Raw genomic sequence first — 72,089 nt, 5'->3', positions numbered from 1 at the left:
AATGCACATATAGGTTTAAAACATGTATTAAATCAGATAACTAGGCCAATTATTAATAGTTGAGCAACCGTGCTAAAACCACGAAACTCGGGAGTACCTCAAACCTTTTCTCGGGTTAACAAAATTTTTTACCCGGTCTTTTGTGTTCGCAGACCATAAATAAGAGTCAATTTTTCTCGATTTGGGATTCTAAAATAAATCGGTGACTTGGGACACCATAAATTATTCCAAGTGGCGACTCTGAATAAATAAATAATCCCAATTCGAATAATGTCACTTAAATTGGAAAAACTCCCTATCCCCTATCCCCTCGGAAAAAAAGAGGTGTGACAGCAGGTATGCCAGGTTTACCGCGGTTAGAGTGGAGAGGTACCTTAGAGTATACTCCCACTAGAGTTATTTCATTTCTTAAAGCTCAACGAATGGTTGAGAAGGGGTGTGACGCGTATTTAGCTTATGTGAGAGAAGTCAGTATTGATACCCCTACAGTGGAGTCAGTTCCAGTAATGAGGGACTTTCCAGATATGTTTCTAGCTGATCTTCCGGGCATGCCGCTCGACAGAGATATTGATTTTGGCATTGATTTGTTGCCGAGCACTCAGCCCATCTCTATTCCTCCATATCGTATGGCTCCTCCTGAATTGAAGGAGTTGAAAGAGCAGTTACAAGAATTTCTTGATAAAGGCTTCATTCGGCCCAGTATGTCACCTTGGGGTGCCCATGTCTTATTTGTGAAGAAGAAGGATGGTTCTATGCGGATGTGTATTGATTACCGCCAGTTGAACAAAGTCACAGTGAAGAACATGTATCCATTGCCTCATATTGATGACTTGTATGATCAGTTACAATGTGCCAGAGTGTTTTCCAAGATTGACTTACGTTCAGGTTATCATCAGTTGAAGATTCGGGAGCTGGATATCCCGAAGACTGCTTTCAGGACCAGATATGGTCACTATGAGTTTGTTGTGATGTCTTTTGGGCTGACCAATGCCCCCAACAACTTTTAAACACTTCATGCACAGTGTGTTCCGGCCCTATCTTGACTAATTCATTATTGTATTTATTGACGACATTCTGGTATACTCCCGGAGTCGGGAGGATCATGAGCAACACCTGAGGACTGCACTTCAGACCTTGAGAAAAAAGAAGTTATATGCAAAATTTTCAAAGTGTGAGTTTTGGCTAGACTCAATGGCATTCTTAGGTCATATATTATCGAGTGAGGGGATCCAGGTGGATCCGAAGAAGATTGAAGCAGTGCAGAGTTGGCCCAGACTGTCCTCAGCTACAGAAATCTAAAGTTTCCTTGGTTTGGAGGGGTATTACTGTCGCTTTGTAGAGGGATTCTCATCTATTGCAGAACCTATGACCATGCTGACCCAGAAGGGTGCTCCGTTCAGGTAGACAGAGGAATGTGAGGAGAGCTTTCAGAAGCTCAAGACAACTTTGACTATAGCCCCAGTATTGGTATTACCTATAGGTTCGGGGTCTTATACTGTATATTGTGATGCATCGCGTATTGGTCTCGACGCAGTGTTGATGTAGGATGGTAGGGTGATTGTCTGCGCATCCAGACAGTTGAAGGTGCACGAAAAGAACTAGATTGTCCACGACCTTGAGTTAGCAGCTATTGTTCATGCCTAGAAGATATGGTGGCATTATGTATACGGTGTTCCTAGTGAGATTTACACCAATCATCGGAGTTTGCAGCATCTGTTTAAACAAAAAGATCTTAACTTATGTCAGCAGAGGTGGTTGGAGCTACTTAGGGATTATGATATCACTATTTTATACCACCCTAGGAAGGCCAATGTGGTGGCCGATGCTTTGAGTTGCCGGGCAGAGAGTTTGGGGAGTTTAGTATATCTACCAGTAGCAGAGTGGCCATTAGCGTTGGATGTTCAGGCCTTAGCCAGTTAGTTTGTGAGATTGGATATTTCTGAAACGAATCGAGTATTGGCTTGTGTGGTCTCTCGGTCCTCTCTTTATGATCGTATCAGGGAGCGTCAGTATGATGACCCCCATTTGCTTGTCCTTAAGGACACAGTCCAGCACAGTGATGCTAAGGAGGTTACTATTAGAGATGATGGTGCATTGAGGATGCAGGGCAAGCTATGTATACCCAATGTAGATGGTCTGCATGAGTTGATTCTTCAGGAGGCTCACAGTTCGCGGTACTCTATTCATCTGGGTGCCGCAAAGACGTATCAGGACTTGAAACAGAATTACTAGTGGAGGAGAATAAATAAGAACATAGTAGAGTATGTGTCTCGATGTCTGAATTGCCAGCAGGTAAAATATGAGCATCAACGACCAGGTGGATTGCTTCAGAGGTTAGAAATTCCAGAGTGGAAATGGGAGCGGATCACAATGGATTTCGTGGTTGGACTCCCACGGACTCAGCGGAGGTTTGATGCAGTTTGGGTGATTGTGGATAGGGTGACCAAGTCGGCACATTTTATTCCTATGATGACTACCTATTCTTCCGAGCAACTAGCTCGAATCTTCATCTGTAAGATCGTCAGGCTTCATGGCGTACCGGTATCTATTATCTCTGACCGGGGTACGCAGTTTACATCATGGTTCTGGATAGCTGTACAACATGAGTTGGGTACTCAGGTTGAGTTGAGCACAACATTTAACCCTCGGACGGAAGGGCAGTCCGAGCGTACTATTTAGATATTAGAGGATATGCTCTGTACGTGTGTGATAGATTTTGGGGGTGCTTGGGACCAGTTCTTGCCACTTGCGGAGTTTGCTTACAACAATAGTTATCAGTTCGGCATTCAGATGGCACTGTATGAGGCTTTGTACGGTAGGCGGTGTCGGTCCCCAGTGGGTTGGTTCAAGTCCGGTGAGGCCAGATTATTGGGTACAGACTTGGTTCAGGATTCCTTGGAGAAGGTTAAGGTGATTCAGGATAGACCAGAAAAGATGATGGTGCATTCATAGTTGGTGAGCGAGTCTTGCTCCAAGTTTTGCCTATGAAGGGCGTTATGGGGTTTGGAAAGAAGGGCAAGCTGAGCCCAAGGTTCATTTGTCCATTTGAGGTGTGGTATCTACTTGGGGAGGTTGCTTATGAGCTTGCCTTGCCTCCTAGTCTAGCAGGACTTCATCCGGTATTCTACGTCTCTATGCTCCGGAAGTATCACGACGATCCGTCTCATGTGTTGGATTTCAGCTCAGTTCAATTGGACAAGGATCTAACCTATGTTGAGGAGTCAATGGCTATGTTAGACAAGCAGGTCAGAAAGCTAAGATCAAAGAACATTGCTTCCGTGAAAGTTCAATGGAGGGGACAGCCGGTCGGGGAAGCGACTTGGGAGGACGAGCAGGATATGCGCAGCCAGTACCCTCATCTTTTCACAGTTTCAGGTATGTCTTTATACTCGTTCGAGGACGAACGATTGTTTTAACAGAGGGAGGATGTAACGACCCGGCCGGTCATTTTGAGAATTAGAGCCCCGATCCCCTAATATCTGCTTTCCCCACATTTGTTTCTACTTTTATGATTTTGCCGGAGTGATTGATTATGGAATTCGGGGAGTTTTGGGACACTTAGTCCCTAGTTGTGAGTTTAAGCCTTAGTAATTGGATCGTAGTCGAAACAGTGTGAAGACGGATCCGGAATAGAATTTTGTTGACTTTGTTAGATCCGTTGAATGATTTTGAGCTTAGGAGCACGTCCGGAATATGTTTTGGAGGTCTGTAGTAGATTTAGGCTTGAATTGGCGAAAGTTAGATTTTCGGCGATTTCGGCCGATAGTGGAAATTTTGATATCGAGCTCGGAATGGATTTCCGAAAGTGGATGTAGGTTCGTAGTGTCATTTGTGTTCTGTGTGTAAAACGTGAGGTAATTCAGACTAGATTTGACGTGGTTCGACATCATTTGTAGAATTTAGAAAATTCTAAGTTCTTAGGCTTGAATCCGTGCATAATTCATGATTTTTGGTGTTATTCGATGTGGTTTGAAGGATTGACTAAGTTTGTATGGTGTTATAGGATTGGTTGGTAGGTTTGGTTGAGGTCCCGGAGGCCTCGGGTGTGTTTCAGATGCTTAACGGAATGAAATTGGACTTAGGCAAATCTGGTGCTTTTGCTGGTTCAGCTGTAATCCCACCTGCGCAAGGCGGCCAGCAGGTGCGAGCCCGCAGGTCCAAGCAAATTGGCGCAGAAGAGGGAAAATGGAGGATTTCTAGGGGTCGCAAGTGAGAGGTGATTTACGCATCTACGATGCCCGCAGATGCGTTAGGGGTCTTCACAGGTGCGCATGCGCAGATGCGACCCTTTCATCGCAGGTGCAAAGGCAGAGGGGGAAAGTGAATTGTGCAGATGCGCACAATTTCCGCACAAGCGCACCCGCAGGTGCGAGCCCAGGTTCCGTAGGTGCGAAAATACTTGGGCAGTGGTTAAAACTGAAGGGCACCGTGATTTTTGTCATTTTTTACTTTGCAAACTCGGTTTAGGGCGATTTGTGAGAGCAGTTTCGAGGCATTTCTTGAGGTAAGTCCCTTGTGCTTATATTTGATCAATAATCTTGCTTTGCCATGTATTTTCCCACCTAGTTAGTGAGTATTTAAGGTGGAAATTGAAAGTTTGAGGCTAGGTATTTGGAAGTTTGATTTGTGGATTTGGAGGACCATTTGGTATCGAAATTTAGTAATTTTGGTATATTTATACTCGTGGTGGAATGGGCGTTCCTATTTTATAACTTTTACCCGATTCTGAGACGTGGGCCCCATGGGTAACTTTTGAGTTAATTTCAGGATTTTGTTAAAGTGTTGATTTCATTAATTAGATGAGTCTATTATTGTAGTATTTATGATATGTAATTTCTTTTGGATAGATTTGGTCCATTCGGAGCCGGATATTCGTGGGAAAGACATTGTGACCGATTGATTGAGCTCGGTTCGAGGTAAGTGGCTTGTCTAACTTTGTGTGAGGGAAATCCTCTTAAGATTTGGAACTATTGTGCTATGTGAGGGCCGTGTACGTGAGGTGACGAGTACGTACACGGGCTAGTTGTGGAAAATCCGATTTTCTTACTGAGCAGCAACATGTTTTCCTGTTATTTTGAGTCATACCATTTTAATGAGTACTAATCTATTTTCATTTCTTAATTGAGTTATTCCAATATGTGTAGCTATCATGTTTAGTCTAATACAACATGTCTATGTGTCTTAATTGTTTATGTGAATTATGTGCAGCATGCTTAATGAATTTCTCGCTTCTTCTGTGACTGGTACTTAGACTAAATTGTAAGAATTTCGTGATGTAGTTGTATTTCTATCATTCGCGCTGCATATTTACTTGGGGACTACGAAACGGTATTCTGGGATATCCCCTTGTATTGCATATTTACTTTGGGACTACGTAACGGTATTCCGGAAAATCCCCCTGCACATTTATTTTGGGACTACGAAACGGTATTCCGGGAGATTCCCCTGCACATTTATTTTGGGACTACGGAACGGTATTCCGGGAGATCCCCTTGGACATTTATTTTGGGACTACGAAACGGTATTCCGGGAGATCCCCCTACACATTACGTTTGGGACTACGGGACGGTATCTCGGGAGATCCCCTGTTGTGTTTCTGTGTACTAAGCTGTTACCTTCTATGATTTCATTGTTGTTAAATTTCAGACTTTAGTTTATTGCAGTATTACACTCTATATTGTTTTATTACATATTTACCAGTAGGGCTTTGACCTGACCTCGTCACTACTCGACCGAGATTAGGCTTGGCACTTACTAGGTACCTATTGTGGTATACTCATGCTACTTTCTGCACATATTTTTCGTGTGCAGATCCAGGTGTACCTTATCAGTCGAACTATCAGTGAGCCGGGATAGCTTTGGAGACTTCAAGGTATATCTGTTGCGTCCGCAGACCTCGGAGTCCCCTTCTACTCTTTCTCATGTCCATTATCTTCTGTATTTTTCCTTGTTAGACTCTGATGTATAGAGACACTAGATTTTTCTTTCTGTAGTTTGTGATTCACGATGTTCCGGGTTTTTGGATTTGTTGTGTATTTTTGAATAATTGGTTAAATTCATATTTTTATTTCATTATTCCGCAGAATGTTAGGCTTACCTAGTTGTAGAGACTAGGTGTCGTCAGGACGTCACATGGAGGGAAAATTGGGTCGTGACAATTAGTTATACATATGTTGAAAAAATATACCAAACAAGGTATTAGTAATGCACAAAGCTAATGCTTGCATTATTTTTTCTAATACCTCCTACCAAACGACCCCTTAATTTATTACTTAAAACTCCAGTCTATTATATTTGTGTGTAGGTGTTATGTTCTGATGATTTACTGCAACATGGGTTGGTCCACATATTTACTTCTCAACAGGCCAAAAGTGCTTTTTTTTTCTAACTTGAAGTGTTTGGCCAAGTTTTTTTGGGGAAAAAAGTGCCTTTGAGAAGAAGCAGAAGCAGTTTCTGAGAAACAGAAAAAAAATAGTTTCTTCCCAAAAACAGAAGCAGAAGCAGTTTTGATTTTTCTTCTTACCAAAAATACCCTTAACAAAATATAGTATATGCCAAAATAACTGTTAAACCTAATACTTAGAATATTAATGTATAAATATTTCTTATTATTTTTAGGATAACTTTCTAATATATAGTGACTTTAGGGGTGAATGCTTTTATATTTGTTGAACGATTTTGAATATATTTAAATTATATTAAGAGAATTAAGTACTTTTAAATTTTATTTTAATATTTTACTTAAATAAAATGAAAAAAAATTAATTAATTCATGTAATAACAATTTTTTAAGATTATTTATTTACTTATAATATTAAATATTAAGTAAATCTATTCATATTCTTATTCGTAATTTGATACTTAAAAGCATTTTTTGAAAAGCTTGGCCAAACACAAATTATTGCTCAAAAGTATTTTTCACAATGATTAGCCAAACACAAACTGTTTCTCTCCAAAAGTATTTTTTCAAAAGCACTTTTGAAAAAAGTATTTTGCAAAATAAGCTGATTTTTCAGCTTGGCCAAACATGTTATTAAACCCAATGCCCCTCCTCCATTTTTCTACGTAGTGCCTTAACATCAAACTTTAATAAGTGGTTTGAAAATTATTAACCGGATGTTGACTTATGTGTAAACGACCCCAGAATAGAGTTTTGATGATTCCAATAGCTCCGTATGATAATTGTTGACATAGGAGTGTGTCCGGAAAATTATTTAGAAGTCTGTAGTTAAATTAGGCTTCAAATGGATAAAATAGAAATTTAAGCTTGGAAGTTTGACGGGTGAGTTGACTTTTTGATATCGGTGTCGGAATCCAGTTCTGAATATTTTCATAGGTCCGTAATGTCATTTATGACTTGTGTGCAAAATTTGAGGTCAATCGGACTTGATTTGATAGGTTTCGGCATCAAATGTAGAACTTGGAATTTTTAAGTTTCATTAAGCTTGAATTGGAGCATGATTCGTGATTTTAGCGTTGTCTGAGGTGATTTAAGGTTTTGACTAAGTTCGTATGATGTTTTAGGACTTGTTGGTATAATTGTTGAGGTCCTAGGGGACTCGGGTGAGTTTCAGATGGTTAACGGATCATATTTGAACTTAGAACAATTGAAACTTGCTACTGCCTATTGATGCAATCGCACCTGTGGAATTTAGCTCGCAGGTGCGAGCTCGCAGAAGTGAGCCTGGCATCACAAAAGTGGATGGTCCGCAGAAGCGACGCAATGGTCACAGATGCGGCCTGGGCTATGGGGGCCTTGGACCGCAGAAGCGGATGCTTCATCGCAGAAGCGGACTCTTTGTGAGCAGAAGCAAGAGTTTTACCGCAAATGCTGTCAAGATCCAAAACTCTAATCTGTCGTGATGACACTTATCAATGGTACTAGGCAAGCCGATTTTTCAAAATACTTCAAATGTTTCACAAATAAACCAAAAAATCTTGATATGACAGAGTTTTCATAAAACAGGAGTTAAACTCAAAAATACAACGCGGAAAAATAACCCCAAGTAATGAGCATCTAAACAACCAGTCTAAGAAACTATATCTACAAGAGTATGTGTCTAAATGCCAATACAGAAAAGAAAGATAACAAGAAATGAGAGACAAGGACTGCGAACGCCGATAGTAACCTCGTGAACCTTCGATACTCAACCACGCACGAGATCAACGTCCATGACCGGGTACACCTGGATCTGCACATGAAGTGCAGGGTATAGCGTGAGTACAATCAACTCAGTAAGTACAAAAAATTAATAAGGAACTTAGAAGGTAGTGACCAACTATACAAATACAGTTTATTTCAGTAATTTCAGCAATGAAAGTAGACATGTTACAATTCTAGAAATTTAAGTCAAGGCAGTTACATATTGCCAAGTTCAGGTAATATCGGATACAATATTTTCCAGAAGTTTCAGAACAATGACATAAATCATCTAAGTGTAGCAAGAAATGAAACAAGTGTAACCTCTCAGGGCAACAGTCCCTCAGGCTCTCTCTCAATAGCTTAACACTCGGCTCTCAATCCTCAATACTCACACTCAATAGGTACTTGTGCTCACTAGGGTGTACAGACTCCGGAGGGGCTCCTTCAGCCCGAGCGCTATATCGTTGTGGCGTGCAGCGCGATCCAATCATATAAGTATCCATAAGGCTTGTTGTAGCATGCAACCCGATCCATAGTCCATAAATATCCATAAGGCTCGTTGCGACGTGCAACCCGATCCATATACATTCAGCCCTAAGGATCGTCGCGGTGTGTAACTCGATCCATATACACTCACATAACTCACAGCTCGACACTCATGCCCTATCTTAGTCTCTAACCTCTTCAGCCTCTCGGGCTCTCATAAATCATACAAATCAGCCTAAAAGAGATAATAACAAGTATCAACAAGAAAACAAGAGGAAATAGAGATATGACACACAAGTAAAACTATGACCGAATATAAGACAACAAATAGTAGCTAATTTAACAAGAACCTGACCATTGAGGGTCCCAACAATGATATCTTATGACCTAAGCATGGTTTCTAACATGAATGACAGTCAAATTTCTAGAAGACAAAGGGAACATGTAATTAACAATATGTTATTCGACTTTATAGTCTCATGGGATGGACCAAGTCACAATCCACCATGGTGCATACCCACATGCCTGTTACCTAGCATGTGCGTCACCTCCAAAATAATCACATCATACCAAAATCCGGGGTTTCATATCCTCACGACCAGATTTAAAACCGTTACTTACCTCAAACCACGCAAAATCCTACTCCGAAATGTCTTTGCCCCTTGAATCAATTTCCAAACGCCCTGAATCTAGCCACAAGAAGTTATATATAATTAATATAGGCTAAATGAATCAATTCCTTAAGAAATACACGAAATTATAAGCCAAAATCCGAAATAGGCTCAAACCGGTCCCCGGGTACACGTCTTCAAATCCAACAAAAGTCACAAAATATGAACACCCATTCACTCACGAGCTCATTCGTACTAAAATTATCCAAATCCGATATCAAAATCCCAATCAAAACTCAAACACTTATTTGAAGAACCTTCCAACGTTTTCCCAGATTTCTCAACCAAATTCCTTAATTAAATGATGAATTCAACTATAGATTAGTGGAATATAACCATAAACGAGTTAAGAATCATTACCCCAAAGTTCTCTCTAAAAAATCCTTGAATTATCGCCTCAATCCGAGCTCTCAAAGACCCAAAAATGAAAATGAGATCAAGCCATCGATATTTCCCTTTTTCTGCCCAGCGATCTCGCACCTGCGGACTTCTAGTCGCATCTGCGACACCGCACGTACGTAAATTCCATCGCAGGTGCGGAAATGGCTTAAGGTGACTGGGACCGCATCTGCGATCATGTGGTCGCACATGCGTGTGCGCACCTGCAGACAATGGTCTGCTTCTGCGTTCTCCCCCTCTAGCTCACTCTCCACATCTTTGGAACTTCAAGCGTATATTCGGGCTCGCAGATGCAGAAATTCCCTCGCACCTGCGACCCCTGTCTATCTCCTCAACCCCGCTTCTGCGCTTGGCCTAACGCACGTTCGTGTCCACACTTGCGGCAACCCACCGCAGGTGCGATTACACCAGAAGCTTGAAAGCTTCACCAATTACACAAGTCCAAATTTCGATCCGTGAAGCATTAGAAACTCACCCGAGCCCCAGGGACCTCAACCAAACATACCAACCAGTCCTATAACACCGTACAAACTTAGTCGAGTCCTCAAATCACATCAAACAATACTAAAAACACGAATCACCCTCCAATACAACTTAATGAACTTTGAAACTTCAAACTTCTACAACTGATGTTGAACCATACCAAACCACGTATGATTGATCTCAATATTTGCACACAAGTCATATTCAACATTATGGACCTACTCCGAATTCCGGAATCGGAATACGACCCCGATATAAAAAAGTCCACTTCCGGTCAAAATCTCCAAAAATTCGAGTTTTGCCATTTCAAGCCTAAATCAGTTACAGACCTCGAATTCACAGTCCGGACATGCTCTGAAGTCCAAAATTACTGAACGGAGCTAACGGAACTGACGTAACTCCATTCCGAAGTCGTCTTCACACAATTCCGACTACGGTCAAAATCCTGAGACTTAAGCTTCCATTTTAGGGACTAAGTATCCCAAATCACTCCGAAACCACAACAAAACTTCTCGGCAAGTCACATAAGCAGAAAAAGATATGGGGGAAACAGTAAATAAGGGATCAGGACTAATACACTCAAAATGACCGGTCGGGTCATTACATCCTCCCCCTCTTAAAACAATTGTTCTTCCTCGAACGAGCATATAGACATACCTGAAGTGGTGAAAAGATGAGGATAACGACTGCACATATCATGCTCGGTCTCCCAAGTCGCCTCCTCGACCCCTCCACTGAACCTTCATGGAAGCAATGTTCTTTGACCTTAGCTTTCTGACCAGCATGTCCAAAATAGCCATTGGCTCCTCAACATATGATAGATCCTTGTCCAACTGGATTGAGCTGAAATCTAACACGTGAGACGGATTGTCGTGATAATTCTGAAGCATAGAAATATGGAATACTGGATGAACTCCTACTAGACTAGGAGGCAAGGCAATCTCATAACCAACTTCCCAAACACGTCGCAATACCTCAAATGGGCTGATAAACCTCGGGCTCAGCTTGCCCTTCTTTATTAACCTCATAACACCCTTCATGGGTGACACTCGTAGCAAGACACGCTCTCCAATCATGAATGTGACATCGCTAACCTTCCGATCCGCACAACTCTTTTGTCTGGACTGGGTTGTGCGTAGTCTATCCTGAATCACCCTAACCTTCTCCAGAGCATCCTGAACCAAGTCTGTACCCAATAATCTAGCCTCTCCCGGCTCGAACCAACCCACTGAAGACCTATACCGCCTACTATACAGAGCCTCTTACGGTGCCATCTAGATGATTGATTGTTAACTGTTTTGTAGGCAAACTCCGCTAGTGGCAAGAACTGATCCCAAGAACCCCCAAACTCCATCACACACGCATGGAGCATATCCTCTAATATTTGTATAGTGCGCTCCGATTGTTTGTCCGTCTGAGGGTGAAATATTGTGCTCAACTCCACTCGAGTACCGAACTTATGCTGCACGACCTTCCGAAACCATGATGTAAATTGCATACCCCGGTCAGAGATGATAGATACCGGTACGCCATAAAGCCTGACGATCTCACGGATATACACTCGAGCCAGCTACTCAGAAAAATAGGTAGTCATCATATGAATTAAATGAGCTGACTTGGTCAGCCTATCCACAATCACCCAAACTGCATCAAACCTTCATTGAGTCTGTGGGAGTCCAACAACGAAATCCATAGTGATCCTCTCCCACTTTTACTCCGGAATCTCTAACTTCTGAAGCAACCCACCTGGTCGTTGATGCTCATACTTCACCTGGTGGCAATTTTGGCACCAAGCTACATACTCCACTATGTCCTTCTTCATTCTACTCCACCAGTAATGTTTTCTCAGGTCCTGATATATCTTTGCGGCACCCAGATGAAAATAATACTACGAACTGTGAACCTCCTAGAGAATCAGCTCATGCAAACCATCTACATTAGGCACACATAGCCTGCCATGCATCCTCAATGCACCAGCATTACCAATATTGACCTTCTTAGCATCACCGTGTTGGACCGTGTCCTTAAGGACAAGAAGATGGGGGTCATCATACTGACGCTCCCTGATACGATCATAAAGAGAAGACCGAGAGACCACACAAGCCAATACTCGACTCAGCTCAGAAATATCCAATCTAACAAACTGGCTAGCTAAGGCCTGAACATCCAACGCCAATGGCCTCTCTGCTGCTAGAAGATATGCTAAGCTCCCCAAACATACCATCCAGCGACTCAAGGCATCAGCCACCACATTGGCCTTCCCAGGATGGTACAAAATGGTGATATCATAGTCCTTAAGAAGCTCCAACCACTTCCACTAACGCAAGTTAAGATCCTTCTATTTGAACAGATGCTGCAAACTCCGATGATCAGTGTAAATCTCACAACAGACCCCATACAAATAGTGTCACCAAATCATTAATGCGTGAACAATAGATGCTAACTCAATGTCGTGGACAGGATAGTTCTTCTCATGGGGCTTCAACTGGCATGAAGCATAAGCAATCACTCTACCATCATACATCATAACACACCCAATACCGATCCGCGAGGCATCACAATACACTATGTAAGAACCAGAAGTTGATGGTAGAACTAAAACTGGAGCCGTGGTCAAAGCAGTCTTGAGCTTATGAAAGCTCTCTTCGCACTCCTCCGACCACCTGAAAGGAGCACCCTTTTGAGTCAATTTAGTCAAAGGCGACGCAATAGATGAGAAACCCTCCACAAAACGACGGTAATAACCAGCCAAACTGAGAAAACTCTGAATCTATGTGGCTGAGGATAGTCTGGGCCAACTCTGAACCGCCTCTATATTCTTTTGATCTACCTGAATACCCTAACTGGACACCACGTTCCCCAAGAACGCCACTGAACTGAACCAAAACTCACACTTGGATAACTTTGCATAAAGCTTCTCCTCCCTCAACCGTTGTAACACAATCCTCAGATGCTGGGTATGCTCTTCCTAGCTACGAGAGTACACCAGGATATCATCAATGAATACAGTAACGAACGAGTCAAGATAAGGCTGAAACACACTGTTCACCAGATGCATGAACGTTGTTAGGGCGTTGGATATTACAAGGAACTCATAATGGCCATATCGGGTCCTGAAAGTTGTCTTAAGAATATCTGAGTCCCGAATCTTTAGCTGGTGATTCCCTGACCTCAAATCAATCTTGGAGAACACCATCGCTCCTTGAAGTTTGTCAAACAGATCATCAATACGTGGCAAAGGATACTTATTCTTGATTGTGACCTTGTTCAACTGCCTGTAATCAATTCACATTCTCATAGTACCATCCTTCTTCTTTACAAATAGAACTGATGCACCCCAAGGTGACACTCTAGGCTGAATAAACCCCTTTATCAAGGAGTTCCTAAAGCTGTTTCTTCAACTCCGTCGGTGCCATACGATACGGTGGAATAGAAACGGGCTGAGTGCCCGTCACCAAATCAATACCGAAATCAATATCCTTGTCAGGAGGCATGCCTGGAAGGTCTGCAGGAAACACATCCTAAAATTCTCGCACCACCGGAACAAAATCAATAGCAGGGGTCTCTGCACTAACATCCCTCACAAAGGTCAGATAAGATAGACAACCCTTCTCAACCATCCGCTGAGCCTTCAAGTATGAAGTCACTCTACTGGAAACATAGTCTATAGAGCCACTCCACTCAACCCTCGGCAACCCCGGCATCGCCCACGGTCTTAGCGTGACAATCTAGAACAGCATGACATAGAGACAACCAATCCATACCCAAAATCACGTCAAAATCGACCATACTAAGCAAAAAGAGATCCACTCTAGTCTCCAGACAACCAATAGTCACCACATATGATCGATATACATGGTCCACAATGACAGTATCGCCCACCGACATAGACACATGAACAAGTGAAACTAGAGACTCGCGGGGCATATCCAGATAATGAGCAAAATACGAGGACTCATATGAATAAGTGGAACCATAGTCAAATAAAACAGAGGCATCTCTATGGAAAATTGACACAATACCTGTAATCATAGCATCTGAAGCAATGGCATATGGTCTGGCAGGAAGAGCATAGAATCGGGCCTGGCCGCCCCCCGATCGGTCTCCCCCTCTCGGGAGGCCCCTAGCTGACTGAGATCCACCCCGAGATGGCTGAGCGGGTGGTGAATAAAATTGTGTTGATGTCATAGACTGGCTCCACTGCAGAGTTGGACCTCCCACTGGGCGGGGACACTGCCTCCTCATGTGACCAATCTGACGCGCAATTTCGACAACCTCGTCAAAAGTAGCACCAGACACCCTTTCTCTAGTCATAAGCAATTGCAACTGAAAAGCGAGGCCATCTATGAACCTCTTGATACATTCCATGTCTGTGGGAACCAACTAGATAGCATGACGGGCCAACTCAGAAAATCTCATCTCATACTGCATCACGGACATATCACCCTGACGAAGCTGCTCGAACTGCCTGTGTAGTTCCTCTATGTGGGACAGAGGCATGAACATCTCTAGGTTTAGACCAGAGAACTGCTGCCAGGTAAGGGGTGCTCCGCCGACCGACCTACACCTCATGTACATCTCCCACCAACTGAAGGCAGCTCCAGAGAACTGAAAAGTAGTGAACGAGACCCCACTGGTCTCTAGAACACCTGTTGTACGGAGTATCCTCTAACACATGTCCAAGAAGCCTTATGCATCCTCTCCATCGGTACCACTGAAATATGGAGGCTGGAGTCTCCGAAGCCTCTCCAATCGACGATGCTCACCATCGGGCATGACAGGAACCATATAGTTCTGAGCAGCTGCAATCGGTTAGGCTGGTGGTACCTCTGGTGTCTGGAGTCCCTGTACCACCTGCTCTAGTGTGCGAGCGACGGTAATCTGAGCACCTCCCCCAGCCGCAATAGAGACCGCCTGAGCAAGACTGGTACATGCGGTCAGAATCTGAGCTAAGGCCTCTTGAAGGCCTGGAATCACAATAGGCACAGGTGGTGCCTGAGATGGTCCCACATGCTCATCCACAACTGGAGCATGCTCTTAAACTGGGGCAACTGGTGGATCTGCAGGTGCTGCCCTAGCTGCGGTGTGAGCTGCACCTCTGCCCCTACCGCGTCCTCTACCGCGACCTCGGCCTCTCGCGGCCTTGACTAGTGGTACTGGTGGTTGTCTATCCTGCCCCGTAGTACGCGTCCTTACCATCTGTGAGAGAATTAGAACAGCAAAAATTTAGTTACCATAATCAAAAGATTCGCACGACAAGAATTTAAGAATGTGAAGTTTCCTAATAGTTCGTGTCACGACCCAAACTGATGGGCCGTGACGAATGCCTGTGTTCTACCTATCGAATGCCCCTAAGCATTCATTTAAAATATAAACATGAAATAAGTGTAGGTCGTGCATAACGTCTGGAAATAAACTACTAATTCATATGAACAGCCTACGTGGGAAAACATGCCCAAAAGACATATATATACGGAATACTGTAGGGCGAGCTGACAAGGCCACATACTATCTAACTATACATAGTCTATAGACCTCTATTAGAGTGTACAACTGTATAAAGGACGGGACTGGGGCCCGTCGTACCCATATATGTATGCAAACACATCGTACCAAAACTCAAAGTAGCTCCGGATCAAATGGAGCACACCAACTCTCGCTGATCAAGGATCCTAAGAAGGGGGACCGTCAGCCTGTCTACCTGCACATGTGGGCATGAAACGCAGTCTCCCCAAGCAAAAAGGGATGTCTGTACGAATAATATACTGAGTATGTAAAGCGTGAAAATCAGTATATAAAAGACATAGATGAAACATGGGGTAAAGAATTCCACTTGTGAGTCTAAATAACTTTGTGAACAGGTATAGGTGTACATAACATCATCAAGCCTCTGAGGTATCCCATCGTATCATCTTGGCCACTGTGGGAAAAATTATCAACATATACCAGTTGATTAGGTGGTGGTGCGTATATAACGCCGTAACCTTTTCCTATATCCCATATACATATAATATATGCGTGTATAACGCTTTCTGGTCATGGGTCAATGTACATGTATAAATGCATGAAATGCATAAGAAATACGTTAATGAGATTTCTCGGATATCATAAAATCAATATGCCTTTCGGACAAACTTTATCAAATACGTATTTTTCTGAGACCCATGAATAGAGGATTTAATAATAATTCACATAGGTAATCAAGAATATAGACACCCCTAGTATTTCTATGAATAGAGTCATTTTTGAAAGTTGCGTATTTTGCTCGTTTCGTTTGTATCATTTGGATCATGCCAAAAAGAAAGAAGGGATAGTCTTAACATACCTCAAGTCGTCAATGCAACTCAACAATGAGCTTATGACAACTAGGCGCCAACCCTATAACAAAGAAATACGTGTACAAGTTAGATGGCGGTAGTATATTACGTATCTCAAACGATAACTCGATTCTAAAATAAAACGGGCAGCATTTCTCCTGATTTTACTACTCCCTCAATCCTACTATAGGCGAGATACAAACATAATACAATCAGCAACTCAAAACCAATCTAATTACAATTCGGGACCTTCAATACAACAAAACCCCCAAATATACCATAATACACCCAATCAACAAGTTATCAATTAGCTTGTAACTACAACGACGAGCGACCAACCTACTACCCTACCACATATGGAGTTTCTCCATGCCCTTTTTATCCTTCCAAACTCCATAATTTAGCAGCACAATATACAGCCCAAAAGTAACACGAAACATCCCACAAAATAGTCCACTACAAGGCAAATAACTCGAACTCACTGCTTCCGATCACCGTCCCGTGAAGTCTAACTATTAGGAAATGAATTTATCAACTTTTCTTGATATTTTAAAGCTTAAATACAGAAATTAGGATTTTTTATTAACTATTAAATACATTCAAAAACTCAAACTACAAAGAAAAAGAGAGGCAATATAGCGATACTTACGTCGTAGGGATCGTTCTAATGTTATCGCTTCTCGATTTCGTACTAGGGATGTTAGTATTATTTGAAGCACTATTGGAGAGCTCAAGGACCATTTTTTATGGTGTTCTCTTGTCAGATTCTATGTAAAACTGAAGAGAGAGAGAGAGAGAGAGAGAGAGAGAGAGAGAGATGAGTTAAAACATATCAAACAACTTTTGAAAAGTCAAAAGGTGCTAGCTTGACACCATCTCACTTGCCCATCTTCCGACGCTTATATCTTTTTATCCGGATGGTGTATGAACAAACGGTTAAGAGAGTTGGAAACTACATTCCAAGACCTTAAATTTGGTACATAATATGTCCCAAAAGATCTAATATAGCACACGAAATTTATTTCTCAAAAAGCTCTGTTACAAAGCAAATCCTTAGTTGGTTTTTCCGCAACTTTAATCCGATTTTTCCCAAACTTTATATGTTTTATCCAAGCATCATATATAGTCATATTATGACTTTAAACTCAATTAAATAATGATTAACAAGTCTCATATTCATTATACGTCACCTTGGGACGCGTAGGGTGTAACAGTTCGGCAGCCTCTCGAAGATAAGTACATACGTCTCTGTACCAATCCACAAGACTCTACTATAATTGCTCATGACTCGTGAGACCTATGTAACCTAAGCTCTGATACTAACTTGTCACGACCCAAAACCCTAACCTGTCGTGATGGCGCCTATCGATGGTACTAGGCAAGCCGATTTTTCAAAATACTTCAAATGTTTCACAAATAAAAAAAAGCTTGTTATGACAGAGTTTTCATAAAACAGGAGTTAAACTAAAAAATACAACGTGGTAAATTAGCCCCAAAAATCGGGGTGTCACCAAGTCATGAGCATCTAAACAGCCAGTCTAAGAAATAGTGTCTACAAGAGTCTGTGTCTAACTGCCAATACAAAAAATAAAGATAACAAGAAAGGAGAGACAAGAACTGCAAATGCTGACAGCTACCTCATGAACCTTCGATACTCGACCACACACGAGATCAACATCCTCCGTGACCGGGTACACCTAGATCTGCACATGAAGTGCAAGGTGTAGCATGATTACAACCAACTCAGTAAGTAACAAAAATAAATAAGGAACTGAAAAGGTAGTGACGAGCTATACAAATACGGTTCATTTCAGTAATTTCAGCAAAGAAAGTAGACATGTTTCAATTTCGGCAATTTAAGTCAAGGCAGTTACACATTACCAAGTTCATGTAAAACTGGATACAATATTTTCCAGAAGTTTCAGAACAATGACATAAATCATCTAAGTGCAGCAACAAATGAAACAAGTGTAACCTCTCAGGGCAACAGTCCCTCAGGCTCTCTCTCAATTGCTCAACACTACTCAATAGGTACATGCGCTCACTAGGGGTGTACAGACTCCGGAGGGGCTCCTTCAGCCCAAGCGTTATATCGTTGCGGCGTGCAGCCCAATCCAATCATATAAGTAGCTATAAGGCTCGTTGCGGTGTGCAACTCGATCCATAGTCCATAAATAGCCATAAGTCTCGTTGTGGCGTGTAACCCGATCCATATACATTCAACCCTAAGGCTCATTGTGGCGTTCAACCCAATCCATATACACTCACGTCACTCACAGCTCGGCACTCAAGCCCTATCTCAGTCACTAACCTCTCCAGCCTCTCTGGCTCTCATAAATCATACAAATCATCATAAAAGAGTTAATAACAAGTATCAACAAGAAAACAAGAGGAAACGGAGATATGACACGCAAGTAAAATTATGACTGAGTACAAGACAGCAAATAGCACCTAATTTAACAAGAACCCGACCGCTGAGGGTCCCAACAGTGATATCATATGGCCTAAGCATGGTTACTAACATGAATGACAGTCAAATTTCTAGAAGATAGAGGGAACATATAATTAACAATAAGCTATTTGACTTTACAGTCTCAGGGGACGGACCAAGTCACAATCCGCTACGGTGCATGCCCACACACCCATCACCTAGCATATGTGTCACCTCCAAAATAATAACATCATACCAAAATCCGTAGTTTCATATCCTCAGGACCAGATTTAAAATTGTTACTCACCTCAAACCGCACAAAATCCTACTCTAAAATGCCTTTGACCCTCGAATCTGTCTCCCAACGCCCCGAATCTAGCCACAATCAGTACGATATAATTAATATAGGCTAAAAGAATCAATTCCACAAGAAAAAAATGAAATTATTAAGCCAAAATTCTAAATAGGCTCAAATCGGCCCCCGGGCCCACGTCTCAAAATATGACAAAAGTCACAAAATATGAACATCCATTCACTCACGATCTCATTCGTACTAAAATTATCCAAATCTGATATCAAAATCCCAATCAAAAATCAAAAACTTATTTGAAGAACCTTCCAACTTTTTCCCAAATTTTTCAACCAAATTCCTTAATTAAATGATATATTCCATTATAGATTAGTGGAATATAACCATAAACGAGTTAAGAATCATTACCTCAAAGTTCTCTCTGAAAAATCCTTGAATTATCACCTCAATCCGAGCTCTCAAAGACCCAAAAATGAAAATGAGATCAAACCCTCAAAATTTCCCCTTTTCTGCCCAGCGATCTCGCTCATGCGGACTTCTAGTCGCATCTGCAATGCCGCACCTGCGAAAATTCCATCGCAGTTTCGGAAATGGCTTAAGGTGACTGGGACCACTTCTGCGATCAGGTGGTCTCACCTGTGGACAATGGTCTGCTTCTGTGTTCTCCTCCTCCAGCTCACTCTCCGTATCTGCGGGATCGCAGATGCGAAAATTCCCTCGCACCTGCGACCCCTGTCCATCTCTTCTATCCCGTTTATGCACTTGGCATAAAGCACGTGCGTGTCCGCACCTGTTGCCACCCACCGCAGGTGCGATTACACCGGAAGCTTGAAAGCTTCAGCAATTACACAAGTCCAAATTTCGATCCGTTAAGCATCCGAAACTCACCCAAGGCCCCTGGGACCTCAACCAAACATACCAACCAGTCCTATAACACTATACGAACTTAGTCGAGTCCTCAAATCACATCTAACAACGCTAAAAATACAAATCACTTTCCAATTCAACTTAATGAACTTTGAAACTTCAAACTTCTACAACCGATGTGGAACCATACCAAACCACGTCCGATTAACCTCAAATTTTGCACACAAGTCATATTCAACATTACGGACCTACTCCAAATTTCGGAATCGGAATCCGACCCCGATATCAAAAAGTACACTTCCGGTCAAAATCTCCAAAAATTCGGCTTTTGCCATTTCAAGCCTAAATTAGCTACAGACATCAAATTCACAGTCTGAATATGTTTCCAAGTACAAAATCACCTAACGGAGCTAATGGAACCGACGGAACTCCATTCTGGAGTCGTCTTCACACAGTTCCGACTACAGTCAAAATCCTGAGACTTAAGCTTCCGTTTTAGGGACTAAGTATCCCAAATCACTCTAAAACCACAACAAAACTTCCCGGTAAGTCACATAAGTAGAAAGAAATATGGGGGAAGCAGTAAATAGGGTGTCGGGGCTAATACACTCAAAACGACCGGTCGGGTCATTACAAAAGCGGAACCGCAGATGCGGTTAAAATTTCATAGAAGCGGAACCTCTAGGCAGTGTACAAAAACAGAGGGTTCCAAGTTTTTGTCATTTTTGGATATTTCCAACACGGTTTTGGGGCTATTTTCAGAGAGAATTCACGAGAAAACTTGAGATAAGTCACTTGTGATCATTGTTAGTCAATAATATTGGTTTATCATTGAGTATTTCAACTAGATTATATGTTTTGAGGTGAAATTAGAGGATTTTGGGCCTAGGAATTTCAAAATTATAATTTGAGATTTGGAGGTCGGGTTGATGTCAGAATTTGGTAAATTTGGTATGGTTGGACTCGTGGTTGAATGACCGTTCATATTTTGTAACTTTTGTCGGGTTCCAAGATGTGTGATTTTTGAGTTAAATTTCGGGGTTTTGTTGGAAAATTTATATTTTCATATGAAATTTATTCCTATAATTTTTATTGACTGAATCAAATTAATTATGACTAGATTCGAGCTGATCGGAGTGAGAAAATCGAGGAAAAGGCATACTACTTGACTGATTGAGCGTGGTTTGAGGTAAGTGGCTTGTCTAACCCTGTGTGGGGGAAATACCTTTAGGATTTGAAACTGTTGTAACATTTTGTGATTTGTGAGCGCCGTGTACGCGAGGTGACGAGTGTGTGCGCGGGCTAAATTTAGAAATATCGGTTATTGTTGAGTAGCATTCTTTTAAATTTTTTAACTGAGATGCTTTAGTATATGTAGTGATCATGTTAGCCTAGTATCACATGTCTACGTGCCTTAACTCTTACTTGCAATATGTGCAACTTGCTTAGCTGAATTACCTGCTTCCTTGATTTCATGTAAATCTTTAACTGTAAGATTTCTTGCTAAAAATTTGTTGTTCCTCCGACTACCTGCTGCATATTTATTTTGGGACTACGAGGCGGTTCCTCGGGAGATCCCCTTGTACTGCATATATACTTTGAGACTATGAGGCAGTTCCTTGGGAGATCCCCCTATACTGCATATTTACTTTAGGACTACGAGGCGGTTCCTTGGGAGATCCCCCTGCGCTGCATATTTACTTTTGGGATTACGAGGCGGTACCTCGGGAGCGCTCCTGTTGTTTACCTCTAATTGTTGTGTTGTTATCTTTCTGTAATTTTTTGTTTATTTCTCAGTCACTTCATTACCATATTATAAATTTCTGCCTTATTTGTTATTATTTCGAGTATGGTCTGACCTGGCCTCATCACTAATCTACCGAGATTAGGCTTGGCACTTACTGGGTATCGTTGTGGCGTACTCATGCTACTCTTTTGCATATTATTTTTTGCAACTCCAGGTACTGCTTACCAGCCCAGATATCAGAGAGCTACCTATATATGGAGACTTCACGCTACATCTGCCAGCGTCCACAGACCTCGGAGTCCCCCTCTATCTTTATCATGTTGTTTCCTTATTTTAGTAGATTCTGATGTATAAGGACATTTAGTATATCTCTTAGAAGCTTATGACTTGTTTCTACCGGGTTTTGGGAGATTGTAGTTCTTTGACTTGCAGTTTTCATTTATTACAACTATTGAGGTTTGAGTTTCAGACTCTTATTATGTTATTCTGCAATTTGTTAGGCTTACCTAGTGTTAGAGACTAGGTGTCATCACGACATCCTGCGACGGGTGAATTGGGGTCGTGACAAGTTGGTATCAGAGCTAGGTTCATAGGTGTTACGAGTCACAAGCAGGTTTAGTAGACTCTCGCGAATCGGTACGGAGACGTCTGTAGTTATCTTCGGGAGGCTATGGAACTATTCGGAAAATGTTCACTTCTTTGATTCCTTATCATGCGCATTTGTTGACTTCGAAATTCTAAACCCTTGTCTTTCTATTCTCTCATAAATGGTGAGAACACGCACAACTATATCTGATGATCAGACACACACATACCCTGTTAGAGCCGCAAGAGGTTGGTGTTAGGGCAGAGGCCGAGCTAGAGGCTGAGTAAGACCACATGGTGAAGCCAGAGCACCTGCACATACTGCTGCAGCAGAGCCACCAGTAGCTTCAGTTGGAGAGCAAGCACAGGAGATGCCTGTTACTACCCCTGCACTTCAGGAGACTCTTGCCCAGTTTTTTAGCATGTTTGGCACTCTAGCTCGGGTAGGATTGATTCCACTTGCTCCTGCCACATCTCAGGCCGGGGGAGGAGCACAGACTCCCGCCGCCTGTACCCCAGAGCCACGGGCCCAGGTTGACCATGAACTAGAGGTTATACCAGTTCAGCCAATTGTCCCAGGTTGACCATGAACAAGAAGTACCACCCTCCCACTTTCAACGGTTTAGCTTCAGAGTATGCTCATGGTATTCTTAAGGAATGTCATTGTATACTCCGTACTATGGGTATTGTAGATTCCAGTATGGTTTCTTTCACAATATTCCAGCTTAGAGGAGCGGCCTACCAGTGGTGGCAGGCATACGAGTTGGATAGTCTGGTTTAGGCAACTTCAATTACTTGGACTCAGTTTTCATATATGTTCTTGAGGGAATATGTTCCTCAGAGTCTTAGAGATGCATGGTGCACAGAGTTTGAGCAGTTCCACCAGGATTCTATAAACGTGTCAGAGTATGCGGTCTGATTCAGTGATTTGGATAGGTATGCACCAGCTTTAGTTGCTACTGTTCGAGAGCGGGTTCATCGATTTATTGAGGGGGTCCACCCTAGTATCAGATTCAGTATAGCCCGAGATATGGAGATGGACATCATATACCAGCAGGTGGTGTCAATTGCTAGGATATTGAAGGGTATGCAGATCCGGGAGAGAGAAGAGAGAGAAGCTAAGAGACCTCGAGATTCTGGCACGTATGACAGTTCTCATGCCCCAACTACAGCTCGTCAAGGTAAGAGTTATGGGAGTCGCCCTGTTCATTCAACACTTCCATCCGCAAGCATTATTTCGGCCATTCCTAAGCCCTAAGATCCCTATTATGCACCGCCAGTGTCTAGTGTACCTCTTGTACGGGGTGCTTCCAGCGGTCAATCCAGTCAATCAGGCCCGAGCCAGTCACATCAATCACGTCCTTCGAGAGCTTGTTTTGAGTGTGGTGACACTCGTCATATGGTTAGGGATTGCCCCAGACTCAGGAGGGGTGCACCTTCATAGATTTCGCATGCCCCACCTATTCCACAGGGCCCTCAGGCATTTCAGGCCATGATTACTGCACCAGTTGCCACTCCACCTGCACAGCCAACTAGAGGTGGAGGTCGGACAGGTATAGGTCGCCCTAGAGGGGGAGGCCAGGCTAGATATTATGCCATTTCTTCTAAGACGGAGGCAGTTGCATCCGATTCTATTATTACAAGTATTGTTCAAGTCTTTCAAAGAGATGCATCGGTCTTATTTGATCCAGACTCCACTTATTCTTAAGTGTCATCTTATTTTGCCTCGTATTTGGGCAAACCCCGTGATTCTTTGAGTTTTTCTGTTTATGTATCTACACCAGTGGGTGAATCTATTATTGTCGATCGTGTGTATCGATCGTGTTTGATTGTTATCAGTGGTTTTAAGACTAGAGCTAATTTATTATTTCTTAGTATGGTGGATTTTGATATTATTTTGGGCATGGACTGGTTGTCACCCTATCACGCTATCCTTGATTGTCACGCCAAGACAGTGACGTTAGTTATGCCAGGTCTACCGTAGCTAGAGCGGAGAGGTACCTTGGATTATGTTCCTAGCATGGTTGTTTCATTTCTTAAGGCTCAACGAATGGCTCAGAAGGGGTGTGATGCGTATTTGTCCTATGTGAGAGGTGTTAGTGTTGATACTCATACCGTGGTGTCAGTTCCTGTAGTAAGGGATTTTTCTGATGTATTTCCAGCGAATCTTCCGGGTATGCCACCACCCGACAGGGATATTGACTTTGGAATTGATTTGTTACCGGGCACTCAGCCCATTTCTGCTCCACCATATTGTATGGCCCCAGCAGAATTGAAAGAATTAAAATAGCAGTTACAGGAGCTACTTGATAAGGGTTTTGTTCGGCCCATTGTATCGCCTTGGGGTGTTCCTGTCTTATTTGTGAAGAAGAAGGATGGTTCTATGCGTATGCATATTGATTACCCCCAATTGCACAAGGTCACAGTGAAGTGAAGAACATGTATCCATTTTTCGCGTATTGATGACCTATTTGATCAGCTTCAGGGTACCAGGGTGTTCTCTAAGATTGACTTGCACTTAGGCTATGATCAATTGAAGATTCAGGAGCTAGATATCCTGAAGACTACTTTCAGGACTCGGTATGGTCATTATTAGTTTCTTGTAATGTCATTTGGGCTGACCAACGCCCCAGTAAAATTTATGCATTTGATGAACAGTGCATTGCAACTCTATATTGACTCATTCCTCATTGTATTTATTGATGACATTCTGGTGTACTCCCAGAGCCGGGAGGATCATGAGCAACACCTGAGGATTGTGCTTCAGACTTTGAGAGAAAATATGCAAAGTTTTCAAAGTGTGAATTCTGGCTTGATTCAGTGGGATTTTTGGGTCATATAGTTTCGTGCGAGGGGATCAAGGTAGAACCGAAGAAGATTGAAGCAGTGCAGAGTTGGTCTAGACCGTCCTCAGCTACGGAGATCCGGAGTTTCCTTGGTTTGACAGGGTATTATCGCTGATATGTAGAGGGTTTTTCTTTTATTGTTGCACCTATGACTAAATTGACCCAGAAGGGTGCCCCGTTCAGGAGGACCGAGGAATGCGAGGAGAGATTTCAAAAGCTCAAGACAACTTTGACTACAGCCCCAGTATTGGTGTTGCCTACAGGTTCAGGATCTTATACTGTGTATTGTGATGCATCGTGTATTGGTCTCGGCGCAGTGTTGATGCAAGACGGTAGGGTTAGCCTATGCGTCCAGACAGTTAAAGGTACATGAGAAGAATTATCTCGTCCACGACCTTGAGTTAGCAACTATTTTTCATGCCTTAAAGATTTGGCGGCATTATTTGTACGGTGTCCATTGTGAGGTTTATACCAATCACCGGAGTCTACAACATTTATTTAAATAGAAGGATCTTAATTTGCGGCAGCGGATATGGTTTGAGTTGCTCAAGGATTATGATATCATCATTCTCTATTATCCCGGAAAGGCCAATGTGGTGGTCGATGTCTTGAGTCGTAAAGCAAAGAGTTTGGGCTGCTTAGCATACTTACCGGTAGCAGAGAGACCTTTAGCCTTGGATGTTCAGGCCTTGGCCAACCAGTTTGTCAAATTGGATATTTCTGAGCCAAGTTGAGTTTTGGCTTATGTGGTTTCCTAAATTTCTCTTTATGATCGTATTAGAGAGCGTCAGTATGATGACCCCCATCTGCTTGTCCTTAAGGGCACAGTTCAGCACGGTGATGCCAAGGAAGTCACTATTGGATATGACGGTGTATTACGGATGCAGGGCGGGCTATGTGTGCCCAATGTAGATGGTTTGCGTGAGTTGATTCTCCAGGAGGCTCACAGTTTGCGGTACTCCATTCATCCGGGTGCTACAAAGATATATGAGGACTTGAGACACCACTATTGGTGGAGGCGGATGAATAAATACATAGTGGAATATGTAGCTCGGTGCCTAAATTACCAGCAGGTGAAGTATGAGCATCAGCGACTGGGTGGATTGCTTCAGAAGTTAGATATTCCATAATAGAAATGGGAGCGGATCACTATGGATTTCGTTGTTCGGCTCCCACGGACTTAGGGGAAGTTCGATGCAGTTTAGGTAGTTGTGGATAGATTGACCAAGTCATCTCATTCCATTCCTGTAGTTACTACTTACTCTTCGGAGCAGCTGGCTCAGATTTATATTCACGAGATTGTCAGGCTTCATGGCGTACCAATATCTATCATCTCTGACCGGGGTACGCAGTTTATATCATGGTTCTGGAGGGCCATGCAGCGTGAGTTGGGTACTCGGGCAGAGTTGAGTACAGCATTTCACCCTTAGACAGACGGACAGTCCGAGTGTACTATTCAGATATTGGAGGATATGCTTCATGCGTGTGTGATATATTTTGGGGGTGCTTGGGATTAGCTCTTTCCACTTGCGGAGTTTGCTTATAACAACAGTTATCAGTCGAGCATTCAGATGGCACCGTATGAGGCCTTATATGGGAGGCGGTGCCGGTCTCCAGTGGGTTGGTACAAGCTGGGCGTGGCTAGGCTATTGGGTACATACATAGTTCAGGATGCTTTGGAAAAGGCTAAATTGATACAGGATCGACTTCATACAGCCCAATCTAGACAGAAGAGTTATGCGGATCGGAACGTTCGTGATATTGCATTCATGGTTGGTGAGTGGGTCTTGCTCCGGGTTTCACCCATGAAGGGTGTTATGAGGTTTGGGAAGAAGGGAAAGTTGAGCCCTAGGTTTATTGGGCCTTTTGAGATTCTTGAAAGGATTAGAGATGTGGCTTACAGACTTGCACTACCACCTAGTCTCACTGCAGTTCATCTAGTGTTCTATGTTTCCATTCTCCGGATGTATCACGACGATCCATCTCATGTGTTAGACTTCAGCTTAGTCCAGTTGGACAAGGATCTATCTTACGTTGAGGAACCAGTGGCCATTTTAGACAGACACGTTAGAAAGTTGAGATAGAAGAGCATTGCTTCAGTAAAAGTACAGTGGAGGATTCATCCAGTCGAGGAGGCAACTTGGGAGACCGAACATGCATAGTTGTTATCCTCATCTTTTCACCACTCCATGTATAAATCTAAACTCGTTCGAGGACGAACGTTTGTTTAAGAGGGGGAGGATGTAACGACCAGGCCAGTCATTTGAAAATTGTAGCCTCGTTCCCCTATTTACTTCTCATTCTGTACTTTATAGTTGTTATGTAACTTGTCGGGGTAGTCAGTTCGGGTCTGGTGAGGTTTCAAAATGAATTGAGACACTTAGTCTCAAGGATGAAAACTTAAGTTGACAATTATTGACCGGATGTTAACTTATATGTAAACGACCCCGAAATAGAGTTTTGATGATTCCAATAGCTCCGTATGGTGAATTTGGACTTAGGAGCGTGCCCGAAAATTATTTGGAAGTCTGTAGTTAAATTAGGCTTTAAATGGCTAAAATAGAAATTTAAGCTTAAAATTTGACCGGGGAGTTGAATTTTTGATATCGGTGTCGTAATCCAGTTCTGAAAATTTTTATAGGTCTGTTATGTCATTTATGACTTGTGTGCAAAATTTGAGGTCAATCGAACTTGATTTGATAGGTTTCGGCATCGAATGTAGAAGTTAGAATTTCTAAGTTTTATTAAGCTTGAATTGGAGCATGATTCGTGGATTTAGCGTTGTTTGAGGTGATTTGAGATTTCGACTAAGTTCGTATGATGTTTTAGGACTTTTGAGTATAATTGGTTGAGGTCCCGGGGACCTCGGGTGAGTTTCGAATGGTTAACGAATCAAATTTGAACTTAGAACAATTGAAACTTGTTATTGCCTACTGATGCAATCGCACCTGCGGAATTTGGCTCGCAGGTGCGAGCTCGCATAAGCGAGCCTGGCATCGCAGAAGCGGATGGTCCGTAGAAGAGGATGAGGCGTCGTAGAAGCGCGACCGCAAAAGCGACGCAATGGTCGCAGATACGGCCTACGCTAAGGGAGCCTTGGACCGTAGAAGCGAGTCCGCAGAAATGGACTCCTTATGTGCAGAAGCAAAAGTTGTCGCAGAAGCGGGAGTTTTACCCAAAAGCGGAACCACAGATGCAGTTAAATATTTCGTAGAAGCGGAACCTCTGGGCAGTGTACAAAAACAGAGGGTTCCGAGTTTTTCGACATTTCCAACACGGTTTTGGGCGATTTTCAGAGAGAATTCACGAGAAAACTTGAGATAAGTCATTTGTAATCATTGTTAGTCAATAATATTGGATTATCATTGAGTATTTCGACTATATTATATGTTTTGAGGTGAAATTAGAGGATTTAGGCCTAAGGATTTTAAAATTAGAATTTGAGATTTGGAGGTCGAGTTGATGTCGGAATTTGATAATTTTAATATGGTTGGACTCGTGGTTGAATGGGCGTTCATATTTTGTAACTTTTGCCGGATTCCGAGACGTGCCATTTTTTAGTTAAATTTTGGATTTTTGTTGAAAATTTTATATTTTCATATGGAATTTATTCCTATAATTTTTATTAACTGAATCGAATTAATTATGACTAGATTCGAGCCGATCGGAGTTTGAAAATCGAGGAAAAGGCATACTACTTGACTGGTTGAGCGTGGTTTGAGGTAAGTGACTTGTCTAACCCTGTGGGGGGGATCCCCTTAGGATTTGAAACTATTGTAACATTTTGTGATATGTGAGCGCCGTGTACGCGAGGTGACGAGTGCGTACACGGGCTAAATTTAGAAATATCGGTTATTGCTGAGTAGTCTTCTTTTAAATTCTTTAACTGAGTCATTTTAGTATATGTAGTGATCATGTTAGCCTAGTATCACATGTCTACGTGCCTTAACTTTTACTTGCAATATGTGCAACATGCTTAGCTGAATTACCTGCTTCCTTGATTTCATTTAAATCTTTAACCGTAAGATTTCTTGCTGAAAATTTGTTGTTCCTTCGACTACCTACTGTATATGTTTTTTGGGACTACAAGGCGGTTCCTCGGGAGATCCCCATGTACTGCATATTTACTTTGGGACTACGAGGTGGTTACTCGGGAGATCCCTTGCGCTGCATATTTACTTTTGGGATTACGAGGCAGTACCTCGGGAGCGCCCATGTTGTTTACCTCTAATTGTTGTGTTGTTATCTTTCTGTAAATTTCGTTTATTTCGCAGTCACTTTATTACCCTATTATAAATTTATGCCTAATTTATTATTATTTCCAGTAGGGCCTGACCTGACCTCATCACTACTCTATCGAGGTTAGGTTTTACACTAACTGGGTACCGTTGTGGTGTACTCATGCTGCTCTTCTGCGTATTTTTTGTGCAGATCCAGGTACCGCTTACCAGCCCAGATATCATTGAGCTACCTGTATACAGAGATTTCAAGGTACATCTGCCAGCGTTTGCAGACCTCGGAGTCCCCTTCTATCCTTATCATGTTGTTTCCTTATTTTAGTAGACTCTGATGTATAGAGACATTTAGTATATCTCTTAGAAGCTTGTGACTTGTTTCTACCGGGTTTTGGGAGATTGTAGTTCTTTGACTTGCAGTTTTCATTTATTACAACTATTGAGGTTTGAGTTTCAGACTCTTATTATGTTATTCCGCAATTTGTTAGGTTTACCTAATCTTAGAGACTAGGTGTTATCACGACATCCTAAGGAGGGTGAATTGGGGTCGTGACACAGTAGCAGCAGATGCTCCAAAAAAGTAAGGAGATCGATGAAAGAAAATTGAAAAGAATAGCAAAAGTTGTAGGGCATATTAAGCAAGTTGGTTGATGGCACAGATTCAGAAACCAACTATTTCCAGCAAGAAGAAAAAACTTTTGTTTGAGCTCAAGTAAGACATGTTATATTTGAGACGTGTGAAAAGAGTAGTGGAATATTATGAGAATTATGATTAAACTATAGCCGTTTTCTTAACATAAAGTTTCTCTAAATTATACCACAGGAAAGAAACATATCTCCTTATTGTTTTTGTTTGTTTTTAGTTTGTTTCGTATATCCCATTTTCATATATAGAACCATATTTGAAAGTTAAATCAAGGGAACTACTTGTCCAACTTTAACCATTTCTCTGAATTTGCTACAGCTGAAGTTGTTTATACACGAGTAACATTAGTACCACTTTACCAGAATTTTAACCGATCTGCTACTATTTCAATGGTTATGTTAACTATGGTCGACTAACAAAATGGGTTCAACACTAATGAACTGATACTTTCTTCTGTTAGATGTAAATGACAAATACAACATGAAACAAGTAACAGCGCGCATCAGTCAGAGGAACATAGTTATCCCTTCTTACAACTCAACATTATATTCGCCTATAGAGTTGGACAAAACTGATCTTCAGCTATAAGACATAAAAACAAAATTCGAGAGCTCTTCCATTTCACAGCTCGAGCCTATGATTATGATACAAATATAGCAACCAAGTTCAACAGGTGCAATAACATCACAGTGGCACATCTGGGCAGAAAGAGAGAAGCGGATGTTGTAACCATATGAATCCAGCTTTTAGACCATGCAATTGCTCGTTCAATCCTCTGTAATTCCAAACATTCTGCATCTTCCTTGCCCTGGAATAATGGAGCAAACTTTCATTAACTTGTAGCAATAACAGTTTTCACACTGATCTGTAGCATTAGGGGTTGTTCATTAGTATTCCACATCTACTACATATGACGACCACATTTAGTTCAGATATTTGAACATGACAAACACATGGAAAATAATTGATTATATATTCACTGTCAATGCAACATAAAGAATGAGATCTTACCAAAAACCAGGAAGCATTTGACAATAAGATTTTCCAAGTGACAACCCAAAAGCTAATTTCATCTTCTTCTCTTCCGGCCCTTACCCAATTGCCCTGATTTAAATGCATGCTCTTGTTCTTGAAGAAAAGCAAGATTTTTCCCATGTTTCTCAGACTTTTCTGCGGCTAGTAGGGCCTTTTCTCTTTCCTTCGCCTCGGCCAAGAACCTATTATCCTTGACCAGTTCACGCGCAGCACCTTTAGCTTCCTGTTTCAGACGTTTCTTCAACTTTTTCATTTCAGCACGCTCACGATCTGGATCATAATCTCTACCCTTGACAAAGCTGTAGAAGTAGATGATCAGAAGATGATTAAGCTCAATAGGAAACAAACAATTTGATTCGTTTAATTTAAGATAATGCAGTAAGAAAGTATATTACTTCTCCTCAAATTTCGGATTAAGCATCCTGATGGGCACAGGTTTTTTCTTCCGCATTTTCAGTGGTTGACGCAGCATGTGATGTTCCTGAGCCTTCGTATCAATTAATTGGGAAACATCCTTGATTTTCTCCCTTAATGCATCTGGAATATGATTTTCTCCAGCCAATTTGCATAATAATTTTGAAATTGGCATGAAAATCTCAGGAAAAGAAATAAGTTCCTTATATACATTTACAAATCCTTGCAGGGTTTCCAGAACTGCTACAAGCATGCTGGCCCTGAATGAGAAACCATATAATCGCATCAAGTTCCAGGTTCCCAGAAAAGCAAATTAGGTGTAGAATTTCAAGAAGAGATACTTGTTATGTTAACCAGCTGATTGACAATCATAATATTAGGATATTGAAAGTTAGAATAACAAACCACATCTTGACCATCTCAAAAAAAATAACAAACCACATCTTGAATGGACCTAGACAGAGACTTATTGAACATATTTCTAATTTGTTTCAAGTATCTTAACATAGAGCCATATTTAACAATTTAACGAACTTTGGGATTCATCTAATAGATTTGTCCATATGCATGTCAATAGAACGCTAACTAACCTGTAGTTATCAGAGTGGAAATACTGACAGTCCTCTGGTAAGTCCATCAGCGTAAGAAAATCTAAAGAATCCATCTCCACTTTGCTACTGCGTATACAAAGCAAAGGCCCAAATTCTTTGATCTCCATAAGGTTATCCAACTGCAGCACAAGAACATGCCTGTCAATTCACAAGTGGAAGGAAGCAACCAAAACACATCCCAATGACAATAAAAAGTATTTGCAAAATAAGAAAAGGGCGATGGTTAACAGCTTCAAGAATTAGATTAGCAAGAAGAACATCATAAGCTTCAGCTAAGCCAAACCTGGGAATTAGACCGCTGTTTTCTGTCTAAAGCCGCCATCAGCAAAGTTTGAATAAACACTATAGCCTCAGGACAAAACTTCTGAGATTCTTTAATTACCTGCAGGGCAAGAAGTTGATATCCATAAGCTTGGAGAACTAAGTTCATATGATCATTCTGTAATTGCAAACACCATCAACCAGGAAGAATGTTTTTGAGAATAAACAAAATAAAAACCAAAAGTTAATCCCAAAATGTGCGTTTCTACGATCAACCGATCTTTAATTTTCACGTGTTGTTTGACCCACAGTTGAAAATAAATCACATAGCTACCCTAACCAATTTGAGTCGAGTGCAGTCACTCATAGGTGCAAGGGGGATGACTAGTTGACTATTGCGAATAATCTGGTTCCATTTACCTGAAAAAGTCCTAAGCACTACCTGAACCTTAATGTTGAGTGACTTTAGCAAGATACTCCCTCTATTCCAATTTGTTTGACTGTGTTTAGGGGTGTCAAATGGGCGGGGGTTGGGCCAATTTTGGGAGTGTCAAAACAGGTTGAGACAATAATTGGGCGGGTCCGCCCAAAAGTTACTTGGTCTAAAATAGGTTGGGTCAAGATGGGCTAAAACTTGGTCTAAGATAGGTTGGGTCAACCCGCCCAAATCTTATCAAGCTTTACTTAATATGTGTTGTTTTCTTATGAATTGTAAAATTACTAAATAAGACATTTTTCTTTTGTTATGGTCTTATAAAACATATCAAACAAAAAGAAATTATTTCTAAGATATTTTGATAATGTTACTCATGGATCAATTTGGGCTAAAAATCAGCCCAACTTTAAATGGGTTGAGATGGTGGGCTGAGGTCAATAAATGGACGGGTCAATGACCAGCCCAACATTGGGCGGGTCATTTAGGCTGGGGCCAAATTTGACAGCCCTAACTGTGTTTGACCGAACACAAAGTCTAAGGAAGAAACAAAGAGTTTCAATAATAAGCTAAATATGCAAAAAATTACACATAGTACCAAGTTAAAGTATTAGTTTTAATTTCCAGTGGAGACTGCAACAAAGCCGTACCAATGACAAGATGAGAATGTTTAAGTTAACTACTTCCGAAATATAAAAAGGTGCAATCTTTTTGGAACAGACAACAAAAGTAATAACAAATAGGGAACAAGGGAGTATTAGATAGTGGGCTTCGCTCAGCTCATTGGATAAATCGGTGATCACTTCGATACGTGAGGCACTTCTATATAACTACCTGGGTTACCTAGCCTCTAATTTGCCCAGGCGCATTGGTGTCAAAACGAAATGATATGGGAATAAGTTCTTCATATGAACTCTTTAAACCTGCAAAGAACTAAAGAGACCGAATTGCGAGATGCTAAATAATAGCATTCTGACATTACCTATGAGTAAGGAAAAGTGAAATTTAAGACTGTCTACCAAATATCCTGTTAAAAAAAAGACTACCAAATAAAAAATCTGAGATTGACACCTATAAATTTCAGGTGACAATTTCTGAAGCCTTTTTTTATTTCTTTGATGAGGTAAATTTGTATATATGCAACAGCATCAAGTGTATGCAGACATGTACAAGAGGTACATCAGAAGTAGTTCTAACAGATTGTGAAGAGAACTAATAAAGTTTCTGAAGCCTTTTACACCTTAAACAAGCAAAGCTAGGGTATGAATTCATATCTCGAGCATGAGAAACACCACATGTGTATACCAAATCTTTAGAAGATCACAAATGAAACCAATAAGAGACATACAAGCAAATGAGCAAGATATTGAAAATGTTTGCAATTAAAGTTGTGACTTAAAAAACAACTAGCTCTCTAAGGAATCACAGCTCTCACACTGGACTAAAATGATGTATTAAATACATAACTAAGCAGGGGAAGAGGGAATTTATTCATCAAAAAACTAAGCAGGAAGAGGGAGAAACAAAGGAGATAACTATAAATAGTTTCAAAGATAGATGAACTGACAAAATTAGACCAAGGAGGGTAAGTTGCAGAAGTTTACTACGGCGCACATACTATCAATAAAGTAAGAAGATATATGCTAGGCTGAGACAGTACACTACACATCCGGAAGTCTAGATGCTGCTTTGATTAAGATGAAGATTATACAGGCGGAAACAATATGTGCTCCGATGGCACAGAATACTTTACCAAACAAAATACCAGCGCTCGTAATTTAAACAAATGATCAATTTCAGCGCATGGGAGATAAATGAAACATGGTATCCACTTACACTTAGCAGCAAAGAGCACAAGAAGGAAGCAATTGCAATATCTCTTCCACAAACGATGGGACACCGCATAAGGTATTCACACATTAGTAGTATAGCAGGAGTCATGACACAATGGCGAAAATCAGAGCATGGAAATATCATGGACCAAAGCCTCAACAGAAAGATGGTCTTCAAAGATGGCCAACTGCTTTTTCCTATGAGGATGGACGAAATGAATTAAACACAAGAAGTAAAGCCAAGGAATGCAAGCTGAGATAGAAAGAACAACTAAAGAAACAAACAGGTTATCAAAACCAACCTGTATTCTTAAGATCTTCACAAAACTGTGCCCTTGTCCTTTGTAGCCTTTGGCGAGCACATATAGCTGCAAAGTATGGAGTCGCTGCACTCATCTCCATCAGCGGCTTTACAAGCATGTTTAAAAGCTTGAAATTCAATGGCTTCTTATTTGCCAACACAGCGAAATATTGCAGCAATACCCCGTAAAAAACCTGACGAAAGAAACAAGCTACTTATAAAGCAATTGAGGTAGCAAAGACTTACCCACCAAAAATGACTTATCTATACACAGTACCCATAACCTTATCATCTAACAACACAACATGCATTTTTGATCAACGTACAGATATATTCACATACAGTTAAATGGTGAATACTCTTAAAAATTCAAGGCAAAACTTCATACCATTTGTTCACACAAAGGAGAAGGAAGAAATTCTCAGAGGTCAAACATCAATCTTAAAGAAATTACAGTGAGAACAGAGTATCATACTTGCATTTTCTTTTTATTCTCTGCTGCGACAGTTATTGCATTGAATGCACGAATTCTCCTAATTGCTTCAATAACTTGATCATCAGAACAATTGTCTATCAATGAAGTAAACTCCTCAAGGGTTTTGGGGGCTTCAATTGTATAGGGAAGTTCATTTTGTCTATGCTTCACCGTCACTTTTTCTTTTTCGGTTTGTAAAGTGCCAACTTGTTTTCCCTTGATGGATACCTCCTTATGGCCCTTTATTTTCGCCACCTTCTTAGCATCATCACCAAAACCTTCGTCATCATCCTCTAGCTCAGTATCAATAATATCATCGTCACTTTGCTCCCAGTCCTTAATAGTCTGTGTCTTTCCTTGTTCTTCATCATACTCGTCACTTCCTTCATCTTCCCCATCATCATTTCCTTCATCTTCCCCATCGTCACTTCCTTCATCCTCACCATTGTCCTCCTCACTCTCTAAATCCCCAGTAGAAGCAGCATCTTCACTCTCAAGTTCACTTTCTTTCCTTCTCAAAATTTCGCCAATCCAACCCAACTTAGTTCTAGGCACCTCCTCAAGATCGTCCCCAAGATCATCGCCAGATACAGCTCTTGGGTCTTTGACCAATTTACTGTTATCATCAGATGCATTTCTATCTTCATCACTCTCATCATCAGCAGCAGCCATTCTCTTTTGACGTTCTTGCTGAAAATTGAAAAAGCTTTGATTAGAAAATATCTACTATATCCAAAACATAAATGCTCCTTATCCTACCAAAACGATGCCAATCGTAATAGTGTTAGATCTTTGAAATAATAATCCAGCTAAATTTCCTTGCTAAAGGAATTTATTGTGTTTTAGAACATTACCATGTGAAAGTGCTCGAAAAAAAAGCAATCACTACCAATACACAGTAGCCAGTTTCCTGATGAACGCATTAAAGAACACTAATGATGATGCAAGAACATCAACCACCCAGCAGACAATGAAGTCATACATTACAACCACTTGAAAGCACATACGGATAATATTAAAGCAGATATGCTAAAATTAATCAATAGAAACAGGATCCTCAATCCTCAAAAAGAAAACACTGTCAAAAGGACTTGAGTTGGTCAAGAAAATAATTGTGCAATTTACTAATAGAAATGTAACCACTTTCGCCATCATGCACAAAATACTGTCATTTGTAATGCATGGTATAAAGAGACACAAGGAGCTCTTGATTCTGTCATAGCACAGTCATACCTCCAACAATTCCAGCCGTTCTTTCTCCTCCTGCGCAATTTCCTCGGGAGTCTTTGTCCGGTCTGATGGGCGAGCACGCATATCCAGTGCCATCTCACTAACAAGCATCTCATAAGTGTCAGGCTTTTCCTGAAACAAATTAGGAATCTAAAGTGGTCAACATAGACAAATATAATACAATCAAAAGAAAGATTATGGTAATTTATTCATGGATGATGCACTAGAAACCTAAAAGAGATGGTGAACAAAATACATTGACGCACATGAAAGGAGGGAAGACTAAGATGCTCGGTATACATCAGGAATGTATCCGGCAATCGGGAAAAAAAACCCACTTATACCTTTCCAATAGATGCTTTTCTGGGAACATCAGCTACCTCATCTTTCTTCACATTACCAACTGAAATGTTCTTGTTCACAAGAGCCTTCAGAGCATTTATCTTGTCTGGTTGGGTCAGTGACAATAAGGCTTTCGACTCCACCAGCGATGTAAAGTCTTTGTCCAATTGTTCAGTTAATTCATCATTTTCTTCTCTGTCCTTTGCTTTTTGGGCCTAACAATGTAGGAAAAACGAAAGAATTGTCAAACATATGGCAAGTAAACAAACCATTCTCTTATCAGATAGCAACAATAAGACATTAAACAATGACAAACCTTAAAGAATTTACTCTTTTGAATAATTTCCTCCATCACTTCTTTCTTGGTTTTCTGCCTCTGTAATAAATGGTACACCAAATCAGGAGCAGAACGACATATGGGTTGCAAATAACAACAAAGAGAATCTTTCGAGACATGTTTGTGAACTATGGACTATCATCCCACGCAAAATGATGCATGCTCCCAGTAAGAAAGTAAGAACCTGTTTCTTTTGATAACAATCTTTATTTTTATCTCTTTCGGACCCAGGTTTTTACCGGCAGCAACTAAAATCGGTGTTCTCATATGTAATTGTACTGTTACCCATGTGTAAATGACATCTTATCAGAAATAAAAGCTAGTTCAGTATCATCAGTCAAAGCATACCACCGCCCGCTGACAGCTTAGGTGGAGAACAACGATTCCTTTTTTTGATAAGTAAAGAATTTTATTGATGAAATTGCATCAAGCTGGTGCCGTCTGTACTCTGTACAGCCAAAAGAATATCTCAGTCTCTATACACCGTTCATACCTTTTATAGGGTACTGTGAAGATCTAGTAATGCATCAATAACACGTACATTAAGCAACTTACACCAAAAACCGAAAAGATATAGACACTTATATTTGATCTTGTTTGTAGATGCAGCCCTTCCTTAAGCATCTTTGATTTCTTTCTTTTCATACGACCCAAAAAAAAGCATGGAGCAGCAGTTTACGTTACAAGGTGAAATCATGCAACATTAGTCAGCGTAACAATTAAGTAAGCTCTTTATCATAGTAGAGGCCTAGAGGGAGAAGGATATCCCCTATTTCATTTGTTAGCAGCTTGATAGAGTAAAACTCAAAAATAGAGCAGGGAATATTCATCAAGAGGAGGTGAAAATGAGGAAGCATCTAACATTTTCCTCGGCTTCCACTGGACCTGCTAGGGCATTCTGAGATCCATGAGAGTTGAGGTGTCCGAAGATAGCTGACCTATCTGCACAGAAACAGACAGCTGTTATGAGGAAAGCAGATCATACAAGATCGATTTAAGATGCCAGATAGCAGAAAATCCAAGGTGAACATTACCACCTTCACTGTAAACAGGATATTGAAAAAAATTGAATCTTATCATGATTGTAATCCTCTAGCTGGCACCAGACTAGGTTTAAGATAATGGTTTTTCTTCATAGGTTTTTCTCATTTTATTTTATTTTTTGAATAAGGGATATATCTTCTATAACAAAGTCCAGGAAGAAGCTAGCCTAAGTCTCCAAGAGCATCAAGACCATCGAAAACTTTCTCCTTTGCCCCAAACTTGTGTTACTATATAAGAACTTCATAGTTTTTTTTAGAAGGTAAATAATTTATCAATAACAGAAAAATCTCCAGTAAACAAACAGTATATAAGAAGTTAGAGAATCTACAACATATGAACAATACCAATTCTTCTACACAAACTGGAACCTCACTGGTGCACCAAAAGACAATAGGAATGAGAAGCTATTCCTCAAATGTACATAGTCGTTCTCCACCCCATCAAAAGCTCATGGTTTCTTTCAAATGTACATAGACTTAAGACTGTTATGCAGTAACTGCCAAAAAAAGGAGGGACATCTGACAATAAAAGAAAAATAGGTATCCTTACCATTCAGGATACAGAGTAGGCCAAACTAAATACAATATACAAGTAAAGCAATCCTACCCTGACTCAAAAAGTGAAAAGGTACTCCATTGAACCAAAGAAAGTGACCAACTTTCTTGGTCTATCCCGAAAAGCTCAGCACATGTTTTAGAATAAAAAGGTTTTCTCCCTCTACAAGTTCAAAGTATTCTTATTTATATGATTTTAAATTCATCGTGACATCTTGGCAACAAATTACTCCATTTTTGACATATTAAACTAGTATCATTCTAAACATTTCTCTAACAAACCCAATACTTAACTATTCGAGCAGTTAACTCATAAATACATGTCATAGCAGGTCATTTTTTGGATGGAAAGAGTAATTCATTTCATTATAATTTAGAAATACCACATATAGCAACAACAAGAAGTTCACAAGGACCGAGAACGAGCCAAAAACAAAGGAAACTCAAAATCATCATCTGATATTTAATACTAACATTCCTGTCTCTTTACTTTAAATGAAAATGAATTGTTGTTCTTCCATTCTTTATGTTGTAATAAGATTCTGAGAAAGGGAAAAGGCCAGTTTTCACCTACATCTTTCGAGATGTGCAGCTCTAAGGTTCTTTATTCAATGGATAGCAGGCTTACAACCTTTAGGACAGCAGGATGGTTTATTGACCATTTTCTATTCACAATGGAATTGAAGGAATAGAAAACACAAAAAATGGCAATATTACTTCTTAACACTTGCCCAAGGAGCAAGTAGTAAGAAAAACTGAAAACGGGACAATTTGCTCACTCCAATAATAGAGCCCTTTAGACCTTATGACATGAAAACAATTCTAGAGCAGCTCCTCTTTTACAAAGGAAGCAAAATGGAAAGCATATCATTATATCAAATGGAAAAAATTGGCTAAGGGCTTTAAAACTTATCAAAGGAGAATCATACAACACATTTCCATTGATTAAGGACTTCTATGCCTCACTTATCATATCATATTTTCCTTCTCCACTTATTTGTAACTGTTTCTTTCCTGTTTTTTGGGATAAGGTATGGCAAATAGTCACTGTTCCATTTTTTCCCGTATCTAGAAGTTCAAATTCCAATCAGAATTTCTTTTCATTTATCTAGCACTCAACCTATCAGTTTGTCATAGCTATGAACAAGCATACGTCACAGTACATGCAGCACAAGATTTATAGTACAATTCAGCATATCATTTCTTCAATTTTCATAATCCACCAAATTAAAGAGGAGAAATGGTGGATACGGCAGATGTATCAGTAATATCTTTTGGTTGCGAAAATTGTCCACTGTCAACTGAAAGGAAGGGAACTTTCCATCATTAGCATGGCAAAAATATTCTAGAGAATGCTAACGATAGCACTACAGTTGTGTTCTAGTGCTATTTCAGGGTGGAACCAAATGGGATTGCCCAACTGATAAATGCAGCTGAACTTCAAATCAATGCAACCAAACTTGTGCACTCTGTTGCTCAATTTCTGAAGTCAATTATCAGATTTACGAATATCTGTATATTTTCCTGCAGAATTTGATAAAGTACCAATATGCCCAGGCCCCACTTGTGGGATTACATTGGGTTGTTGTTGTTGTACCAATATGCCCAGGATTTGCTGCAACTCTCCGACATGAGGGGAAAAGGTTGGTCTTTACATTGCATCTTGAAGTAATTGACTTGATGCACCTCGTGCTCATTAGACCTCTAGACTATCTACTACTCCCTCTGTCCCAAATTTTTCTGACACTCTTTCCTTTTAGTCGGTCCAAAAAAGAATGACACCTTTCGATATTTAACAATTTAACTTTAAACTTCTCATTTTATCCTTATGTAATGATTTATATCCGCAAAATTTCTATGGCTTGTTTTAGAAGACAAGTTTCAAAAGTCTTTTTCTCATTCTTAAACTCCCTGCTCAGTCAAACATCATCACATAAATTGGAACAGAGGGAGTACTAAATTAATAAAAAACAAATTTTAGGATGTCTACAATGATACTTCAACATATAACAAACTAAAAGTTCTCCACACTCACGGATATTAGGGACACCTGAAAAATATATAATCAAAGTCTTCTAGAAAGTCAGTCTAGAAAATTAAAATTCTTTTTTTCTTTCACATTTAGGTACTTATCAAGAAAAAAAATCTGTCCATATTTAGGTAGTGTTAATTGGTTCTACTATTTTCAGTAACAATTCAGTTGGCTAAGAGGAGCGTAAGTGTATAAGAAATTTATTCTGAATGCAAATCTGCAAATCCTTCAAGATGCACAGAAAACTGACTAGACCATTACATAGTTGTACCTAGTAAATCCCATCTCCATACACCTACCTAGTATGGCATGATGCAGCAACACTGCAACAGAGAATATCGTGTGTGTTGATGTACTAGTCAATTAAAGGATTCCAATTCACAAGCAATTGATTTGGCTAAGAACCAATAATATCGTCTAATTAAGGCAATTTGGGCTAAAGAAACTATTTTAGATATAATGCTAGTGGCCCTGACCAGAAACAACTAATATATGCATCTACTCATGAGCGCGAGCACATACACATGTATGTATGTTCCATACAACTTTTTATACGTACAGAAATGAGCAAAAGAAGGAAGTTGAATTCGTCAATATTGCACGACAAATAAAACTAAACTATTCGCCAGAGAGATGAGAAAACAACACTGAGAAGGGTTATTCTCACCATTTCTCCCATAATCCTCCTCATCCTCATCAAATGGGACTTCTTCATCAAAATCATCCCTTCCAAATGAGGCACCGATATCGAAGTCCTCTTCATCCTCATCTGACAGATTATACTTGTTTTTCTTCAACTTCACCTGCATATTATCAGCAACAGAAGTACAATAATTGTCAACAACAACAATAGAAGTAACAAATAATGAAACAAAAGTACAACAAAAGTAATTAGTATAAACATGCAATCATTTATCTCATACAAAAAGACGTGAACTAACTACTCGCTCAATGCGCATTGAAATTCTAATGAATGCCCTTATTTAGCACCTTTAAGTGGAGCTTAGCCGCCTTCCTATCCAAAACCTCTAGAATCATAAGGAACATTTAATGGTTAATCTGGCAATTCTGACGAAATGAACAGGCAAAGATCCATTCCTTTCCCATTCTTATAGCATGTTTGGCCAAGCTGCAAAAATCAGCTTATTTTGAGAAGTGCTTTTTCTCAAAAATTACTTTTGGTGAGAAGCAGTTTGTGTTTGGCTAATTAATTTGAAAAGCACTTCTGAGCAGCAATTAGTGTTTGGCCAGACTTTTAAAAACTGTTGTATTTTTCTCAAAAGTGCTTTTCAAAATAGTGCTTTTGGAGAGAAGCTACTTTTTTCTGCTTCTCCAAAGCTGCTTCTGCTTCTACTTAAAAGTACTTTTTTACTTCTAAAAGCTTTGCCAAACACTTCAACTTTTGGAAAAAAAAAAAAAAAAAAAAACTTTTGGCTTTGGAGAACCTTGGCCAAACAGGCTATTAGACTCCATACTTTCTAGTATTATCTTCTTTGTTTGAAAATGGGTTTAATTGATTTGTATCGCTCCCTACTTTCAGACATACAATGGCTGGGTCCTCTGTGGGGGTTCGAGCCCTCTCCTTTGGATTATGTAAGTTGAGCGTATTCGAATATCCAGGGAACCAGCTGGTTAGGTTACAACTTTTAGTTTTAGTTTTAAAGGAACTTGTGTATTTTGAGGGAAAGATCACTATCTTGCTAGTGCTCTAATCTTCTCTATCTGTCTCTTCATTATTTAGATTTGCCAGGCTAAAAGAACATAACTAACTAAATCTCAACGATTGCCACCAAAAGACCACTTATCAACATCATCTTCAGAAACGAGTTTTTTTTTTTAAGATGGTGTTTGGGCCAGCTTGCGTGCACCTCAACTATTCCACCCACCCGGTATCTGCTACCTCCCATCAGCACAAGATATAGGTAACTCTCCACCAAAACTTAGGCAAATGGAAAGAAATCACCTAGTGCTATTTTCTTTCCATTGGAATTCGAACCTGGGTCTTCATGGCTCTCCTCCTACTTCATTGACCACTAGGTGACACCCTTGATGCAGAAATGAGTTTATATTATTTTCCCACATAAAAATCACTACTTTAAGCTAACAAGACAAATATCACTAATCTAAACCTTATAAAAGTCACTACTATATGCTAAACTTGATAAAAATCACTACACTGTGTTAACCATGATAAAAATCACTACTTATGCTAAAAATCACTACATTATACTAACATGATAAAAATCACTACTCTATGCTAAACATGATAATAAAAATCAAAACTTTGGCCACGAAGACAACTTTTAAAGCTCACCTGTCTCTCACGCTGAGACCTCAAAATAGCTTTATCAAATTCGCCAAGCCCTTCATCATTCTCTCCAATACGCTTATCAACAAAACTCGACGATTTTGCACTTTGCTCATACTCCTTCAACAATGTCTTCTTCCTCTGTAATTAATTTCAAAATCATCAAAAACTGTTAATTAATTAATGAAAAATCAGTCAAAAGAAGTTGCAATTTGCAACAAAAAAAATTACCTTTTCGATAGCAGAAGAACGAGCTTCACCGATACGGCGTTCTTCGCCCTTGCGTTTTTTCCCAAGTATGTCGAATTTACGACGTGACCAAATTGTTTCAAAAGGGTTTTCTTTTTTTGCGGCTGCTTTGTGTTTCATGCCTTTGAGTTTTGGACCTGATTTGCTGCTCTTCTTATTCTTCTTCTTCTTTGATGAACTGTCATTTTTGTTAGCTTGTGCAGTTTTCGCCATTGTTGCTCTGCTAAAACCTCAGAGGAGGTGGTTACAAGGGTTTTGCAGCACTATTTCAGACAGTTTGAAGCTATATAACAGAGAAATATTAATGGGGTTGAGGAGAGTATTGGAGCCCAACATCTTTCGTCCACATTCCAAACAAGGCCCGCGACGTTAAGATTTAAAATGGGCCCAGTGCACATATAATCAGCAGAAATGACACTAGGTAGCCACTCTAAAGGACTGTTATTTAATAATTAGCCAGTACATCCTAAATTTTAATTTTTCAGTTCAATTTTTCGGGACAAAATTATCTTGAATTATCCTGGAGATAAGATTTTTAATTCAAAATTTCAAGATAAAATAAGTACCGACTAATATCTAAAAAGTATCTATAAGAATGAGTGTTTGTGCAGCTACTCTATATATGTGCGAGGAGGACCGCTATTTAAGACATAGCCAAATATTACGAATTATTTAATATTTAGCCACTTCAGAATCAAATATTCAGGTCTGTAAGAGTGAAGTTGAAAACTGTCTGTAAGAAATAAATTTGAGATCAAATACTTCCAATTGTGAGTATGAAAGCCACTTTCTTGTTGATTCAATTACTATGAATGATTGAAGTGGGAAAAGTCTAGTAAAGGCTTAGCCAAAATAATGACCTTTACACCAAAAAAAACAAATAGAAAAGAAAATCTAGTTATGAGCTAAAGTCAAGTCATAATAACTAAAACAACCCACTAAGTCAAACTAGTCATTAAAGGTTTTAATTGATCAACTTCATGTTGGGAAATAGATGAAAACTGTTTTGATTTTTGACTACTGTCTATACATAATTATGATAGAAAAGAGGGGGTCAAGCTTCTAATTAGGTGCAAGAAATAAAAAAAAAAATTAAGATATGAAAAAGACATTTCTTTGTCGACCTTTATTTTTGGATGCCTGATAACTGATAGGGGGAAAAATTGATGAGAATCAAACCTTTAATATAAACTATATATTAAAGTAGTCACTTTCAATCAATTTATGTCTGCTTTCAAAGAAAGAATTAATATTTAAAAGTGGAGTAATGTTGAAGGTTCCAAATTGATAAAAGTGATCTGAAGAATAATTAAAATCGAGTTAGTTAACCTGTCGGACATGTCTACACTTTAGGGTTATCGTTTCTTGAAAAAGCTTAGTAGCCATGTGCTTTCATTTTACTGATCACTTTCATTTGGTCCCTTTTGGTACTTTGCCAGTTTCGTTTTTTTTTCTTCCTTTATTGCGTGAATTGAGATTTTTAAAAAATAGCTAACCTGCATTAGGCATGTTTATGTCAAATTAAACAATTTAACCTTGAGAGTCATAAATTACAATAAGATTAGTAATTAGTTTATTAGTTTGAGCTTTGATGAATATGAGTTTATCTCTCAGATTCAACCATGCATTCACCGGTGGAATTCAATCTAGGTAGGAGTTTGAGAGAAGTGGAGAGATGTAGAGATGAGAGAAAATGAATATGTATTGAACAAATGTAATTACATGTGTATATGTACTACTAACTTAATTGTGGTTCTAACAACTTAACCATGGTCAGCTGGGACCCACTAACTACCTTAACTAACTAGAGACTAACTTAACTACTTAACCACCTATTATCCGTCTATTCTTCACATACCCCCTCAAGTTGGAGGGTGTACAATGTTGAGCAATCCAAGTTTGCCTAAAAGAAATGTATGTTGTGATTGGCCAAGCCCCTTAATCAATAAATCAACCTGCTGATTTTTCGTCCCCACAAAATGAGTCTTGTTTAATCTTGTCACGCACAAAATGGCAGTCTATCTCTATACTGTAATTTGTAAAGTAGCCTTGCTATCACAATAAACATTCATATGGTGCTTGATAATCACTCCAAGCTTAGCAAATAGCCCCAACAACCACACAATTTCTCCTGTCACTACTGATGAACTTCGATACTCTGCCTCTGCAGAGCTTCTTGACACAGTATGCTGATTTTTAGACTTCCAAGAGATGAGTGAATCGCCAAATTTGATCAAGTATCCAGTTACTGATATGTGTGTGTTTGGCAGCTTGCCCAATCAGCATCATAGAAACATGTCAAGTTGTCTCCATTAGAGCTTCTTAGAAATATTCTTATCCCTAGCTCTTGTTTAATGTATTTGACAACTCTCACAGCTGCATCCCAATGAGACTTTTTGGGCTCTTGCATGAACTGACTAAGAGTTTGCACTATAAATACAATATCTGACCTAGTAATGGTAAGATAAATCAGCCTACCAATCAGTCGTTGATATTCACTTACATCAGACAGTACTTCATCACTTGTAGCCCAGTGTGTCTGTCAAATTCAACTAAAGTAAACTTTTGATTGAGGTCTATTGAAGTGGATAAATGTTTGGCACCACCTAAGCCTAAATCAGAGATTAGCTGAAGACAATATTTCCTTTGATTCAATAGAATTTCACTCTTGGATCTCAACACTTCAATTCACAGGAAGTATTTAAGATCACCAAAATCTTTGACATTAAACTGTTGATAAAGCACAGCCTTAGTCTCACTGATGAACTGAGTGTTATTCCCAGTTATCAACAAGTCATCTACATATATCAACACTACCACAAAGTCTTCACCCTTTTTCTTAGTGAATAAGGAGTAGTCACTAAGGCTTTGAACATAACCTACAGGATATAGCTATTAGAGCCTCACTAAGCTTAATATTCAACTACCTCGAAGCTTGTTTCAGACCATATAATGACTTCAGTAGTCTGCAGACCTTTGTCTCTCCCTATCTCCTGAAACCTTGAGGAAGTTTCACATACACTTCCTCATAAAAATCTCCCTGCAAAAATGCACTATATATATCCATTTGTGAAATATTCCAACCTCTAGAAGCAGCAAGAGCAATAACAGACCTCACAGTTACCATCTTGGCAACTGGTAAGAAGGTTTCATTATAAACCAAACCTTCTCTTTGGCTATACCCCTTGGCAACTAGTTTGGCCTTAAATCTTTCTATTTCTCCACTAGCCTTATACTTGATCTTGTACACCCATTTTGATTAAATGGACCTTTTTCCCTTTGGAAGGTCAACAATACTCCAGGTTTTGTTATCTTCTAATGCCTTGATCTCCATTTCCATTACCTCAATCCACCTTTTGTCCTTTGAAGCCTCAGTGAAGGTCTTTGGCTCAGTCAATGTGGAAATGTTAGTCATGAAGCTCCTGCATTTGTCTGTCAACCTTACATAGGATAAGTAGTTGGACAGTGGATATGAGGATCCATGTCCCTTCTTGGTGGTCACATACTCTTGTAGCCACAAGGGCTCCTTTGAAGCCCTTTTGGACTTGCTTACTCCATTGTTTTTCAGCCCCACAACTGATGGGAGAATGGTATCATTTAGTAGTGTTGATTGTTGTTGTGTAGGTGCAAACATGTCTGCATCATATGGGATTGAATCAGCAACTCCAGTCTCAGACATATCAACATTGTTATCCTCTACAGCCACTGGTAAGACCTGCTCAACATCAGCATCTTCCTCTACAACTTCTTCACTTTCTTTAGTGTCAACTGTTGTATGTGCATCATAACTTATTGGCTCAGTAGACTCCTCTGGGATACTATCTCCAACTCTCTCGGGCTGCAAGTCTGAACCATTAAGAGGATACTATGGTGGGGGCTCATGTTGCTCATGATGTGTCACAAACACATCAGCTGTTGTGTGTTCTTATGCAATATGAGTTTGGGGAGCAGGTTTGGCAAATGGAAAGATATGCTCCTTGAATACCACATCTCTGCAAACAAAGAAGCAGTTAGCAGATAAGTCCATTAGCCTATAGCCCTTCCGTGTTTCTGCATATCCCAGAAATACAGATGCACTTGCTCTTGGTGAAAATTTATCTTCTTTAACTACACTGGTGGCATAACAAAGACATCCAAACACCTTAAGATTAGCTAATGAAGGTGACTTGTTATGTAAAGCTTCATATGGAGTCCTGCCATTTAACAGAACAATAGGTAACCTATTGATCACATGGACTATTTTTTTAATGCATTCACCCTAGAATCTTGTAGGGATACTTACTTGAAACTTCAATGCTCTTGCTGTATCTAGAATATGTGTAATGACCCGACCGGTCATTTTGAGAATTAGCATTTTGTTCGGTGGCTTAAGGTCTCGAGAAGCTTCGCATTATGTGTTATGACTTGCGTGTTATGACTTGAGAGGTTAAAGAGGTATAGTCCATCTACTTTCAGTGGCACAGCCACCGAGGATGCATATGGATTTCTAGATAAGTGTCATTGTATTCTCCACAACATGGGTATTGTGGAGGTGAGCGGAGTTGCTTTCACTATATTTCAGCTGTCGGGGGCAGCGTATCAGTTGTGGCAGGTTTATGAGGAGGATAGACCAGCCGATGTAACACCACCCACTTGGGATCAGTTTTCAGAGATATTTTTTAGGGAGTTTATTCCCTAGACCCTCCAGGATGCGTGGCACGCAGACTTTGAGCAGCTGCGTCAGGGCACCATGACGGTGTCAGAGTATGCCATCAGGCTTAGTGAGTTATCCTGTCATGGACCTACTTTGGTTCCTATAGTCAAAGAGCGAGTCCGCCGATTTATTGAGGGACTCAGTTATGATCTTAGATTCTGCATGGCTCGAGAGTTGAAGACTGATACTCTATTTAAGCAGGTGGTGGAGATTATCAGGATGTTAGAACGTGTTCGGGATGAGGAAAGGGAGGCTAAGGAGACCAAGAGGTCTCGAAGTTCTAGAGGGTTCAGTGGATTCTACTCTTCAGCTATGACTTATCATGGCGGAGGCTCAGGCAGTCGACCAGCCCAGTCCACAATTAAAACTACTCGTGGTGCTCCAGTTAGTCAGGATACTCATATAGGGCAGTCATCTTTTAGTGCACCACCAGCACGAGGTTCCTACAGCGGCTATTCCAGTTATCCGGCACAGATTCAGTACGAGTAGTCGCGCCCGCATAGGGGTTGTTATGAGTATGTTGATACTAGAAACATCATGAGAGATTGTTCTAGACTTGGGAGGGGCAGATTTCATTAGGGCACTCAGGTCACGGGCTCTGTTCCAGTTGCTACTCCACCTGCACAGCTAGTTAGGGGTGGAAGACAGGTAGATAGAGGACACCCTAGAGGGAGAGGCTCGGCCCGTTGATATATTGCATTGGTATGGCTGAGGCCGCCATAGCATATGGTGTCGTTACAAGTATGGTTTTAATCTATTATAGATGAGCGATATCCTTATTTTGATTCGGTTTTGCTTATCGAGGTAAGTCCTCCTATCATGTTTCACATATGGGTGAGCTTCGTGATTTTGTACTCTACTTATGTGTTTACCCCTATTGGGAGATTCTATGGTGGTAGCCCATGTCTATCATATTTTTTTTGTTCACTATTGAGAGCTATGAGGCTAGAAGTGACTTTCTATTACTCATTACGGTGGGTTTTGATGTGATTTCTAGATGGTTTGGTTACAATTTATGATTTAGATACCCTACCGGAATAGGGGTTCATTATGTGTTGTGATTTATTTAGCGGAATAGTTTTTTAAAAAAATGGAAGGTTTCGGTTGGCATGATGTGTATACTACTTATATTCGGAACTGAGGATAGGATCCTCGCATTTTTATATGGTTCGATAATGTTTGAACTGGGCTACGTGCCGTGGTGAAAGTTATATCAGGATGAGTTCCTTGTGATTAGTTCATGTGTTTTAATTGTCCTTTGTGAAATTGATTCGTAGTATGGTACTGATAGAGAGTTGTGCCTGTCAGGCTTGTTTGATAATTCTCTCATGTGTTTCTCTTTGCATAATTATTCATATTCGCATTGTGTTTATTGGGTTTTAGCTTACGAGGTGTGTGTCCAAGTGGCTTAAATGTGACTTGATGATTCGGGTGAATAGTTATGTGGTCTTCATGTCTCTTACATTGTTGCCAGTGTTGTGAAGGTTTGAAACGAGGTTTTAGATGAGACGAGGTTATTTGCTGGTGTTGTATTTGATTATGAGCAGCTATCATGATCAAAGATGTTGTTATGGATATATGTGTGGTATGTTACGTCGTGTGGTTGTACCTGGTGGGTGTAGGCACGAGTTGTTACAGCTGGTTGGGGCTGATATCGTATGTTAATGTGGGAATCAGGTCTTTTGGGAATGATCTGATGGTGAGAAATTTGGTTCTAAGATTTATCAGTGTGGATAGGAGAAATAATCTTCAATTGAGATGGTGTTGTCGGGATTATGTGGATTGGGGTGACGTGGGGTCACCCCCGATATATGTATGGTGAGTACATTCACTAATTGATGACCTCAAAATGGTACTTGGCATATTCGAGGACCAACGTTTGTGCAAAATGTAAGGACCCGACCAGTCATTTTGAGAATTAGCATTCCGTTCGGTGGCTTAAGGTCTCGAGCATCTTCGTATTATGTGTTATGACTTGTGTTTGTAGTCGAATTCGATTTTCGGATCATTCAGAATTAGTTGGAAGAATGAATTTCATGATTTGAAGCTTTACGTTTGAAGAATTGACTAAGTTTGACTTTTATGTAGATGACTCCAGAATGGTGTTTTGATGATTCCAATAGCTTCGGTGGTAATTTTGGACTTGGGCGTATGCCCGGATTTGCATTTGGATATTCCTAGAAGGTTTCAGTACTAATTGGCAAAAGTTGGAAATAAAAAGGTTTGAAATGTTCATAAGTTTGTCCGAGAGTTAAATTTGATGATATCGGGTTCAGATTTTGGTTCCGAGAATTGGGATAGTTTCGTTATGTCATTTGGGACTTGTGTGCAAAATTTGGGTTCATTCCGGGTTGATTGGTATGTTTCGGCACGAGTTTTAGAAGTTGGAAGATTTGAAAATTTATAAGTTCGATTTGAGATGAGATTCGTAGTTTCGACATTGTTTGATGTGATTTGAGGCTTTGAGTAGGTCCGTGTTATATTATGGTACTTATTGGTATATTCGGACTGGGTCCTGAGTGGCTCGGATGAGTTTCATATCGTTTTGGATCATTTTGGTTAAGGCTGGTCTGGCAGATTTCTGGTGTGTCCACATCTGCGGGGGGTTGATCGCAGATGCGAGCCCGCAGATACGGCACTTTGATCGCAGAAGCGAAATTGGACAGGAAGAGGGAAGCCTGCATAAGCGGAATGCTGGTACATTTGCGCATCCACAGAAGCGGAATCTTAGATTGCATAAGCGAAAGGCAACGCAGAAGCATGATTTTGGTCGCACCTGCGTTTGTGCAGAAGCGAAGCTTTTTCTGCAAGTGCGAAGGGCGGGCCTCCAGTGCTTCTCCGCATAAGCGGAATTTTGGTCGCAAAAGCGACGCCGCAGAAGCAGCTAATGTGTCGCATATGCGAACATGGCTGGGAAGAAGAATATATTTCGGGGGTTTGAGGATTTTATCATTTTTTGAGTTGTAAACCTCAGTTATGGGCAATTCTAGAGGGGTTCTTCACGAGTTTGATTTGGGTAAGTATTCTTTATCCGAAATTTATGGAGATACTTTCATTATTCAGTTTATCTTTAAATAATTAATTGGAATTGAAGTTATCAAGATAAATTAATTTATTTAACTTGAAGTTGTGTTTAATGGAGGTGTTGTCCTTGCTGAGTTACTTTTCCGTTCATGTTGTTGTTATTGATATTCTATACACGTTGTGTTGAGCCGTGGGCTATCTGTTGTGAAATTATTGATATCGTTGAATCTTTGAAAAGGTTGTGGCCTATAGGTACTTGTGATACGAGCTAATTATGTTGTGTTGTTTTGATGATAGTACATGTGAATTATTGTGTGATTGGGTTATTGTATGCGGAGTATAAGGGTATCATTTTACCGTTGTTGTTATACGGGGCATAAGGGTGGCTGATGTGCCATAGAAATGCGGCACTTTTGATATTGATTACATAGACTTTAGCTCATCTTTTAAAGCATTATAAGTCATTTCTTATGTAGTTTTGGTGTATTGCAGGAAACCAAACTTGAAGAACCAAGAACATGAAAAAGATGACAAAAACCCAAGGAAAAGCATAAATGCGGCAGGTCTGCGACCGTAAAAGTGATGTGCGGACCGCAGAACCATCACAGAGTGAAACAGACCATCTCAATATCTGAGAGTCAAATATGCGGTTCATTTTGCGGTCGCACAATGCTTATGTGGACCGCATAATGATCGCACAAATGCAACATGGTTTCCAGTGAAGATGATTTTGCGATACGATATGCGACCGTGAAACCAATATGCGGACCGCATAATCAAAATGCGATGGAAAACTGGAAAACTCTGTGATCAGTTCTGCAGTGAAAAGGGAGATGTGCGGTCCACAAATGCCTTCTGCGGCCCATTCTGTTGTCGTTGACTTTATCTACAACGTCATTTTTGTCACTTTTTATCCACGACTTTTGGAGCATTATAAATAAAATGACTAGGGTTTTTGTGCAGTAGCTTGTCAGAAAATAGGGGCTACACTTAGAACATTGAATATACCATTACTTTTGGGAGTTTTTGTACTTTACCCTCTTTGTAAGTTTGATGACTTTATTCATTACTTTGATTTTGTATTCTATTATGAGTAGCTAACTTTAAATACTAAGGTTGTGAACCCTAAATTGGTGTAATGTTAATGGGTGTTTGCCATTGAATATATATAATGGTTGGTCGATTTCTATTCATTTCTCATGCTTCATTTATGGTTAATGGTTGCAAACATTAACTAGTGCCAGTTTACTCTATATTTACTTGGAAAAGAGGTTTAGAGTTTGGTAGAATTGAATAGCAAGAACTCAAAGCTTTAAACTTTGTTTAATAGAATCGCTTAGGGATAAGTGGATTCTACTTGACCGAAAATTGGTTATTCTTAATTGTAACACTTTTATATTTAGAAAAATTATAAAGAGGAAATACTTCCTAATTATTGGAAAATATTGGGTAATCCTTTAGAAACCATTTGCAGATCAAAAGACTTTCCATTAGAAATATATCATTTCAACATCAATAGCATTCCATTCCATTTATGGGGAAACAACCTTGGTTCCTTAATCAAATTAATCAATTTCCTTTACTAAATAGCCTCTCTTGATAATTCACAATTACAAAACTGTTTTTGAGCTAACGGAGTAGAACTACAGCGCAAATTATGTTTCGCACTACCCAAGTAATATCTTCACACCTATTCCCTGTGGGATTCGACCCCAACCTAGTTGGGTTATTATATTTGACATCGACCACCTTACACCATTTATATAGGTGTAATTTGAGCGTATCAAATTCTGGCGCCATTGCCGGGGAATACGGTTTTGAAATTACTAACTAGTGTGTGCTTTGCTTTACGTCTTCTTCTCTTCCATCATACTTTGCTTGGTGTCATTAGTTAAACATAGGCGAGCCGGAAGAAGAAAATGTGTTTGCGGATATAGATGAGTATATTGAGGATTACAAACGCCATTGTCCCTCCTAGAGTTGATGCTTCTACCTTCAAAGTGGAACACAGTCTAATCCTGATGCTAAAGACGGAGGGGTTCTTCCGAAATTCCACCGATGATGATCCGACACAACATCTTAGGAACGTTTTGGGTGTATGTGCACTGCATAAGCAGAATCATATCTCGGATGATGCCCTAAGGTTGAGGGTGTTCAAGTACTCTTTAACCGGAGAGGAAAGACAGTGGATCCAAAATCTACCTCCTAATTCCTTCCACACTTGAGCCGAACTTGTCCGAGCTTTCCTAGAAAAATAGTTCCCACAAAGCAAGAAGTCCGAGCTTCAGGATAAAATTTTCTTCTTCAAGCAACTACCGGGAGAGCACCACCATGAGGCATGGGATAGATTTAAGCTATACTTGGTGAGGTCACCGAATCATGGCTTTCCAAATAATATTCTGTTGGAGAAGTTTTATATGGGCTTGGATCCTATGAATCAATCCATAGCCAAAAATGCTGCGGATGGATCATTTATGGATAAAACATTTGCAAGGGTCACACAAATCCTCGACAAGATGGCCGAACATAACCAAGCTTGGCACACGGAAGACACCACAGGTAGAATTGCATATGGTACTCCCTCCTTAACCAGCATGATTAAGAAGAACCAAGAAAGAGACTAAGTAATTGCCGGGCTTGCAACCAATGTCAATGTGTTGACAAAAATGTTCACGGAAAGCCAAACAAAAAAGGTGAATGATGTGGAAGGCGTGCAACCAATGTCAAATGAGGAATGCGAAGAAGTAAATTATGTCAGTAATTCACAAGGAGGGTATCAGAGACAACCCTACCAAGGTTTGGTACAACAACACCAATGGATATCTAACCCGCAAGGGCAAAGCAACCAACAATGGCGAAACGACTAAGGTAGTTCAAATCAAGGAAATTGGAGTAACAACAACACCAATCTTTCCAATCGGAGTTCAAACCCCTATGTTCCTCCTAAGGCGCAATATTCTAACTCTCCACATTGGAAGGAGAGTTCTTCAAGTGAGTCCAAGTTGGGAAACACGCTTGATAGAGTATTGCAAAATCAAGAGAAATCCGACACTTCAATGAAAATTATGACCGAGCTAGTGGGTTCTCACACCGTATCTATTCAAAAATTGGAGATGCAAATGAGGGATCTCTCAAGAGAACAAAATCAGAAGCAAAAAGGCACGCTCCCAAGTGATATTATTGCAAACCCAAAAGAGAGTAGGAGTGGCCCAACCTCTCATTGTATGGCCATTAAAACTTGAAGTGGGAGAACACTTCAAGGTGAGAATAGACAAGGGGTCGAAATGGAAAATTCTGAACAAGAAGTTTAGGCACCAAATGTTGTTGAAGTTGTAGGACTCTTGAAGAAGGTGAAAGCTCAAGAAGTGAGTCGTGAAGAGGTTAAGTAAAAGGTAATAGATCTACCAAAACCTATAGCACAAATTCCTAGACCTCCCCCTCATTTCCCTCAAAGACTAGTTAGAAGGGTTGATGATAGCAAACTCGATAAGTTCTATGACATCCCAAGCAATTATCGGTGAACATTCTATTTATGGAAGCATTTCAAGAGATGCCGGGTTTTGCTAAGTACTTTAAGGACTTGATCACTAAAAAGAAAACCACCAAGACTGAAGTGGTGAATGTCACTCACCTAGTAAGCTCCATCATTGCAACAACCACCGTCCAAAGGAAAGAGGACCAGAGAGTTTTCACCATTCCATGCACTATTGGATTGCGTGATTTTGCACGAGCCCTTTGTGATAATGGGACTAGCATCAACTTAATGCCCCTTGCTATCTACAAGCAAGGGGAATTGGGAATTCCTAGACCTACAAGTATGAGGTTGCAAATGGCCGACCATTCAATAAAGTGACCGGTGGGAATAGTTGATGATGTACTTGTGAAAGTGGGGAAGTTTCTCCTCCCTGCCGACTTTGTTATTCTCGATTGTGCTGTTGATAAAGAGATCCCTATTATCTTGGGGATACCGTTCCTTGCTACCGGGAGAACACTCATGGACGCGAAACAAAATGAGATTAAGTTCCGGGTTAACAACGAAGAAGTTACCTTTCAAGAAAGCAAGGGTATGAAGTTGCCACATGCATACGACAGTATCTCAGTCATTGATGTTGTTGATATGGTAGAGGATATCAGCGAGGTAAAGATGGAAGATGAATGTCTTGGTGAGGTGTTGGCGCCTATTTTGATGAATTTTGATGGTGAGGACATGGAATGATATGTGGAATTGGTGAATGGGTTGGAAGGGCTTGGGTCCTACACTTATGCACCAACAAAGCTTTCTCTTGACTTAGAGAATAGATTCACTCCTCCCACTAAGCTTTCAATTGTCGAGCCACCACAACTTGAGCTTAATCCACTTCCGCCGCACTTAAGGTATAAATTTCTTGGTTCTAATGAAACTTTATCCGTAATTATTTCTTCTTTGTTGAATGATGTGCAGGTTGAACACTCATTGGATACCTTGAGGGAGCACAGAGAGGCCATTGGTTGGACTATAGTGGATATCCGAGGGATTTTCGCCGGAATTTGTGAACACAAGATACAACTGGAGGAAGAGAGAAAACCTAGCATGGAGAATCAAAGGAGGTTAAATCCTTCCATGCAAGAGGTGGTAAAGAAAAAAAATCATAAAATGGTTGGATGCCGGGATTGTCTACCCCATTGCCGATAGTTTGTGGGTGAGTTTGGTGCAATGTGTGCCAAAGAAAGGAGGCATGACCATGATTCAAAATGACAAAAATGAACTCATTCCAATGAGGACAGTGACCAGGTGGAGAGTTTGCATGGCCTAACGAAATCTCAATAGTGCTACTTGAAAAGACCATTTCTTTATGCCTTTTATTAATCAAATGATTTATCGGGTAGCGGGAAGGTAATTTTATTGCTTTTTGGATGGTTACTCCGGCTATAACCAAATCAACATAGCATTAGAGTGCCAAGAGAAGACGACATTCACATGTACGTATGGGATCTTTGCTTTTAGCCGGATACCATTTGGGCTATGCAATGCCCCGACTACATTTGAACGGTGCATGATGTCGATTTTCTCCGACGTGGTGGAGGATTTCTTAGAAGTATTCATGGATGACTTTTCTGTAGTTGGTGATTCCTTTTAGCATTGCCTTGACAATCTTAGGCAAGTGCTCAAAAGATGTGAGGAGACAAACCTTGTGCTCAATTGGAAAAAATGTCACTTCATGGTGGACGAGGGTATTGTTCTTGGCCACAAAATCTCCAAGCAAGGCATTAAGGTTGATCGGGAAAAGATTGAGATATTTTCAAACTTCCTCCTCCTACTTCGGTCAAAGGTGTTCGTAGCTTCTTGGGGCATGCCGGTTTTTATAGGCGATTTATCAAGGACTTTTCAAAAATTGCAAGTCCAATGTGCAAGCTCCTTGAAAAGGATGCTAAATTTGAGTTCGATAAGAAGTGCCTAACATCTTTTGAGGAATTAAAAGCAAGGTTTACCACGACACCTATTATTGTCATACCCGATTGGTCTCTTCCATTTGAACTCATGTTTAACGCCAGTGGTGTGGCTATTGGAGCAGTGCTTAGTCAACGGCATAACAAGATTCTTCATCATATATATTACGCAAGCAAGACACTCAATGGCGCACAAATGAACTACACTATAATTGAGCAAGAACTGTTTGCCATTGTCTATGCTTTTGAAAAATTCCGGGCCTATTTGTTTGGATCCTAAGTGATAATCTACACAGATCATGCTGCTCTCCGCTACCTTATAGGAAGAAGGATGCTAAACCAAGATTGATTAGGTGAGTTCTTTTGCTACAAGAGTTTGACTTTGAAGTCAAATATCGGAAAGGAACAGAGAATCAAGTTGTAGATCACTTATCTAGGCTTAAAGAGGTAGGAAGACCAAAAGAAGATATTGAAATTAATGATGCCTTCCCAGATGAACACCTATTGGCAATATCTAGCACCTCAACCCCTTGGTATGCCGACATCACTAACTTCTTGGTTAGTGACCCTGTCCCCGACGGATTAGAAGCTTATCAAAAGAAAAAGTTCTTGCGGGAGTGTAGGCAATACTATTGGGAGGAACCCTTTTTGTTCTGGATTTGCACCGACAACATTATTCGGTGTTGTGTTATAGAAGATGAGGTGACTAAAATTCTCAAAGTATGTCATGACTCCCCAGTTGGGGGTCACCACAGTGGAAACCGTACTGCTGCAAAAGTGCTTGAATGTGGTTATTATTAGCCATCGATCTACCAAGATGCAAACCTAATGGTCAAGGCATATGATCAATGTCAAAGACAGGGGTCAATTTCTAGAAGGCGTAAGATGCCTATAAACTTTGTAATGGAGGTCGAGATCTTTGATGTGTGGGTGATAGATTTCATGGGTCCCTTCGTAAGCTCATACGACATGACATATATCTTGGTGGCAGTAGATTATGTCTCCAAATGGGTCGAGGCAATTGCCTTGCCGAACAATGAGGCAAGAAGTGTAACCGCCTTCTTGAAGAAGAACATATTTACTCGGTTTGGAACCCCAAGGGCCATCCTTAGTGATGGTGGTTCTCACTTTTGCAACAAATCTTTTTTCGTGTTGCTCAAAAAATATGGAGTTAAGCACAAGGTGGCCACCCCTTATCACCCTCAGTCAAGCGGTCAAGTTGAAGTCTCCAACCGGGAGATCAAAAACAGTCTAGAAAAAACTGTTAATGCAAATAGGACCGAATGGTCAAAGAAGCTAGATGATGCATTGTGGGCTTATCGAATGATATTTAAGACACCCACTGGCACCTCACCTTACCAGTTGGTTTTTGATAAGGCTTGTCACTTGCCAGTGGAGCTTGAACACAAATCCGTGTGGGCATTGAAAAAGTTAAATCTTGACTGGGCCGAAGCTGCTAATTTAAGGATGAAACAACTCAACGAGATGGAAGAGTTCTGTTTCCATGCCTATTATAATGCAACCATGTATAAAGAAAGAATGAAGTTTCTTCATGACAAGAATATTTTGAAGCAGGAATTCAAATTCGGTGACTTGGTCTTACTCTTCAACTCAAGATTAAAGTTCTTTTCGGGTAAACTCAAATCCAAATGGTCTGGCCCATTCAAAGTTATGAATGTATTTTCCTATGGTGCTATTGAATTAGAATCCGAGTACCGGACTCGAACTTTCAAAGTAAATGGCCAAAGGGTGAAGCATTACCTCGGAACCATTGGAGAAAGTCAACTCGTAGAACAATTCGCACTCAAGGATGGTCCTGTACCAATCCTCACCACTGAGTGTTGAATAGTTTGATGTGTGTGTTTAGAGTGCATGTTACCCAAAATACAAAGAAATGGGATGCAAAAGCAGAGGAAAAATGAAGAAAAGCAAACTGAGCTTCATCTGTTGTTCTGCGGCAACATATGCGGCCGTATAATGAGTTTGCGGACAACATAATGGCCACATACATACACAGAACACCATACAAATTGGCCCTTAAAAATGCGGAGAAAATTTAACTTATGCGGACCGCAAAATGGTTATGCGACCGCAGAAGTGAGCCGCACATCTGTTGCACACCACCCAAGTACTAATCAATCGCAAAACACATATGCGGCCGCATAATTGGGTACGTGATGGTAATTTCACCGCAAAAACCTCAGGTATTAAACCCTACTTTCTTTCTCTCTCTCATTTCCATCTATCTCTTCTAACACCCAAAAACGAAAACAAGACATAACATAAAAAAAGAAGAAGAGAGAAAGCAGAGGAAAAAGAGAAAGGATCACATTTCTCGCACGATTCACATCCGAGAGGCTTGAAAAACCTTCGAAAGACGATCTGGTATGTGAATTTCTGACCTTCCTCTTGCTCTAGTGATTTGCGATTGCCAGTTGATTTTAGTCGTATAAATTCTTATCTCATCCATGATACCTTTATCTCTCTACCTTGTTTCTTTTTTCTTGTACTGGGTATCTACTTTAAACAATATATATAAAAAATATTGTTGTGGACAAATCAAAATTATGGGGTTTGAGATAAGGGAACTGATTTGAGTATGGGAGGTGATGATTGTTGACAATGTGCATTGGTTATTGTTAGGCTGAGCATGAAATCAACCTAATGTTGAGTGTGTGCAATTGTTTCTCACAATTTGTGCATTAGCTACTTAGTGTTGCATATCATTGCTTGTGCGTGAGTTTTATGTGGAGCAGATGATATTTGCGGCCCGCACAACCGATTTGCGATCCGCAGAATCATTGCATGATTAGGTGTTTGTGGAAATAACTATGCGATTGAGTCTGCGGCTGCAGGACTGGTTTGCGGACCGCATATTGGTCACAGATATAAGCAGAGAAAAGCTAAGTTTCAAGGTTTAAAATACGATCGATCTACGGTCGCAAACTCATTCTGCGGCCCGTAAAACTTTTTGCTTCTGATAGGGAATGTTTTGCGTTGTGGTTTATGGTCCGCAGAGTTGTTCTACGATCACATAAGTGCTCCGTAGAACATTTTGTGTCTCTCATTTCTTTGCCATATGTTACAAATGTCTTACCATGTACTCATTTCTCGTTAATTATTAGGAATGTCACAAAAGAAATCCCTAGTATCGAGAGCACCTACTACTCAAAGAAAGAGACGGGCTGCAGCCATAAGCCCACAATCACAACAATCACAACGCAAATGGCCTGGTACATCCAAAAATTCATCTGAGCCTGCCTCCAAGTCTGAAGAGGATGAGGCATAGCTTGACCTTGTGCCACCAGTTGACCTCCAGGCCGAAGCACGCAGAAAGAGTGGTGAGGATCTCAGGTTTAGGATCACTGGCTCTTGGAATCTGTACAGAGATGGCCTAGAAAAAAGAAAGATCTTCGAAGAAAAGCAGCTGAGTTTGAACGGACTTAAAGAACACTACCCCCATATGCTAGAAAACATCCAAAAGCGGGGATGTGAGTTCTTCACTAAGGTTCCGGGGGAGTACAACGAGTGTGATGATCCAAAATATCATCTTATATTTTAGAACTCGATTATGCGCTCTTAAGTCTTACAAATCTCAATTTTACCCTCCTCGATTTGCGTGCACAGTCCGGACATGTTTTCGGAAGACTTTTATGTTGAAAATTGAAACAAAATAAGAATTTTTACCTTAAAAGTTGAATTTAGTTGACTTCGGTCAACGTTTTGAGTAAACGGATCCGGACCCATATTTTTACGGTCCCGGTGGGTCCGTAATAAAATATGGGACCTGGGCGTATGCCCGGAATCGAATCTGGAGGTCCCTAGCTCGAGTTATGAATTTTTGATGAAAATTAAAAGCCTGGAAATTTATTTGATTTTAAGAATTGGTTGATGTTTGGCCTTATTGATACCAGGTCCGTATTTTGGTTCTGGAGCCCGGTATAGGTCCAATATAATATTTATGACTTATATGTGAAATTTGGTGAGAAACAGAGTTGATTTGACGTGATTCGGACGTCCGGTGGTGAAGATAGAAATTTTAAAGTGTTCTTGAGAATTTTATTTGATTTGGTGCTAAATTCGTAGTTCTAGATGTTATTTTGGCGATTTGATCACGAGATCAAGTTCGTATGATGTTTTTAGACTTGTGTGCATTTTTGGTTTGGAGCCCCAAGGGCTCGAGTGAGTTTCGGATAGGCCACAGGATGTTTGGACTTTGGAAAAATCTGGTTTTCTGCAGATTCTGATGCCTTCTGGTTTCCTTCTTCGCGTTCGAGAAGGCACTCTCGCGAACGCAAAGTAGAAACTGGAATGGCTGACATTTACTTTTCGCGAACGCGAAGGCCTGGGCACGAACGCGGAGTGATAGGGGATTTACCCTTCGCGAAGCATTTGGGACCTGGGAGAGGGTTGGTCTTTCTTTCATCACGAACGCGAGCAATGTCTCGCGAACACGAAGGCCAGGGGGGAGTAACCTTTGCGAATGCGAGAAAGGTCTCGCGAACACGAAGGCTTGGCAGCCTATACTCTTCGCAAATGCGACAGTGGCCTCGCGAACGCGATGCACACTGTCGCCCAGTGCATAAAACAGAATCAAGAATAGGAATAAGCCATTTTCCAACTTTCATAAAAACAAACGGGCTAGAGGCGATTTTCAATAGTTAATTTCTTCCCCAAAGTGTTGATAAGTGATTCTAAATCATATTCTTTCAATTACCCATTTCATTTCATAAACTTTCAACCTAAAATCTACAGTTTTCATGGTAGAATTAGGGGTTTGGGTAGAAACTAGGGATTTCAGAAATTTGGGAATTTAGACCTCAAATTGAGGTCGGATTCCAAAACTAATCTATCCGGGCTCGGGGGTGATTGGGTAAATGGATTTTGGTCCGAACCTCGAGTTTTGACAAAGCGGGCCAGGGGTCGATTTTCGACCTTTTGGAGGAAAATTTGGGAAATCTAAATTTATGCAATATAATTGATTCCTTTAGTAATATTTGATATTATTGAGTCATTTTTGAATAGATACGAGTGGTTTGGAGGTGAATTCTAGAGGAAAAGCTGTGATTGAGTATTAAGTGGCCTTCGTAGCGAGGTAAGTGTTGTATCTAACCCTAACTTGAGAGAATTAGGAACCTCAGATTATTTGCTATGTGAAATTCATGTGAGCGACGTATATGTGAGGTGACGAGTACTTATGCGCCGCCTATTTACCTGTTTTTCCCGGTTTTATTTCCGTTTCTCTCATATTGTCTTTTCCTATGCCTAATTGCTACGTGTTTAGACTAGTGTTGTTAAATTTATCGTCCTTATCATGTTTACGGATCTCCTGGTGAAAATTGAGTATTTATTTCAAAGTTGAGATTGATATTGTGGAAGCAAATGTTAAAATAAGGCTTGTACATGTTATTCTATCTCCTTGTTGTTAATTGTTCATTGCATTATGGTAATGAAGACTATTAATGTACGAAGGGTAATGTCATGCCATATTGTGAGTGTTAATGCACGAAGGGTGATATTGTGCTCTATTGTTAGTGTTAATGCACGAAGGGTGATGCCGTGCACGAAGGGTGATGTCGTGCCGTGATATGAGAGTTAATGCACGAAGGGTGATGTCGTGCCGTTTCTATTGACTTTATGGTGAGTTTGAGAGTAAAAGCACGAAGAGTGATGCCGTGCATTTTTCCATTACTGTACTCATTATTCCTGTTGATTCATAGTATATTGACTGTTCCAGTTACAATTCTGTTGTAGTTCTTCATCTCGTATTTCCCCCAGCATATTTTCCCCTCCTGATATTTCCTGTTTAGCTCTTCATTACTGTTATTTGTATATACATTGTTAAATTGTACAGGTTGATTTGTAGGTGCCTTGCCTTAGCCTCGTCACTACTTCGTCGAGGTTAGGCTTGACACTTACCAGTACATGGGGTTAGTTGTACTGATACTGCACTCTGCACTTTCTGTGCAGATTTTGGTACCGGCTCGGGTTGATCGAGATTATAGCTATTGAACCCGCTATCCGGAGGCTCAAGGTAGATCTGTCGGCGTTCATAGACCTCGAAGTCCCCATCCATCTTTTCTATTTTACTGCTTCTTTCACACTATTACTTGTAGTGAATTCTAGAATGCTCGTGAATTGTGACTCCAGATCCGGGTGGTAGTAGTTAATAAATTTTTTATATTATTCCGCACTCACTATATTTCATCTTAGCTAATTGTTGTCATTTACTGAATGGAATAAGGATTTGTTTAATGATTCTCTAATGTTGGCTTGCCTAGCAAGTGAAATGTTAGGCGCCATCACGGTCCCAATGGTGGAAATTCCGGGTCGTGACAATGAGACAATTGTTAGGGAATTTTATGCTGCATATGTCGCATCCAAGAACTCATAACAAAAGAGAAACTGTATATACTTGAACTCTGTCTTAGTCTGAGGAGTTGAAATACTTTGTGATCCACACTCAATCAATGATACATATTTCGAATCTTGGGAACCAGGCATGGCAGAATTTGCTGCAAATATTGCAAATAAGGAATCTGAGTGTGCTTGGGTAGCCCCTGTCATAGCCAAGGGAACTCCACCATGGATTGCACCATGCCAGAAGATTCATAAGAGGGATTTCTTCCAAGAAGGCCGGTATTGGCTAAGTTTGGTTTGTTCTCGTATAATGCCTACGAGAAATAAGACTGACATAAGTCTAGAGAAGGCAATCCTCATTGCTTGCATCATGTCGGGTATCAAGATTGATTTTGGGACAGCTCATATTTCCTGAGATTGAGATTCGGGAAAACGAGAAAGAAACCTCGCTCCCTTTTCCATGCTTAATCCATTCTTTGTGTGAAGACGCAGAGGTTCCTCTGTTCCCCAAACATGACCGCATAGTAAAGATGTTCATGACATTGACATCACTTGGAAAAATTATTCTTCGAAGAAGGTAGTTGAAGATCCACCATACCAATCACTTACTATACCTCCGGCCTCGTCCGCTTCAGCAACACCTTCTGCCTCATCAGTGCCAGAGACTGCTTTAGCACTAGCTACCTCCACATCTGCTCCTAGACCAGCAACTGCGACACCATCTGTCTCACTGCCTGCACTCTTCAAGCTTGGTCTACTGGCATAACATGCAAATACCAAAGTAGACAAACTGACAAAAGAACTTCCAACACTCATCCGACAGGCATTAGCCCCGATCCAAACCCCAGTAAGTGATCTCCAAAAGCAACATCTATCACATGAGGATCGACTCAAGCACTTTGAAGCTCGTCTTGAGAAGGTGGAGCATGGGACATGCCTCAACTCAAAAAGGATGTAGCTGAGCTAAAGTTGGAGCTGCATAAGATACAGACACTGGAGTTTGACTTGACCACTCTTCTTCCGGTGGAAGGGGAGAAGGGCACTGGAATCTCCCACGTACCAAGCCTTGATTTGGATTTCACAAACCTCCTGTCAGCTGAGGAGGCACATGGTACTGATATCTCACAAGCTCCGGGTTCCGTTGCACATATCGATGATCATTCAGATGAGGAATCTGGAGAGTCTTATGAGGAAACAGATGAGGAACGGATATTTGTTGAGGGTGATGATCAGAGGGAAAACAGAGATAAACAGATTGTTATTTCTACAGAGGAACTGGGTGAGGAGGAGGATGTGCAGACAGCTATAGCACACTATCTTGCAGATATGGTTGTCGCGGCTACCACTACGACCACACAACCATCATCAGGTGAGGCCAGCAGCTCACAAGTCCAGGAACCAGCTCCGCAAGGGCATTGTGTGTTAGTAAAGGAGGTTACAGTCATTATATTCTCAAATATTCATCCAAACTTCCCCGAGGCCTACACTACAACCCGTAAAAAGTTCTTTTTGATCTACAACCAATTATTCATGAGATAACAATGAGTTAAAATAAGGGCAAGCATATGGACTGACACTTGTGGCACTTAGCCTTGTTTCTGAGTGCAAGAGTGTTTGATTGTACCCCCGATACATATTTGTCATGTTGGGGATTTTCTTTGCTGTGAGCACGCATGAATTGCAAGAGTTAGCAGAAGTTAGGCTTCTCAAAGTAGGATGCAAGTGCATATCTAGCTATTGGTAACATTTCGTCATTGGTCTTGAGGCTCGAAGATCACAAACTGATTATTTGAACATTTAACTTATTTTTGTATTCAAAGAAGGGTGAATAAAGAAAGTTACATGCTTGTTAGCTAACGGTCAACACCATTCATAGTCATTGATGTTTTGTGATCAGTCGGAAGCAGATTTGTATTTAGTAGGGTGAACTTTTAGTTTCTTGAGGGCAAGCAATAGTCTAAGTTGGGGGTGTTGATGTGCCGTAGAAATGTGGCACTTTCGATACTAATTACATAGACTTTAGCTCTTCTTTTAAAGCATTATAAGTCATTTCTTATCTAGTTTTGGTGTTTTGCAAGAAACCAGACTTGAAGAACCAAGAATATGAAAAAGATGACAAAAACCAATGGAAAGATAGAAATGCAACAGGTCTGCGACCGCAAAAGTGATGTGCGGACCGCAGACCCATCGCAGAGTGAAACAGACCATCCCAGTATCTGAGAGTCAAATATGCGATTCATTTTGGGGTCGCAAAATGCTTATGCGGATCGCATAATGATCGCACAAATGCAACATGGTTTCTAGTTAAGATGATTATGTGATACGATATGCGGCCGCGAAACCAATATGCGGACTGCATAACCAAAATGCGATGAAAAACTGGAAAACTCTGTGATCAGTTCTGTGGTGAAAAGGGAGATGTGCGGTCCACGAATGCCTTCTGCGGCAAATTCTGCGGTCGCAGACTTTATCTGCAGGGTCATTTTTGTCACTTTTTGTCCACGACTTTTGTACTGTTATAAATAGAATGACTAGGGTTTTTGTGCAACAACTTGTTAAAAAATAGAGGCTACACTTAGAGCATTGAATACACCATTATTTTTTGGGAGTTTTTGAGAGAGGATTCAAGACTTTACCCTCTTTGTAAGTTTGAAAACTTTATTCATTACTTTGATTTTGTATTCTATTATAAGTAGCTAACTTTAAAAACTAAGGTTGTGTACCCTAAATGGGTGTAGTGTTAATGGGTGTTTGCCATTAAATATATATAATGGTTGGTCTATTTCTATTCATTTCTCATGCTTCATTTATGGTTAATGGTTGCAAATATTAACTAGTGCCATTTTACTCTATATTTACTTGAAAAAGAAGTTTAGAGTTTGGTAGAATTGAATAGCACGAACTCAAAGTTTTAAACTTTGTTTAATAGAATCTTTTAGGGATAAGAGGATTCTACTTGGCCGAAAATTGGTTGTTCTTAATTATAACTCTTTTATTTTTAAGAAAATTATAAAGAGGAAATACTTCCTAATTATTGGAAAATATTGGGTAATCCTTTAGAAACCATTTGCAGATCAAAAGACTTTCCATTAGAAATATATCATGTCAACATCAATAGCATTCACTACTAGAAACACAACATTTTCTCACGGAAAACTTATTAGTGGCAATTCCCACCGAAATTCAATGGGAAAAGTGAAATTCTTTTTTCACGAATAAACAATAACGTTTCCCATTGACTATCCGTGGGAACGGTTTTGCGTAAAAATACGCGTAATTTAGTTCCCTCTGATTTAGTGGGTAAAGTCATTAAAAAATAATTATATAAAACTAAAAAAAAATTCCAGGGAAAACAGTGGGAAAATAAAAATAAACATTTTCAAATATTGCCACAAAATTCTGTGTGAACGAAAAATTTTAAATTTTAATTTTTTGTGCTTTATGAAAAAGTTTTCCCACGGAGATTTCCCACGGAAGTAGTGGGAAAGTTTTATTATTATTTACATAACCTTTTAGTTTTCTCTTAGTCTATTTCGTATTTTCTCCCTCTGTCTCTCCACTCCAACAACGAATTCTTCACCTCACTCAATTTTCAGGTAAGTTTCTCTCTCTCTCTCTCTCTCTCTCTCTCTCACACACACACACACACTCACTCTCACCCACTCCTTTATCGATTTTGATTTTTCAAAATTTAGGGATTTTCTGCTATTTCAAACCCTAGGTTTGAAAAAAATATTGTTGTTCTCTTGTGCATGTATAACCTAATTAAACCTAAGTCTTTATTTGTTTCGTCTTAGAAACAATTGAATTTGTTAAAAAATAATATTGATTTGGTTTATTCTTGTTAGTTTGGTATATTTTTTAGATCTGTTTTTTATATGGATTGGTGCTGCTATGTATTTACAGGCTTTCTTCACAAACATGGAGAAATTAGAAAGATTTCTAAGTTGCCCATGTTAAAATGAGGAATATTTTCTTCCTTGAAAATTGTAAAATAATGTAGTCTTTATTTAAAAGTTGCTACAGATTTAACAATGTGTCACGACCCAAATTTTCCTCTGTAGGATATCGTGATGACACCTAGTCTCTAAAACTAGGTAAGCCTAATAATTTACGGAATAAATGAATAATAAATTGAACTCCAATTCAACACATGATATATATAAATATCAAACTGCAAATCCATATTTTACAACTCTCAAAACCCGATGAAAATAAGTCACAAGCTTTTAAGAGGAAATACTAAGTGTATATATACATCAGAGTCTAACGAAAATAAGGAAAAACAACATAGTAAGGATAGAGGGGGACTCCGACGTCTGCGGACGCTAGCAGATATACCTTGAAGTTTCCACGTGCGGGCCAACTCACTGGTATCTGGTCTGGTGGAAAGAACCTGGATCTGCATAAAAATATTATACAGAAGTGTAGTATGAGTACACTACAACGGTACCCAGTAAGTACCAAGTCTAACCTCGGTAGAGTAGTGACGAGGTCATGTCAGGGCCCTACTGGTTTAAAAGAAAAGTAAGACAGAAGATATAATAATATTTTCAACTGACTGGGAATTTAAACAATAAGAAGTTTTAGAAAATATCAGCACAGTAAATAGAAATAAACAACAGGGGCACTCCCGAGATAATACCTCGTAGTCCCAAATGTAAATATGCAAGACAAGAGGGGATCTCCCGAGGTACCACCTCGTAGTCCCAAAATAAATATGCAAGACAGGAGGAACTCCCGAGTAAATGCCTCGTAGTCCCAAAGTAAATATGCAGTACAAGGGGATCTCCCGAGTAAACTCCTCGTAGTCCTGAAGTAAATATGCAGTGCAGGGGGATCTCCCGAGGAACTGCCTTGTAGTCCCAAAGTAAATATGCAGCAGATAATCGAAGGAACAATGAATTTATGGCAAGAAAACTTACAGTTAAAATTTTTAATTTAAATCAAGGGAAGCAGGTAATTCAACTAAGCATGTTGCACAAATTTGCAAGTAAGGGTTAAGGCACATAGACATGCGATACTAGGCTAAACATGATCACTACATATGCTAAGGTAACTCAATTAAGGAATTTAAAAGAAAACAACTCAGCAAGAACCGAAATTTTTACAATTAGCCCGTGTACGCACTCGTCACCTTGCGTACACGACGCTCACATATCACAAAGTGTTACAACAGTACCAAATCCTAAGGGAATTTCCCCCACACAAAGTTAGACAAGTCATTTACCTAAAATCTCTCTCAATCAATCGATAAGGATGCCTTTCCTTTGATTTTCTGACTCCGAATGACCCAAATCTAGCCAAAAGCAATTACATAACATGAATACAACTACAAGAAACTAATTTAAATAATAAAACTACGACTTTAGCAAAGAATCAAAAATTCGGCCCAAATGTCGATTCAGACCCACGTCTCGGAATCGGGTTAAAGTCACAAATTATGAACACCCATTCGATATCGAGTTCACCCATACCAAAATTACCAAAATCCAACATCATGCCGCCATATAAATCCCCAAATTTAACTCTCCAAATCCCTAGCCTCAAACTCCCATATTCCAGCTTCAACACATATAATATAGGTGGGAAAATCAATAGGGAAACAAGATTATTAATAAAAAAAAATAAGCACAAGGGACTTACCTCAAGAATTTCCTTGAAAATGCTCTCAAGAATCGCCCTAGACCGAGTTCAAAATGTCCAAAATGAAGAATGAAATAAACCCTCGGAATTGCCCCTTTTTTGCCCAGCAAAATCGCTTCTGCAAGTCCACAGCCGCATTTGCGGCTCCGCACCTGCGGAATTTCCATCGCAGGTGCGGTTCTAACTTAGTCCGGGCACGTCCACTACTGCGGACCCAAACGCGCATCTGCGCTTCCGCTTCTGCGGCCAACGAGCACTTCTGCGCACCCGCTCCTGTGGACCAAGTCCGCTTCTACGACTAACAGGCCTCCCAGGCCTTTCCGCTTCTGCGCTCATTCCTCCGCAGAAGTGACTCCGCTCCGACGGTCTTCACGTCGCATCTGCGACCACTGGCCAATTCCCCTAGCCCCGCACCTGCTCGCCATTGCTCGCACCTACGGTCAGCCTTGCGCATGTGCGATTACACCAGAACCAGCCCAACATAAGAAAATCTCCTAAGTCCAAAAATGATCCGTTAACCATCTGAAACTCACCCGAGGCCCCCGGGATCTCAAACAAATATACCAACCCGTCCTAAAATATCACACAAACTTAGTCGAGCCTTTAAATCACATCAAAAAATGCTAAAAACATGAATTATACATCGATTCAAGCCTAATGAACTTCAAAGCTTCAAACTTCTACATCCGACGCCGAAACCTATCAAATCAAGTCCGATTGACCTCAAATTTTACACACAAGTCATAATTGACATTATGGACCTATTCCAACTTTCGGAATTAGAATCCGACTCCGATATCAAAAAGTCTACTCCCAGTAAAACTTTCCAAAATTCATCAAATTTCCAACTTTCGCCAATTGACACTAAAATGACCTACGGACCTCCGATTCAACATCCGAACATGCTCTTAAGACCAAAATCACCCTACGGAGCTATTGGAACCGTCGAAACTCCATTCTGGAGTCGTCTTTATACAGTTCAAACTACGGTCAATTTCTACGACTTAAACTTCCATTTTAAGGACTATGTGCCCCACTTTATTCTGAAACCAAGACAAATCCACCCGGCAAGTCACAAAAACCAAAAATGAAATAGAGGGAACTGTAAATAAGGGTTTGGGGCTAATTTCCTCAAAACAACTGGCCGGGTTGTTACATTCTCCCCCTCTTAAAATATATGTTCGTCCGCGAACGAGTATAGAGACATACCTGAAGTGGTGAAAAGATGAGGATAACAGCTGCACATATCATGCTCGTTCTCCCAAGTCGCCTCCTCGACCGGATGACCCCTCCACTGAATCTTCACTGAAGCGATGTTCTTCGACCTCAACTTTCGAACCTGCCTGTCCAAAATGGCCACTGGCTCCTCAACATAAGATAGGTCTTTGTCCAACTGGATTGAGCTGAAGTCTAACACATGAGACGGATCGCCGTGATACTTCTGGAGCATGGAAACATGGAATACTGGATGAACTGCAGAGAGACTAGGTGGTAGTGCAAGTCTGTAAGCCACCTCTCCAACCCTCTCAAGGATCTCAAAAGGTCCGATATACCTATGGCTCAACTTGCCCTTCTTTACGAACCTCATCACACCCTTCATGGGCAAAACCTAGAGCAAGACCCACTCCCCAACCATGAATGCAACGTCGCGAACCTTTCGATCCACATAACTCTTTTGCCTGGACTGGGCTATACGAAGTCGATCCTGAATCAATTTAACCTTTTCCAAGGCATCCTGAACCAATTCTGTACCCAATAGCCTAGCCTCGCCCAGCTCGAACCAACCCACTGTAGACCGGCACCATCTACCATACGACGCCATTTGAATGCTCGACTGATAACTGTTGTTGTAGGTAAACTCCGCAAGTGGCAAGAATTGATCCCAAGCACCCCCAAAATTAATCACACATGCACGAAGCATATCCTCCAATATCTGAATAGTGCGCTCGGACTGTCCATCCGTCTGAGGGTGAAATGTTGTGCTAAACTCCACACGAGTACCCAACTCATGCTGTACGGATCTCCAAAACTATGATGTAAACTGCGTACCCCAGTCAGAGATGATAGATACCGGGACACCATGAAGCCTGATGATCTCGCGAATGTAAATCTGAGTCAGTTGCTCCGAAGAGTAGGTAGTAACCACAGGAACGAAATGAGCTGACTTGGTCATTCTATCTACAATCACCCCAACCGCATCAAACTTCCTCTGAGTCTATGGGAGCCTAACAAAAATATCCATAGTGATCCGCTCCCATTTCCACTCTGAAATCTCTATCTTCTGAAGCAATCCACCCGGTCACTGATGCTCATACTTCTTCAACTGACAATTTAGGCAACGAGCTACATATTCCACTATGTCCTTCTTCATTCGCCTCCACCAATAGTGCTGCCTCAAATCCTGATACATATTCACGGCACCTGGGTGAATGGAGTACCACGAACTGTGAGCCTCCTGGAGGATCAACGCATGCAAACCATCTACATTAGGCACACATAGCCTGCCCTGCATCTGTAATACACTGTCATCTCTAATAGTGACTTTATTGGCATCACTGTGCTGAACCGTATCCTTGAGGACAAACAGATAGGGGTCATCATACTAACGCTCATTGATACGATCATAGAGAGAAGACTGAGAAACCACACAAGCCAAAACTCTGCTCGACTCGGAAACATCCAATCTGACAAACTGGTTGACCAAGGACTGAACATCCAAGGCTAAAGGCCTCTCTGCTACTGGTAGATATGCTAAACTGCCCAAACTCTTCGCCTTGCGACTCAAGGCATCGACCATCACATTGGCCTTCCCGGGATGATAGAGAATGGTGATGTCATAATCCTTAAGCAACTCTAACCATCTCCGCTACTGCAAGTTAAGATCCTTCTGTTTAAACAAATACTGTAAACTCTGGTGATCAGTGAAAATCTCACAAGGGACACCATACAAGTAGTGCCGCCAGATCTTCAAGGCATGAACAATAACTGCTAACTCCCGAGGTACCACCCTGTAGTGCCAACGTAAATATGCAAGACATGAGGATCTCTCGAGTAAACGCCTCGTAGTCCCAAATTAAATATGCAGTACAAGGGTATCTCCCGAGTAAACTCCTCGTAGTCCCAAAGTAAATATGCAATGCAGGGGGATCTCCCGAGGAACCGCCTCGTAGTCCTAAAGTAAATATGCAGTAGATTACCGAAGGAACAATGAATTTATGACAAGAAAACTTACAGTTAAAGTTTTTAATTTAAATCAAGAGAAGCAGGTAATTCATCTAATCATGTTGTACAAATTTGCAAGTAAGGGTTAAGGCA

The 72,089-nt window shown here is 40.4% G+C and overlaps 3 protein-coding genes and 1 long non-coding RNA gene across 5 annotated transcripts; 2 read left to right on the top strand and 2 right to left on the bottom strand.

The window, feature by feature from the left end:
* Nucleotides 1–30,591: 30,591 nt before the first annotated feature.
* On the bottom strand, nucleotides 30,592–43,897 carry LOC104093507 (uncharacterized). 2 transcript variants are annotated; one of them, XM_018769894.3, is made up of 15 exons: nucleotides 43,607–43,897; nucleotides 43,382–43,516; nucleotides 41,735–41,870; nucleotides 38,300–38,397; nucleotides 37,417–37,476; nucleotides 37,103–37,315; nucleotides 36,762–36,890; nucleotides 35,529–36,218; nucleotides 35,055–35,247; nucleotides 34,757–34,950; nucleotides 32,510–32,608; nucleotides 32,206–32,345; nucleotides 31,597–31,875; nucleotides 31,178–31,500; nucleotides 30,592–30,974 (listed from the first exon to the last, which is right to left on the bottom strand). In XM_018769894.3, the coding sequence occupies exons 1-14, from the start codon at nucleotides 43,835–43,837 to the stop codon at nucleotides 31,236–31,238; spliced, it is 2,862 nt and encodes a 953-aa protein (XP_018625410.1). In that variant the 5' UTR covers nucleotides 43,838–43,897; the 3' UTR covers nucleotides 30,592–30,974; nucleotides 31,178–31,235. The 2 variants fall into 2 exon arrangements, with proteins under 2 accessions (XP_018625410.1, XP_033511323.1); XM_033655432.2 differs by having other exon boundaries at nucleotides 38,300–38,379.
* On the bottom strand, nucleotides 37,657–38,293 carry LOC138899650 (uncharacterized). Its single transcript, XR_011411397.1, has 2 exons — nucleotides 37,993–38,293; nucleotides 37,657–37,885 (listed from the first exon to the last, which is right to left on the bottom strand). It is a non-coding gene; the product is annotated as an uncharacterized lncRNA (long non-coding RNA).
* A 4,456-nt stretch (nucleotides 43,898–48,353) lies between the features above and the next one.
* LOC138900298 (uncharacterized) lies at nucleotides 48,354–48,806 on the top strand. The gene has a single exon (XM_070187022.1). The coding sequence runs from the start codon at nucleotides 48,354–48,356 to the stop codon at nucleotides 48,804–48,806; it is 453 nt and encodes a 150-aa protein (XP_070043123.1).
* A 6,085-nt stretch (nucleotides 48,807–54,891) lies between these two features.
* On the top strand, nucleotides 54,892–57,569 carry LOC138900297 (uncharacterized). Its single transcript, XM_070187021.1, has 7 exons — nucleotides 54,892–55,156; nucleotides 55,208–55,479; nucleotides 55,783–55,953; nucleotides 56,459–56,650; nucleotides 56,746–56,993; nucleotides 57,092–57,121; nucleotides 57,206–57,569. The coding sequence occupies exons 1-7, from the start codon at nucleotides 54,892–54,894 to the stop codon at nucleotides 57,567–57,569; spliced, it is 1,542 nt and encodes a 513-aa protein (XP_070043122.1).
* Nucleotides 57,570–72,089: the final 14,520 nt, after the last annotated feature.

Source organism: Nicotiana tomentosiformis, chromosome 10, assembly GCF_000390325.3.
Source record: "Nicotiana tomentosiformis chromosome 10, ASM39032v3, whole genome shotgun sequence".
In the NCBI taxonomy this organism is placed as follows: Eukaryota; Viridiplantae; Streptophyta; class Magnoliopsida; order Solanales; family Solanaceae; genus Nicotiana; species Nicotiana tomentosiformis.
This window is presented reverse-complemented; position numbering and strand designations above follow the sequence as displayed.

Coding starts and splice junctions, on each gene's coding strand:
- LOC104093507 (XM_018769894.3), bottom strand. CDS start 43,837: ATGGCGAAAACTGCACAAGCTAACAAAAATGACAGTTCATCAAAGAAG. Junction 35,248..35,528: donor AGAATAAAAAGAAAATGCAA/GTATGATACTCT, acceptor TTCTTTCGTCAG/GTTTTTTACGGGGTATTGCT. Junction 32,609..34,756: donor TGTGCTCTTTGCTGCTAAGT/GTAAGTGGATAC, acceptor CTTGCCCTGCAG/GTAATTAAAGAATCTCAGAA.
- LOC138900298 (XM_070187022.1), top strand. CDS start 48,354: ATGACGGTGTCAGAGTATGCCATCAGGCTTAGTGAGTTATCCTGTCAT.
- LOC138900297 (XM_070187021.1), top strand. CDS start 54,892: ATGCCGGGTTTTGCTAAGTACTTTAAGGACTTGATCACTAAAAAGAAA. Junction 55,480..55,782: donor TGGTAGAGGATATCAGCGAG/GTAAAGATGGAA, acceptor AATGATGTGCAG/GTTGAACACTCATTGGATAC. Junction 57,122..57,205: donor GCTAAACCAAGATTGATTAG/GTGAGTTCTTTT, acceptor TCACTTATCTAG/GCTTAAAGAGGTAGGAAGAC.